Source organism: Ahaetulla prasina, chromosome 1 (assembly GCF_028640845.1).
Source record: "Ahaetulla prasina isolate Xishuangbanna chromosome 1, ASM2864084v1, whole genome shotgun sequence".
Classification (NCBI taxonomy): domain Eukaryota; kingdom Metazoa; phylum Chordata; class Lepidosauria; order Squamata; family Colubridae; genus Ahaetulla; species Ahaetulla prasina.
Genome location: NC_080539.1, coordinates 330,335,669 through 330,407,757, shown reverse-complemented (window position 1 = coordinate 330,407,757; position 72,089 = coordinate 330,335,669). Strand labels below are relative to the sequence as shown.

The 72,089-nt window shown below is 39.5% G+C and overlaps 1 protein-coding gene across 1 annotated transcript; it reads right to left on the bottom strand.

Annotated features, from left to right (window-relative positions):
- Positions 1–29,343: 29,343 nt before the first annotated feature.
- CALM1 (calmodulin 1) lies at positions 29,344–47,968 on the bottom strand. The gene is made up of 6 exons (XM_058162538.1): positions 47,613–47,968; positions 43,623–43,653; positions 40,481–40,624; positions 34,602–34,708; positions 30,848–30,983; positions 29,344–30,667 (listed from the first exon to the last, which is right to left on the bottom strand). The coding sequence occupies exons 1-6, from the start codon at positions 47,613–47,615 to the stop codon at positions 30,639–30,641; spliced, it is 450 nt and encodes a 149-aa protein (XP_058018521.1). The 5' UTR covers positions 47,616–47,968; the 3' UTR covers positions 29,344–30,638.
- Positions 47,969–72,089: the final 24,121 nt, after the last annotated feature.

Here is a 72,089-nt window from a genome sequence, read left to right as displayed (position 1 = left end):
GAAAATTTTACATAGAGGCAGATTAGAATAAATAAGGGAGTTGAGCCAGGGGTGAAATCCACTTACCTTTGTTACCGCAAATGGGAGAGTGTTCACGCGCATGAGCGAAGCAAGCACGTGACACCTCTTTGCATGTGTAGGACCTTCTGCGCATGCGCAGAGCGTCAAAAACACGACATGATGACATCTGGGTGGGTGGGCAGAGCCTCCCGCCACTGGCGCTACCGCTTCTCCCAAGCCGGATAGAACCAGCTGCATTTCACCACTGAGTTGAGCACTTTTACTTAAACAATTTTTTCCATTCCTTTCTTTATCGATTCCTCTGTTCAGGAACCAGTGGGATATGTTTGTGTGGATGTGGTTGTTGTCATCATTTCAATATTGCAGTATTTCAGTGTGTTCTACTGAGACACTTTGTCAGTATTATGCTATTTCACTGCTGCAGTATTTCATGGTCACCTTACTTCACGCACTATTGTTTCATCTATTTATGTTTCAAACACCCCTGTATCCAGCTGTTAAGGGAAACAAGAGCAGAATAGCGGTAGAAGAGGCTGGTCAGGGACAAGAGGACTAGAACCATATCCTTAAAGCCTGGTATTAAAATGAAAGCAGCATCTTTTAAAAAAATGAAAGTTGCTGTCCGGACATATTTGAACTGTGGTTAGATGCAGTTTTAGTGCTGCTTCTGCAATTTTAAATTGTTCAGTGGGTAATTCATCTGTACCTGATACTTGCCTATTTGACAGGTGGTCTATTACCTGTCACATCTCACTTTTTAGAGGAATTGGTTCTTGAATATATTCTCTCTTGACAAATGTTTCTGTCATTCTAAAATCCTACTTGTGCTACAGACTTTATGTCTTCTTTTTGCCTCATTTGCTTCTGGGAGATCTGGTCTATTATTTTTCTTAGCTGTAAATTTTCTTGTGATTTCTCTGATCCTTCAATCCTTTTTTTATTAAATGTATTTAATTGTTGACATGTTTAGTTGAGATACTTTTCCAGATTCTTTTTGGCTTTACATTGGAAATCTATGTTCAATCATTGTTCATCCTTTTATCCAAGGATTTTACTCCCCATCTTACTTGGAATTTTTCCTCCTCAAAATATTGGGAATATTTTTCCCAGTTCAGTTTTCAAGACATCTCTAGTGTCTTCCCATCATTCCTCAGGTTTTCTTTCAAATAATTTATGCATAGGAATTATAATATTTGTAGCTTTTATTAGGACAAGGGCTGATTAATGCTTCTTATTAATCAGAGTGAAAAGAAAATGTACTATAGTCTAAAAATTCTGGTATTCTCCTTTTCCTTCAAAGTATCATTCTAATACCTAATTGGGTCAGCTGGAAATATTGTATTATGTGCAATTATAACAAAGTTAACCCAACTACCGGTATCAACCAGAGGACGTTAGTTTAGTCTCAACCATCCTGATTCAACCCTGTGTTCTCATTACAACAAATGGATATATGGACTCTTCTCTCCGTTGTGATCTTCTAAAGCTAATTAATGAAGAAGCTGATGAAGATAATATTACATTCCCATACATATTTTAAAAACAGTAACCAAGATCTTTTCAATCCAGCAAATAAAATTGAGAAAACTTCCCAAAATCAATTTCTGTGCAAATATTTCTTTGCTGTGTAAGAAACCATTCCAGAAACTGGGGTTGCAATTCTGCATTGTGCCACATCTTCAAGGTCAGGATAGTCAATAGTGTGCTGAAGAAGGGCACAACATTTTAGCTTCTTCATAGCTCCAGCCAGTATCTTATGTGAATGGGGCTACCTATTCATGAATGACAGCTAGTACAAGACAGTGCAACATTTCTGTCATTCTGCTTTAAAGAAAGTGGCATATATAGATCCAAGTTCTTCCCAAATATTATTTTTCTGGTACCAAATATTATGTGCCATACCTATCTGCTTCTTTTCCAACTACCCATCTGTCTGCTTCTTCCTGGATCATTCTTAATTAAAAATTGTTTTATACCAGCATCACTGAAGTGTGCATCAGCACAATTATGGCAGAGGCACACAAATAATAAAAGTAGCAGCCAAGCATAAAACATTTGTGAATCCTGAGGGATGTCGAGTAGACTCAGGGAAAAAGAGAGCCTTAAAACAGTTGAGGTTGGAAAACCTTTCAAAAAAAGTCCAATCTGGAGAGAAGGTCTGAGGACTGCATTTATTGTACACAAAGTATGCAATGTGGAGGAATGGAATCACTGAACCTGCAAACCAGATAAAGCCAAGCTTTTGTCATCTATTTGATTAAAAAAAAATAGAATGGCCCACAGTGCATCTGTAGGCTTTGCAGCCCTACTAATGAAAGTCAAGAATTGTTCTGACTTGCATTCCCTGTTGCCAGGCAGCCTCGTTTAATTCTCCTTTCTTTCTATGTCCTTGTCCAGTAAAGTATTTTTCTTTTCCTACAGCTGGCTCTTTCGCCTGAGGATCTGCTCTTTTGCATTTTAAACATTTGCTTGGTTTTTAGTTTAAGCCCCTGAGACTAATTGAGAAGCTCTGGCTTTCTGCACTGCCAACTGCGGTTATTTATTTCTGTCACTTCATACAGGTCATCTTCTGCAAATCGGTTCCCTCCCTCATTATGGCACAAAGAATATCTTTAAAATAAATAAATAACAATTCTTGGAAGGTTTTGGGGTTTTTTGCTTAAGCGTGATAAGGTATATTAAAGTGTTGGGTTTGGGTCTTCTGAATAATTGATAGTAGTAGCCATAGCAACTGCAAAAGTTTTCTTCACTGTCTCCTCAATTTGCCTGCAAAACTGGCACTTTAGACTTTCACTTGGAACAAGGCGAATAAGTCCAAGCAGAAGCTGAGGCAAGCACTATGCTGTAGCCATTTTCCAATCTGAGCAAGGAACTATTGACTGGGTCACCAAATACCCAACAAAAACCAAAGCAAACCATAGAAAACAATTGCAAATAGGCCTCGACTTATAACTGGTCACTTAACGGAGCCTTCAAAAAAGCTAGTTATGACCCATTTTCAGAGTTAGAATGGCCGCACAAACAGAATGCAGCCACACAGGAACACACCTTTACAACTGCTTGCAGTACTCTGTGGAAACGTGACCACAATTTAACTTTTTTTGCCAGTTTCTGCATTTACTACGGATTTTTAGCACAAAAAAGCACCCCTTGGAGAAAATTGATTTGCTTAATAGCTGCAATGTTCGCTTAATGATTATTGCAAAAGTATTGAAAAATCAGGTCCAATCATGTGATGTCTCAACTTAAAGACCACAAGGACTGATGACTGATATTCCAGGCTCAAGTATGGTCATAATTCAAAAACTGCCTGCATTCATAGATCATTTTACAGGGTTAAAGTAAAACTCAATTTTCTCTTGCAAGGGTCAGTGCAGCCTTCTGAAAAGTCTAGTCAATAGGCACATACAAACTCTGCAAGCTAGAATATCTTTCCAAAAGAAAAGCAGCAGCCAAATCGCAACCAATATCTTTAAAATTAATTTTTGATACAGTATACTCTTATTAGAAAGTATATTTAGATTATTAGAATAAATAAGCAAGTACAACTGTTTTACAGCCTTATGCTATTGTTAGCCATTGATGTTAATAAACCTGTGTGTAGTTTCCTTGATATCTACATTTCTTGATTGCCCTATACTTGATGTCAAGGATATATAGCAATAGCACTTAGACTTATATATTACCCCATAGTGCTTTACAGTACTCTCTGGGCAGTTTACGATGCCAGTATATTGCTCCTAACAATCTGGGTCTTCATTATACCAACCTTGGGAGGATGGAAGGCTAAGTCAACCTTGAGCCCCATCAGGATTGAACTCCAGGCTGTGGGCAGAGTTTGCCTGCAACACTGCATTCTAACCGCTGCGCCCCCAGGGCTGTTACAGTATATAGGAATTGCAATGCAATGTAACAAAATCTAAACTGCCAAATTTTGCCCAGCTCTATCTAAAGCAGGAAGACCACCCTTTCAGAGATAATCACTGAAAAATCTCCTGTGGGGTCTGGTTTAAATTATGGTTTATAAATCATAAGTGTTAGATAGAATCATAATAAAAACAGTTTTACTCAATCAAAGTCTTCGATGATCTTATATTAAACTTGTTTTATTTATAAAATCAATGCCAAATAAACAATATTGTGGTTTGCATAATAGATAAATCAGCCTTTGTTCATTATAACACATCATAAATTACTGTTACCATATATTGTATTTGTTTCTTGATGAGAAACGGATTAGTTTGGTGCAATAAAAACAAATATCTTTCTATAGTATGAATAATAAAATGGGCATTATGGCATTCTATTTATTTTATATTCACTATTAATTAACATTGCATCTCCGGATGACAATTCAATATTTGTGGTGGGTGTCAGTTAGCTAGATTAATGTATCAGTCAATCAAATATTATTTAACAATTACATTTATAGAATTATTTTTGTGCTAATTACCATGACTTAAATTTCACTAAAATGAAAAATAAGTGTCTGGACTGCATCACTTTAAACTGAAAAAGCCCACTTAAAATGATCTTTCAGTAGAACTGATAAGTATCACAGGAGTTTCGAGCCAAATTTGGTGTAGTTTAAGCATTGGTTTTCCTCTTGAGGGAAACTAAATGTGTTTTCAGCCTAATATTCAAGATTGTGATGTGAATATTTCCAATTCCTTGGATGAGAAGATAAGAAAGAGATGATAAAAGAGTTGTCATTTTACATTACTTGTGATTTGAATATTTAATCTGTCACTGCATCCATCAATGGTAAGGAACAGCTTAGCATTTAGCCTAAATGCTGAGCAAGAAATAATTGTTCCATGTTCTCATGATTTTACACATTGCCAGCCACTGTGACTTGGTTCATTAATTCCCTGAGGATTCCAAGACCCAACCTTTTTCTTAAATCTATCAAAAATCTCAACAGAAATTGAGGAGTATCTTTACAGAATAAACCTTAAGGCATTCAGCCTAGCCACATAATCTTGGAAATAATTGATTATTCACTGCTTTTAAATGATTGTTCCTTCCTTTTTAATTATTAAGTGTATTATACCAACTGTGTATGTAATACAATATTAAATAATTTATTTACATTTTGTTATATTGATGCTTCACTGAGCTTTTTCTAATAAAAGGGTGGATGGACTTATGTGGCAATAAAAAGTTTAAATGATCCATACACCTTCAGTACAGAAGATGACTACATGTTTAATAACATAAAAAGTTCACATTGCAATACACTTGGCTGACATATTTTCCTTCTGCACACACTATACTGAGTGGAATGTGTGTTGCTTTAAGCCTGTTTTAAAATTTGTGTTGGCTGTCCTCAAGAAAATTCCTGTTTTATTGTATGACAGGATGAAAAGTCAAACTGGCAATTCTAAGTACTGCAACCATCATATTTTATAAGATGTGACCTGATATTAATTATACATAGGAGAATATCTACATGTCAGTGTTCATTTTACTGCACTGGGAAGGGTTTTCAGATTCCACAAAAGCCTGAAGTTCTGCAGATGTTTATTATGAGCAAGAATCCTGCCAGACTTGATCTACCAAGACAAGTTCTTAGGCACAAAAGCCATTCATTAAGACATCTTACTCTAATTGTCTGCTTCTTTAGGATGGATCAAGATCTCCCATATAAATCTCCATGTCTCTTAAAATCATTATCAGAGATTTTTATGTATCCCAGCATTCCCAGAGAGATGTCAAAGTCAAATCAACAATCAGCTAATGGAAGCTTTTCTCCATAATGGCCTTCTGTAAAGTCACCAGATATTTCCTTCTAAAGAAAAGCTTTTGAAACATGAATAGTTTCACTCATTTTATTACTTCTATGGTTCTTGTAGTTATTCTTTATGCTTACATGATTAAGGTTGTTCTATATTATTTAAGTCAGATGATTGGCAGCATCTGCCCACTCTTGGCAGATCTCAAAAAGTTATGCAGTGTCATATCACCAGGAACTATCAGAGCTATACTTGGAATTTTTTTAAAAAAAAGAGGAAGAAGGAAATGGCAAACCATGTCCCTATTTTTGCCCAGAAAAGTATATAGAATGTCCATAAAGTTGACTGAATTTAAAAGGATGTATTCATACGTACATATATTTGTGTCTGTATGTGCGTAATTTAGAAACTGTCCATCTCTCTCAAAGAGTAACTCTGTGTTTTATGTATTGTTAATTATAAATTAGTTAAACTTACATAATTAATCACCTTGAGCTTGTTGCTGAAAATTCTATTTTAAATTTTATTTTATTTTAAACCGACATATATTACTAAATCAGAAATGTTAAAAATGGAATAGGGAATAGAATAGGGAGTAGAGTAGAATGCAATGCAATGCAATGCAATGCAATGCAATGGGGAATAGAATAGGGAGTAGAGGAGAAGAGAAGTGAAGTGAAGTGAAGAGATGAGAAGAGAATAGAGAATAGAGAATGGAATGGAATAGGGAATAGAATAGGGAGTAGAGTAGAGTAGAATAGGGAATAGAATAGGGAATGAAATAGGGAATAGAATAGGGAGTAGAGTAGAGTAGGGAATAGAATAGGGAATGGAATAGGGAATAGAATAGGGAGTAGAATAGAGTAGGAAATAGAATAGGGAATGGAATAGGGAATAGAATAGGGAGTAGAATAGAGTAGGGAATAGAATAGGGAATGGAATAGGGAATAGAATAGGGAGTATAGTAGAATAGAGTAGGGAATAGAATAGGGAATGGAATAGGGAATAGAATAGGGAGTAGAGTAGAGTAGGGAATAGAATAGGGAATGGAATAGGGAATAGAATAGGGAGTAGAGTAGAGTAGGGAATAGAATAGGGAATGGAATAGGGAATAGAATAGGGAGTAGAATAGAGTAGGAAATAGAATAGGGAATGGAATAGGGAATAGAATAGGGAGTAGAGTAGAATAGAGTAGGGAATAGAATAGGGAATGGAATAGGGAATAGAATAGGAGTAGAGTAGGAATAGAATAGGAATGGAATAGGAATAGAATAGTGAGTAGAGTAGAGTAGGAATAGAATAGGAATGGAATAGGAATAGAATAGGAGTAGAATAGTGTAGGAATAGAATAGGAATGGAGTAGGGAATAGAATAGGGAGTAGAGTAGGGAATAGAATAGGGAATGGAATAGGGAATAGAATAGGGAGTAGAGTAGAGTAGAGTAGGGAATAGAATAGGGAATGGAATAGGGAATAGAATAGGGAGCAGAGTAGAGTAGAGAATAGAATAGGGAATGGAATAGGGAATAGAATAGGGAGTAGAGTAGAGTAGGGAATAGAATAGAAGTGTTACTAACTTAACAACTGCAGTGATTCACTTAACAACTGCGGGAAGAAAGGTGGTAAAATGGAGCAAAACTCAGTTAACAATTGTCTCGCTGAGCAAGAGAAATTTTGGGCTCAATTGTGGCTGTAAATTGAGGACTATCTGTACTCTCTTCAGTTCTTAATGGATTTATTCAGCAGGCTTGCAGTAGGATCTCCTTTAGCAAATGAAGGTCTAAGAATACATTGTCCTGGAGAGGAGAACACATAGTTTCTGCATTCCAACTGACTGCAGCCCAGTCCATTAGGTAAAATATGCTCACCGGTGGATGGGATGGACAAAATTAGCATTTGCAAGAAAATAAAGCAGTGGTGAATTCTAAATTTTTTTACTATTAGTTCTGTGGGCATGGCTTGGTGGGTGTGGCTTGGCAGGCATGACAGGAGAAGGATACTGCAAAATCCCCATTCCCTCCCCACTCCTGGGGGAAGGATATTGCAAAATCTCTATTCCCAACCCACTCTGGGGCCAGCCAGAGATGGTATTTGCCGGTTCTCCAAACTGCTCAAAATTTCTGCTACTGGTTCTCCAGAACCTGTCAGAACCTGCTGAATTTCACCCCTGAAATAAAGGCTTTGTGTCAGCCTTTCATCAAATTTTGTCAAGGGTTACCAGATATCTAACATGCCAAGGAATTCATAGACAATTGGAAAGGAGGACAAATAGTGGAAAAACGAAGACATGCTAACTGTTATGTATTAACAGTTGTGCCTTTAAATATTTGAGCGGGAAATCAGCACGTTGCTGATTGGACGAAGCCTCCAGCAGAACTGTATAAAAGGAGAGGTTTTTGCCCCAGCCTGTTGCTGGGTTCACCCTATATTAAAGAGCTGTTGTCACTACCCTGGTCTCCAGCCTCGTTACTTCCCGAACTTAACATTGGCGACGAAGGTGGGATCTCGAGGCTAAGGAGAACCAGAACCGAGCTGAAGCACGCTAGTCCCGAACCCAGCAAACTCAGGGCAGAAAGCGGAAATGGCAAACACGCCACCCGCACCATAACCCGGCAAGGAGAAATGGGGAACATATGACCCGTTTGAAAGCTTTCTAGAAGCCAACGAACTACAGGGATCCTGATAACCGCAAAGGGGCTTCCTCCCTAACCCATTGGGGGCCGGAGGTAAGCGAGATTGCGGAAGCCCTGGCAGAGCCAACGCCGATACAATCGGTATCGTGGCCGACTCTGCAGACTTTGCTGAAAAACCATTTCGCACCGCGCCGTCCAAATACGTGCAGCGGTTTGAATTGAGAACGTAGACAGATGGAGGCGAGTCCATCGGTGACTACATGGCCGCTTTAAGAAGGCGTCCAAGGACTGCGGATACCGAGACTTAGGCGGTGCTACTCGAGCAACTCATCCGAGGGTCAAGGACATCCGCCTCTGGCGGCGACTGCTAGCCAGGAGCAACCTGACACTAGCCACCGCTCTGGGCGAGGCCAGAGCACACGAAATGTCTACTAAAGCAGCAGAGACTCTGCAAAAGCCTCTTCAATCCAAGGCGGCGCAAAGCCAACGCCAGTACACCAGGAGGAGATTCAGTCCGAATCCGAAGGTGAGGCGAGGATGAGGAAGGGTCTGCCGGACCGAGAAACGCGACACTGAGGACCGTGGCGAGTCACGGAAGCTGCGGAGGGCAGCATCAGCGCCAACGCTGCAGGTTTAAAGACGCAACATGCGGCGGTGTGGGAAGAAAGGACACTTAGCTCAGGTTTGCAGAGCGGCCCAACCTTCCGCGAAAATTCAAATCGGCCAATCAAAGCGGAACCGGAAAGGCGGCCCGCGATTGGTTCAAACAAGAAAGGCGAAGTCTAACCAAACGACTGTCATTATAGGCGCGCCTCAACCAAAGTGGAAAGAAGATTTTCACAAAGCCCAAGATCGAGGGAGTACGGTGCAGGCTTGAAGTGGACACGGGATCAGCGATCACCATCATGTCCTGGGACACCCTGGCGAAGTCGCTGCCGTCCGTCGCGGCGCCATCTGCAAGCACAGCGGCTACGAGTGCACGACTACCAGGGAATCGCATCCCTGTTCGAGGGACCACCTCCGTCCGAGTCGAGTACGGCCCTCACAAAAAGACCCTGCCCATCACAATCGTCGAAGGAACTCTGCCCAGTCTGTTGGGACTAGACTGGTTTCGTGCCCTGGGCATGGGAGTGACTGGCATCTACAGAAGTGACTGCAATTTGAAAGACATTCTCTTTAACGAGTTCGAAGATGTCTTCAAGGACTGCCTGGGCAAGTACAAGGGGACCCCTATTTCCTTCAACTTAGACCCCCAGGTAGCCCCATTAGGCTTAAGGCGAGGAGAGTCCCTTTTGCCCTAAAACCAAAAATTGATAAGGAGCTGGACAAGCTCATAAATCAGGGGGTTTTGGTGCCAGTCGATCACGCAAAGTGGAGACGCCAATCGTCACCCCATCAAATCGGACGGGTCAATTAGAATTTGCGCTGACTACAAGGCGGCTTAACAAAGCCTTACAGAAAAGCGCGTACCGGTTCCGTGGTGCAACATTTATTGCACTCTTTGGGGCAAGGGCAAGTCTTTGCAAAGTTAGACTTGGCCCAAGCCTACCAACAACTGCCAGTAGACGCCCGCTGGCGAAGCCCAAGCGATTGTGGCGCACAGGGGGCATTCAAGTGCACCGATTGCAATTTGGGGTTAGTGTGGCACCAGGGCTGTTCCAAAACCTGATGGAACGACTACTGCAAGGGCTCCCAGGGTAGTTCCTACTTGATGATGTCCTAATTTCAGGGAAAACATGGAGGAATTGGGGGCGGTTAAGAAAGGTCTTGAGCATTTTCCGGACAGCGGATTAAAAGTCAAGACAAATAAATGTCAGATAGGGGTCGAATCGGTCGATTTCTTGGGCTACGGATAGACAAGAAAGGAATTCACCCTACTGAGAGCAAAGTTAAGGCAATTAGGAAGGCTCCAGCGCCCAAAAACAAAGCAGAGCTGCAGGCATTCCTGGGATTGGTTAATTTTACGCGGTCTTTTAAAGAACAAAGCAACCGTTGGAACCGCTGCATAGGCTCTTAGGAAAAATACTGTTTGGTCTTGGGAAAGTCAGAAAATAGGGCTTTTGAAGCAGTAAAGAACCTGCTCTCAAGTGATAGCCTGCTCATCCAATATCACGACTCACTACCCCTAGTGCTGGTTTGCGATCGTCCCTTATGGGGTGGGGCTGTACTCAGCCATAGACTTCAAACGGCACAGAAGCCCTATAGCGTTCTACTCTAGAACGATGTCCTCCCCAGAGAGGAACTACAGCCAATTAGACAAAGAAGCATTAGCCATTGTATCAGGGTCAAAAATTCCATGAGTATGTCTTTGGGCGGAATTTTGAAATCGTGACTGACCACAGACCGTTACTGGGATTACTGGCTGGCGACCGCCAACGCCTGTGGCACTTTCGCCACGCTTGACTCGATGGACTATATTTTAGCCGCTTACTCATACAAGCTGCAGCATCGACCGGGAAAGAAGTGGGGCATGCAGGCGCATTGAGCCGATGCCCACTGCCAGGGCGACCGAAGACCCCACTCCGGGACACCCATCCTCCTTATTGACTCGTTGGACTCTGGCCCAGTCACATCAAAGGAAGTGGCTCGGGCATCATACCGACATTGTGTTAAGGACTGTACTCGGTTGGGTACAGAGGGTGGCCGCTCGGCTAACGGTTCAAAGAATTTGTTAAGAAACGTGATGAGCTCTCGGCTCAAGGGGTGCCTGTTATGGGGTGATCGTGTAATAATTCCTGTTAAGTTAAGGGGCAAGGTATTGGACCTCCTCCACGAGGTCACCCAGGCATCGTAAGGATGAAGGGTTAGCTAGAAGCTATGTATGGTGGCCACTCATGGGCAGAGATTGCTGAGAGGGTAGGGAAATGCCAAGCTTGCCAAGAGTCCAGACCGCTACCCCAACAGCCCCAGTCAGAGAATGGGAAAAGCCCCAAGGGCCTTGGTCAAGAATCCACATTGACTTTGCTGGCCCTTTCACGGCCAAACGTTCCTAGTGGTGGTGGACGCATTTTCCAAATGGTTAGAGATCATACTTATGAAGTCCACCACAGCCGAAGCAGTAATCGCAACCCTCGCCACCTATTCGCAACTCACGGGTTGCGGACACTCTGGTGTCCGACAATGAGCCCCAATTCACGGCAGCCCAGTTTGAAGAGTACCTGGCAGAGGAAGGCATCCGACATGCCCTCTCTGCACCTTTCCACCCTGCGTCGAATGGCCTTGCAGGCGTTCCGTCCGGGCGCTAAGGAGGCATTGTCCAGGCTCAAGCCAGGTGACTGGCAAACAAAATAGACTTTCCTAGCCGTCCAGCACAGAACCCCAAGCACAGCCACGGGAAAAGCCCAGCCGAATGGGGAGTAGAGTAGAGTAGGGAATAGAATAGGGAATGGAATAGGGAATAGAATAGGGAGTAGAGTAGAGTAGGGAATAGAATAGGGAATGGAATAGGGAATAGAATAGGGAGTAGAGTAGAGTAGGGAATAGAATAGGGAATGGAATAGGGAATAGAATAGGAGTAGAGTAGGAATAGAATAGGGAATAGAATAGGAATGGAATAGGAATAGAATAGGAGTAGAGTAGAGTAGGGAATAGAATAGGAATGGAATAGGAATAGAATAGGAGTAGAGTAGAGTAGGGAATAGAATAGGAATGGAATAGGAATAGAATAGGGAGTAGAGTAGAGTAGGAATAGAATAGGAATGGAATAGGAATAGAATAGGAGTAGAGTAGGAATAGAATAGGAATGGAATAGGAATGGAATAGGGAATGGAATAGGGAGTAGAGTAGGGAATAGAATAGGGAATGGAATAGGGAATAGAATAGTGAGTAGAGTAGAGTAGGGAATAGAATAGGGAATGGAATAGGGAATAGAATAGGGAGTAGAATAGTGTAGGGAATAGAATAGGGAATGGAGTAGGGAATAGAATAGGGAGTAGAGTAGGGAATAGAATAGGAAATGGAATAGGGAATAGAATAGGGAGTAGAGTAGAGTAGAGTAGGGAATAGAATAGGGAATGGAATAGGGAATAGAATAGGGAGTAGAGTAGAGTAGGGAATAGAATAGAAGTGTTACTAACTTAACAACTGCAGTGATTCACTTAACAACTGCGGGAAGAAAGGTGGTAAAATGGAGCAAAACTCAGTTAACAATTGTCTCGCTGAGCAAGAGAAATTTTGGGCTCAATTGTGGCTGTAAATTGAGGACTATCTGTACTCTCTTCAGTTCTTAATGGATTTATTCAGCAGGCTTGCAGTAGGATCTCCTTTAGCAAATGAAGGTCTAAGAATACATTGTCCTGGAGAGGAGAACACATAGTTTCTGCATTCCAACTGACTGCAGCCCAGTCCATTAGGTAAAATATGCTCACCGGTGGATGGGATGGACAAAATTAGCATTTGCAAGAAAATAAAGCAGTGGTGAATTCTAAATTTCTTTACTATTAGTTCTGTGGGCATGACTTGGTGGGTGTGGCTTGGCAGGCATGACAGGAGAAGGATACTGCAAAATCCCCATTCCCTCCCCACTCCTGGGGGAAGGATATTGCAAAATCTCTATTCCCAACCCACTCTGGGGCCAGCCAGAGGTGGTATTTGCCGGTTCTCCAAACTGCTCAAAATTTCTGCTACTGGTTCTCCAGAACCTGTCAGAACCTGCTGAATTTCACCCCTGAAATAAAGGCTTTGTGTCAGCCTTTCATCAAATTTTGTCAAGGGTTACCAGATATCTGACATGCCAAGGAATTCATAGACAATTGGAAAGGAGGACAAATAGTGGAAAAACGAAGACATGCTAACAATTTAACTTTCTTGGGTAATGAAGCTGCAAAGAATTGACTTAGGCCTACATGGATGTAAAACTATTTTTCCCAGTATCAGAAAGACTGGTCTTTTTAAACTCAGTATGTTTTCTAACAAATCTTTATTTTTAAGAGGATCTAGCAATAATACAGAATTGATAACAACCTGTTTTCAACTTTACTGTATGATGAGTCAGGTGATCTCCAAACCACAGTGATCGTAGATTTGAAAAGGCTAGATTGAAACCTATTGCTGAAATCGGAAAATAAATTAAATAACATAAATCTCTTTTTTGTCAATGGATGAGGGAAAGAAAGAAGCAAACAATTTACAAGGTCACAATAAAAAAGTTTCAATGACTACTATTGTGAAAACAATCCCAGCACCAGCAACCCCATCTCCCCAGGACCCTCAAAAAGCCAAACAATATTTCATTTTAAGGCTATACCTGCTAGACAGAGGACAGAAAGTTAAAAAATAAAAGACCATGTCTTTTTGCCAGAGTTCTGGTAACCCTTTCTCAAACCTTTATTCTGAATGATAATTTGACTTGTTTTTTTCTGATTCTTTTTGTTCAGTATTTGTCTGGTAGAATTTTAGCAGTTTTATGTGCTGCCACTAAGATTAAGGGGCTCTGGGCAAAATGTTTTCCAGGTCATCCTCAAGCACAGGGGTGCTTAAATCTGGCTTGGGGGGCTGGCCTGGAAATAGCAAAGTGCCTGTTTTGGCAGGCAAAGTGCTGCAAGAGGCCGTCCAGGCTGAAAATGAGGTGCAGGGGGATCATGCACGCACGCATGCCTCCCGTGTCCCGCTTTGGTTGGGAGGGTGCAGGGCGCCCTGTTTTGGGCAGCAGGAGATATCCATCCCATCTCCCCCTACTTACAATGCTGATCCGGCCCTCGAAGAAATCCAGTTTGACATCCCTAGTCTAGCATATTTTGATCTGTGTACTCCCTTCTCTCTCTCTCTCTCTCTCTCTCTCTCTCTCTCCCTTCCTCCCTCCCTCCTTCCTTCCATCGCTCTCTCTCTCTCTCTTTCTTACATTGAGAGCGTATGCACCAAGACAAATTCCTTGTGTGTCCAATCACACTTGGCCAATAAAAATTCTATTCTATTCTATTCTATTCTATTCTATTCTATTCTATTCTATTCTATTCTATTCTCTCTCTCTCACACACACACACACTCCCTTGTTCTTTTTACATCTCAACAGTATCAATTCTTTATCTCCTTGCTCTTCCTGTGCCTTGAGCTGCTGGCTTGATTAGCAGAGAAGAGGGGAGCAGAGAGGTAAAAACTGAACAGTGAGGAAAAGAGACACAGATTTGTGGTGACGGGACTTGGGACCATCTAGGCTTTGGATGTCCACCCAGATCCACCTCCAGGTTTCCATGATTTAAAGATTTCAAATAATGACTAAGGCTGTATTTTGGTTCTGATGCTGAAGTGGTTATCAAAAAAGTTTTTCTTCAAGTTCTGTTTCAGTTTGTTTCATATTAAAGCTGCTGTTTATTCGGCGACTCTTGACCCAATTTATCTAATATAGAATTTTTAAAAAGCTCTCTCAAGCATCCATTAAGTGAGAAAGGCTGATGAATTGATACTGCAATGTGAGTACATAATAATATTGTGCATTTTTAGCACTCTCTTAAAAAACTGTAAAATAATCTGATAATTGCTATTAGGAGAAAACAAAGAATGGGATGAAGTGTCTTAAGGCCAAATGTTCTATCAGATGGCTGTTTCAAGTGCTTTCCCCTGGTCTTTGAACTGGCAGAAAAAACATCCTGGCATAAATATTCTGCCCTGACTGCCAAGACTTATTCTGCCATAACGACAAACCCAGTGAATGGTGTTGCCGTTATATTTTTAATGAGGGACAAGTTAAGAAAAGCATTCGGAGGATTTTCCATCTTTCATTTCCCCTACCACCAGGCATTAGCTGCCAGCGGCAAAACCCTCACAATCACTCTCTCTAATGTGAACAGCTGCTTGGAGTGGCATGTTTAAACCCTGTCAATTGACCAAGTAACAAGTTGCAGGTGATAGAATGCTATTGTACCATGACAGAAATGATATAATAATGTACTTTTGTGTTGACATCTGATGCAAGTATGTAAGTCAAGTTATTCACATGATATCATATTTCCCCCCTCATATCTTCTGCAGATGCCCAGAGTTAGGCAGGATCAAGGATTCATCTTGGTCTGCTTTGTATTTTCCAAACTGGCAGCCATGTGCCTGTGTAGCGCACAAGTGGAATACAAAACATCTCATTTTTCTGAGCAACTACTATTCAATGGCATACTGTTTCTAAATATGGAGGTTCTATTGAGCTATCACAGTCAATCGCAGCTGATAACCCTGTTGTCCCTAACTATATTGTTACATTAATCTGCTAATTAAAAATGTTCTGCTGTCCTAGTCAACGTTAATCAAGTTAATGTCACCATAATTCACCAAGGTAAAGAAGTAGCAGAGCATGTGATATTATATAAACTCTAGAGAGAAGCGTGCAGTTCCCGTAGTGCAACACTTATTGCACTCTTTGGGGCAAGGGCAAGTCTTTGCAAAGTTAGACTTGGCCCAAGCCTACCAACAACTGCCAGTAGACGCCTGCACAGCCGAAGCCCAAACGATTGTAACGCACAGGGGGGCATTCAAGTGCACCCGATTGCAATTTGGGGTTAGTGTGGCACCAGGGCTGTTCCAAAACCTGATGGAACGACTACTGCAAGGGCTCCCAGGGGTAGTTCCCTACTTCGATGATGTCCTAATTTCAGGGGAAAACATGGAGGAATTGGGGGAGCGGTTAAGAAAGGTCTTGAGCATTTTCCGGACAGCCGGATTAAAAGTCAAGACAAATAAATGTCAGATAGGGGTCGAATCGGTCGATTTCTTGGGCTACCGGATAGACAAGAAAGGAATTCACCCTACTGAGAGCAAAGTTAAGGCAATTAGGAAGGCTCCAGCGCCCAAAAACAAAGCAGAGCTGCAGGCATTCCTGGGATTGGTTAATTTTTACGCGGTCTTTTTGAAGAACAAAGCAACCGTTGCGGAACCGCTGCATAGGCTCTTAGGAAAAAATACTGTTTGGTCTTGGGGAAAGTCAGAAAATAGGGCTTTTGAAGCAGTCAAGAACCTGCTCTCAAGTGATAGCCTGCTCATCCAATATCACGACTCACTACCCCTAGTGCTGGTTTGCGATGCGTCACCTTATGGGGTGGGGGCTGTACTCAGCCATAGACTTCCAAACGGCACAGAAGCCCCTATAGCGTTCTACTCTAGAACGATGTCCTCCCCAGAGAGGAACTACAGCCAATTAGACAAAGAAGCATTAGCCATTGTATCAGGGGTCAAAAAATTCCATGAGTATGTCTTTGGGCGGAATTTTGAAATCGTGACTGACCACAGACCGTTACTGGGATTACTGGCTGGCGACCGGCCAACGCCTGTGGCACTTTCGCCACGTTTGACTCGATGGACTATATTTTTAGCCGCTTACTCATACAAGCTGCAGCATCGACCGGGGAAAGAAGTGGGGCATGCAGACGCATTGAGCCGATGCCCACTGCCAGGGCGACCGAAGACCCCACTCCGGGACACCCATCCTCCTTATTGACTCGTTGGACTCTGGCCCAGTCACATCAAAGGAAGTGGCTCGGGCATCATACCGACATTGTGTTAAGGACTGTACTCGGTTGGGTACAGAGAGGTGTGCGCTACCGCAGTTCAAAGAATTTGTTAAGAAACGTGATGAGCTCTCGGCTCAAGGGGTGCCTGTTATGGGGTGATCGTGTAATAATTCCTGTTAAGTTAAGGGCAAGGTATTGGACCTCCTCCACGAGGTCACCCAGGCATCGTAAGGATGAAGGGTTAGCTAGAAGCTATGTATGGTGGCCACTCATGGGCAGAGATTGCTGAGAGGGTAGGGAAATGCCAAGCTTGCCAAGAGTCCAGACCGCTACCCCAACAGCCCCAGTCAGAGAATGGGAAAAGCCCCAAGGGCCTTGGTCAAGAATCCACATTGACTTTGCTGGCCCCTTTCACGGCCAAACGTTCCTAGTGGTGGTGGACGCATTTTCCAAATGGTTAGAGATCATACTTATGAAGTCCACCACAGCCGAAGCAGTAATCGCAACCCTGCGCCACCTATTCGCAACTCACGGGTTGCGGACACTCTGGTGTCCGACAATGGAGCCCCAATTCACGGCAGCCCAGTTTGAAGAGTACCTGGCAGAGGAAGGCATCCGACATGCCCTCTCTGCACCTTTCCACCCCTGCCGAATGGCCTTGCAGGCGTTCCGTCCGGGCGCTAAGGAGGCATTGTCCAGGCTCAAGCCAGGTGACTGGCAAACAAAAATAGACTTTTTCCTAGCCGTCCAGCACAGAACCCCAAGCACAGCCACGGGAAAAAGCCCAGCCGAATTGCTAATGGGACGAAAACTCCGGTGCCCACTTGACCGTTGAACCCCATTACACACCCGAGGGTTACAAGGGGAGCTAGAAAAACAAGGAAATGAGCATAGGCGACCGGGTGTGGGCCCGAAACTATGGGGACGGCCCGAGTTGGGTCGCCGGACAAGTAACAAAAGTAACAGGGCCAAAATCGTCGTGGTAGAGCTACCAGACAACCGAATGTGGCGCCACATAGATCAGTTAAGGAAAGCGAATAACTGGCCAAACCAAACCAACAGAGACAGGTAATGACCAATACCACTTTGAATCCACAGCTGACAATGACCGGGGGCGCAAGACTTAGCTGAGGTCCCAGAGTTCCAGCGGCGCCATCAGGTCCCGAGGGAAACAGCAAGGAAAATTCAAAATTAATCCAAGGCGGATGGCCAAGAAAAGAGTCGGCCAATAATCCAGAGCCCGATGGCCTAGAGAAAGAGCTGGGAGGAAAACAGCCCCTCCGACCAGCTCAAAACACCACCAGAACTGAACCGCGCAGGTCAGAAAGAACTAGGACGCCCAGGTTATTTGCGTGACTCGTGAAAAATAACATGTAAATAAATATGTAAATAAGACCAAGTGTTTTCTGGGAGGGAGGTGTTATGTATTAACAGTTGTGCCTTTAAATATTTGAGCGGAAATCAGCACGTTGCTGATTGGGCGAACCTCAACAGAACTGTATAAAAGGAGAGGTTTTTGCCCCAGCCTGTTGCTGGGTTCACCCTATATTAAAGAGCTGTTGTCACTACCCTGGTCTCCAGCCTCGTTACTTCCCGAACTTAACACTAACAATTTAACTTTCTTGGGTAATGAAGCTGCAAAGAATTGACTTAGGCCTACATGGATGTAAAACTATTTTTCCCAGTATCAGAAAGACTGGTCTTTTTAAACTCAGTATGTTTTCTAACAAATCTTTATTTTTAAGAGGATCTAGCAATAATACAGAATTGATAACAACCTGTTTTCAACTTTCACTGTATGATGAGTCAGGTGATCTCCAAACCACAGTGATCGTAGATTTGAAAAGGCTAGATTGAAACCTATTGCTGAAATCGGAAAATAAATTAAATAACATAAATCTCTTTTTTGTCAATGGATGAGGGAAAGAAAGAAGCAAACAATTTACAAGGTCACAATAAAAAAGTTTCAATGACTACTATTGTGAAAACAATCCCAGCACCAGCAACCCCATCTCCCCAGGACCCTCAAAAAGCCAAACAATATTTCATTTTAAGGCTATACCTGCTAGACAGAGGACAGAAAGTTAAAAATAAAGACCATGTCTTTTGCCAGAGTTCTGTAACCCTTTCTCAAACCTTTATTCTGAATGATAATTTGACTTGTTTTTCTGATTCTTTTTGTTCAGTATTTGTCTGGTAGAATTTTAGCAGTTTTATGTGCTGCCACTAAGATTAAGGGGCTCTGGGCAAAATGTTTTCCAGGTCATCCTCAAGCACAGGGGTGCTTAAATCTGGCTTGGGGGGCTGGCCTGGAAATAGCAAAGTGCCTGTTTTGGCAGGCAAAGTGCTGCAAGAGGCCGTCCAGGCTGAAAATGAGGTGCAGGGGGATCATGCACGCACGCATGCCTCCCGTGTCCCGCTTTGGTTGGGAGGGTGCAGGGCGCCCTGTTTTGGGCAGCAGGAGATATCCATCCCATCTCCCCCTACTTACAATGCTGATCCGGCCCTCGAAGAAATCCAGTTTGACATCCCTAGTCTAGCATATTTTGATCTGTGTACTCCCTTCTCTCTCTCTCTCTCTCTCTCTCTCTCTCTCTCCCTTCCTCCCTCCCTCCTTCCTTCCATCGCTCTCTCTCTCTCTCTTTCTTACATTGAGAGCGTATGCACCAAGACAAATTCCTTGTGTGTCCAATCACACTTGGCCAATAAAAATTCTATTCTATTCTATTCTATTCTATTCTATTCTATTCTATTCTATTCTATTCTATTCTATTCTATTCTCTCTCTCTCTCTCACACACACACTCCCTTGTTCTTTTTACATCTCAACAGTATCAATTCTTTATCTCCTTGCTCTTCCTGTGCCTTGAGCTGCTGGCTTGATTAGCAGAGAAGAGGGGAGCAGAGAGGTAAAAACTGAACAGTGAGGAAAAGAGACACAGATTTGTGGTGACGGGACTTGGGACCATCTAGGCTTTGGATGTCCACCCAGATCCACCTCCAGGTTTCCATGATTTAAAGATTTCAAATAATGACTAAGGCTGTATTTTGGTTCTGATGCTGAAGTGGTTATCAAAAAAGTTTTTCTTCAAGTTCTGTTTCAGTTTGTTTCATATTAAAGCTGCTGTTTATTCGGCGACTCTTGACCCAATTTATCTAATATAGAATTTTTAAAAAGCTCTCTCAAGCATCCATTAAGTGAGAAAGGCTGATGAATTGATACTGCAATGTGAGTACATAATAATATTGTGCATTTTTAGCACTCTCTTAAAAAACTGTAAAATAATCTGATAATTGCCATTAGGAGAAAACAAAGAATGGGATGAAGTGTCTTAAGGCCAAATGTTCTATCAGATGGCTGTTTCAAGTGCTTTCCCCTGGTCTTTGAACTGGCAGAAAAAACATCCTGGCATAAATATTCTGCCCTGACTGCCAAGACTTATTCTGCCATAACGACAAGCCCAGTGAATGGTGTTGCCGTTATATTTTTAATGAGGGACAAGTTAAGAAAAGCATTCGGAGGATTTTCCATCTTTCATTTCCCCTACCACCAGGCATTAGCTGCCAGCGGCAAAACCCTCACAATCACTCTCTCTAATGTGAACAGCTGCTTGGAGTGGCATGTTTAAACCCTGTCAATTGACCAAGTAACAAGTTGCAGGTGATAGAATGCTATTGTACCATGACAGAAATGATATAATAATGTACTTTTGTGTTGACATCTGATGCAAGTATGTAAGTCAAGTTATTCACATGATATCATATTTCCCCCCTCATATCTTCTGCAGATGCCCAGAGTTAGGCAGGATCAAGGATTCATCTTGGTCTGCTTTGTATTTTCCAAACTGGCAGCCATGTGCCTGTGTAGCGCACAAGTGGAATACAAAACATCTCATTTTCTGATTCTTTTTGTTCAGTATTTGTCTGGTAGAATTTTAGCAGTTTTATGTGCTGCCACTAAGATTAAGGGGCTCTGGGCAAAATGTTTTCCAGGTCATCCTCAAGCACAGGGGTGCTTAAATCTGGCTTGGGGGCTGGCCTGGAAATAGCAAAGTGCCTGTTTTGGGCAGCAGGAGACATCCATCCCATCTCCCCTACTTACAATGCTGATCCGCCCTCGAAGAAATCCAGTTTGACATCCCTAGTCTAGCATATTTTGATCTGTGCATTCCTTCTCTCTCTCTTTCTTACATTGAGAGCGTATGCACCAAGACAAATTCCTTGTGGGTCCAGTCACACTTGGCCAATAAAAAGTCTATTCTATTCTATTCTATTCTATTCTATTCTATTCTATTCTATTCTATTCTATTCTATTCTCTCTCTCTTTCTTACATTGAGAGCGTATGCACCAAGACAAATTCCTTGTGTGTCCAATCACACTTGGCCAATAAAAATTCTATTCTATTCTCTCTCTCTTTCTTACATTGAGAGCATATGCACCAAGACAAATTCCTTGTGTGTCCAATCACACTTGGCCAATAAAAATTCTATTCTATTCTATTCTATTCTATTCTATTCTATTCTATTCTATTCTATTCTATTCTCTCTCTCTTTCTTACATTGAGAGCGTATGCACCAAGACAAATTCCTTGTGTGTCCAATCACACTTGGCCAATAAAAATTCTATTCTATTCTATTCTATTCTATTCTATTCTATTCTATTCTATTCTCTCTCTCTTTCTTACATTGAGAGCGTATGCACCAAGACAAATTCCTTGTGTGTCCAATCACACTTGGCCAATAAAAATTCTATTCTATTCTCTCTCTCTTTCTTACATTGAGAGCGTATGCACCAAGACAAATTCCTTGTGTGTCCAATCACACTTGGCCAATAAAAATTCTATTCTATTCTATTCTATTCTATTCTATTCTATTCTCTCTCTCTCTCTCTTTCTTACATTGAGAGCGTATGCACCAAGACAAATTCCTTGTGTGTCCAATCACACTTGGCCAATAAAAATTCTATTCTATTCTATTCTATTCTATTCTATTCTATTCTATTCTATTCTATTCTATTCTATTCTATTCTATTCTATTCTATTCTATTCTATTCTATTCTATTCTATTCTCTCTCTCTTTCTTACATTGAGAGCGTATGCACCAAGACAAATTCCTTGTGTGTCCAATCACACTTGGCCAATAAAAATTCTATTCTATTCTCTCTCTCTTTCTTACATTGAGAGCGTATGCACCAAGACAAATTCCTTGTGTGTCCAATCACACTTGGCCAATAAAAATTCTATTCTATTCTCTCTCTCTCTCTCTTTCTTACATTGAGAGCGTATGCACCAAGACAAATTCCTTGTGTGTCCAAGGTTTTGCCCCAGCCTGTTGCTGGGTTCACCCTATATTAAAGAGCTGTTGTCACTACCCTGGTCTCCAGCCTCGTTACTTCCCGAACTTAACACTAACAATTTAACTTTCTTGGGTAATGAAGCTGCAAAGAATTGACTTAGGCCTACATGGATGTAAAACTATTTTCCCAGTATCAGAAAGACTGGTCTTTTAAACTCAGTATGTTTTCTAACAAATCTTTATTTTTAAGAGGATCTAGCAATAATACAGAATTGATAACAACCTGTTTTCAACTTTACTGTATGATGAGTCAGGTGATCTCCAAACCACAGTGATCGTAGATTTGAAAAGGCTAGATTGAAACCTATTGCTGAAATCGGAAAATAAATTAAATAACATAAATCTCTTTTTTGTCAATGGATGAGGGAAAGAAAGAAGCAAACAATTTACAAGGTCACAATAAAAAAGTTTCAATGACTACTATTGTGAAAACAATCCCAGCACCAGCAACCCCATCTCCCCAGGACCCTCAAAAAGCCAAACAATATTTCATTTTAAGGCTATACCTGCTAGACAGAGGACAGAAAGTTAAAAAATAAAAGACCATGTCTTTTTGCCAGAGTTCTGGTAACCCTTTCTCAAACCTTTATTCTGAATGATAATTTGACTTTTGTTTTTTTCTGATTCTTTTTGTTCAGTATTTGTCTGGTAGAATTTTAGCAGTTTTATGTGCTGCCACTAAGATTAAGGGGCTCTGGGCAAAATGTTTTCCAGGTCATCCTCAAGCACAGGGGTGCTTAAATCTGGCTTGCGGGGCTGGCCTGGAAATAGCAAAGTGCCTGTTTTGGCAGGCAAAGTGCTGAAAGAGGCCGTCCAGGCTGAAAATGAGGTGCAGGGGGATCATGCACGCACGCACGCCTCCCGTGCCCCGCTTTGGTTGGGAGGGTGCAGGGCGCCCTGTTTTGGGCAGCAGGAGACATCCATCCCATCTCCCCCTACTTACAATGCTGATCCGGCCCTCGAAGAAATCCAGTTTGACATCCCTAGTCTAGCATATTTTGATCTGTGCATTCCCTTCTCTCTCTCTCTCTCTCTCTCTCTCTCTCTCTCTCCCTGCCTCCCTCCCTCCTTCCTTCCATCGCTCTCTCTCTCTCTCTTTCTTACATTGAGAGCGTATGCACCAAGACAAATTCCTTGTGTGTCCAATCACACTTGGCCAATAAAAATTCTATTCTATTCTATTCTATTCTATTCTATTCTATTCTATTCTATTCTATTCTATTCTCTCTCTCTCACACACACACACACTCCCTTGTTCTTTTTACATCTCAACAGTATCAATTCTTTATCTCCTTGCTCTTCCTGTGCCTTGAGCTGCTGGCTTGATTAGCAGAGAAGAGGGGAGCAGAGAGGTAAAAACTGAACAGTGAGGAAAAGAGACACAGATTTGTGGTGACGGGACTTGGGACCATCTAGGCTTTGGATGTCCACCCAGATCCACCTCCAGGTTTCCATGATTTAAAGATTTCAAATAATGACTAAGGCTGTATTTTGGTTCTGATGCTGAAGTGGTTATCAAAAAAGTTTTTCTTCAAGTTCTGTTTCAGTTTGTTTCATATTAAAGCTGCTGTTTATTCGGCGACTCTTGACCCAATTTATCTAATATAGAATTTTTAAAAAGCTCTCTCAAGCATCCATTAAGTGAGAAAGGCTGATGAATTGATACTGCAATGTGAGTACATAATAATATTGTGCATTTTTAGCACTCTCTTAAAAACTGTAAAATAATCTGATAATTGCCATTAGAGAAAACAAAGAATGGGATGAAGTGTCTTAAGGCCAAATGTTCTATCAGATGGCTGTTTCAACTACTTTCCCTGGTCTTTGAACTGGCAGAAAAACATCCTGGCATAAATATTCTGCCCTGACTGCCAAGACTTATTCTGCCATAACGACAAACCCAGTGAATGGTGTTGCCGTTATATTTTAATGAGGACAAGTTAAGAAAAGCATTCGGAGGATTTTCCATCTTTCATTTCCCCTACCACCAGGCATTAGCTGCCAGCGGCAAAACCCTCACAATCACTCTCTCTAATGTGAACAGCTGCTTGGAGTGGCATGTTTAAACCCTGTCAATTGACCAAGTAACAAGTTGCAGGTGATAGAATGCTATTGTACCATGACAGAAATGATATAATAATGTACTTTTGTGTTGACATCTGATGCAAGTATGTAAGTCAAGTTATTCACATGATATCATATTTCCCCCCTCATATCTTCTGCAGATGCCCAGAGTTAGGCAGGATCAAGGATTCATCTTGGTCTGCTTTGTATTTTCCAAACTGGCAGCCATGTGCCTGTGTAGCGCACAAGTGGAATACAAAACATCTCATTTTTCTGAGCAACTACTATTCAATGGCATACTGTTTCTAAATATGGAGGTTCTATTGAGCTATCACAGTCAATCGCAGCTGATAACCCTGTTGTCCCTAACTATATTGTTACATTAATCTGCTAATTAAAAATGTTCTGCTGTCCTAGTCAACGTTAATCAAGTTAATGTCACCATAATTCACCAAGGTAAAGAAGTAGCAGAGCATGTGATATTATATAAACTCTAGAGAGAAGCTGATGCTGCAAAGTTCCCATCTGGTTCACTGAACACAGCAAGTATGAAGGGAGGGAGAGTTCTTACCTGGAAGATTTCACGAACAAAGAATTACATGCAATCATATGTCCAAGGTTTTCCCCTCCTCATCCAGCTCAACATTCTAGCACATATGGCAGTCAGATGTGGCATCTGCATCATTCTGTGAAGTATCCTTCACAGTGTTTTTCTTTTTCATAGTTTGAAGCTGAACAATTATACGGCTATTTGCCTAAGGAAAACTGATCTCCTCAATTTGTTGCCCTGTGAATATTTCATTGAACTTACCCTGGCCTGTCACTTGGCTAATGGAAGGCAGTTCTTAAGTAGCATGTAATTTCAACTTGACGTTTATCAGCATTATTTCCAAAAGCAAGGAAATGTTGCTTACTCCTACCATGCAGCTGAGAAAACTACGGTCCTCCAGATATTGATAAACTATGATTCCCAGCATCCTTCCTCATTGGTTATGCTAGCTGGGGCTGATGTTCAGCAATATCTAAAAGACTCCAGGTTCCTCATCTCTGTTTTGTCAGGTTGTTCATCTACTATAATTCCAACTAGGATTATTATTGTCAATAAATATCAGTAATGTTTACTTGCATATTTTCAGTTTGTTGATTAAGCATTTATATCTCACTTTTCAGCCTGAAAGACTCTCATGGTTACTTACATAATAATATAATAACCAACTTGTTCCTTGTTATACTGTTGAGCCTTCCAAAGGTTTGAAGTATTTAGTATGTACTTCCTTTCCCAGTTCTATCCTCACAATAATCCTGTGAGGTGGATTGTATTGAGAAATAAGGACTTGTCCTAAGTTATCCAATGGTTGAGGTTGACTCCATCTAAAACCATCATCATCTTTCTTAACCAAAGTGTAGTAAAATACAAAACAAAAAACCCAACAATACAAGGGGTTGCTGGTGAGACTGCTTGACTCTCACAGTATCTATATGGCTGATTCAATCTTGCAGGATTGATATACTCCAGGTTTCTTCATTTAAAATGGACCAAGGAAATACACCTTTCTCTGAAGCAGTCTCTGCCCTCTGGAACAAGGTTCTTCCTGAGGTCCAGATAGCGCTCCACTCTGAGGTTTAGAAGTGCTGTGAACACTGAGCATTTTACTCAGGCCCTTGGCAAAGAAGGAAATCCCTTGCCTCATGAGGCTTGCCCTCTTTTTATCTTTTCATGTTTATTGATTTTATTGCAATTTCTCTTTTTGATACCATCTTTTCCCAAAAATAAGACCGTCTTATATTTTTTAACCCCGAAATAACGCTTGGCCTTATTTTGGGGGGAGCAGGTCTTATCATTTTGGGGTGCGTGGAGCAAGATGGGGCTCCTCTTGCCGTCTTACCTGATTTCCAGCTCTGCGTTTAAATATTTTCAGGGAGGGCTTATTTTCGGGGGGAGGTTTATTTTAGTGCATGCGCTCAAAAGCACGATTGGTCTTATTATCAGGGGATGTCTTATATTCAGGGAAACAGGGTGGTTGTGAGCCACCCAGAGTCATTGTGAATTGGGAGCCATACAAATTTAATAAATTATTCTTTTTATTATTACAAATAAACCCAATAAAATAAACTCAAAATCCAGTAAACAATACTAAAACAACCAACACAACAATAATAATCAGTGCCAAGGACCAAATGTCTATATTTGTTACAAATATTAATATTTAGAATATTTAATTTTAAATAAATTCGAACTATTAGCTAAATAGGAACATGATGCAACCACCAGGCTTGCTTGTTTAAATAAAAAGGCTTTTTATTTTAGAATAAAGCCCTTTGAAAGGCATCAAATTTCTACAGAGGGTGGGAATTGATTCCATAACCTGGACTTTACCACCCTGTCTGGGGAGTTTATTAAAACTCTGCTATCAGGTCTAAAATGACCAATACTAATGTCAGGTTCTGGGAAATGGCCACCAGAATGTTTTGTAGAACTTGAATTCCTCACTCCTAGTCCAAAATTATAAAACTAGATAGGAATACAAACTAAAAAAGATATAGTATGAAAGGCTAAGTGTGATGGATAAAGGGGGGGAAATTTTAATTGTGTAGCACAGTGGACAGCTCTGATGAGAGTGGGTAAGTTTCGCATGGTCTGTTGTTTTCTATCAAGCCAGTTGAATCATTCATAAGGGCCACTGTTCTGAAATTTTTTTCAGTCCACTCAGCTCTTCCCCCAGGGACACCTGCGTTCTTGCTTTAAAATGTCAATAGGAATGTTATTAAAAGGGTCTGTCACTATCTCCTGTAACACTGGCCTTGTTATTTTGCTGTTCCTCGTGGAATGGAATGTTCTGAATGCTTTCCTGCCAAGTGTGACCGGGTGGCAAGAGTAGGAGAGATCTGCAATTTAATTATTTCAACATCACTGGAAATATGGAAAGAACATCTCTTTGAAGAACAAAAGCATACCAAAAAATACAGAAGCGAGCAGAAACGAGCTACACTGCATGGCCGTTTTTTGGTTTTTCTTCTTTGAGTCCGAGATCCTGCTCAGCTAGCTTCTTTGCCATTGTTAGTTATCTGGTTACTGAGCCAATTTGACATGATGACTGCATAAACTAGAGGTAAATTGCTGTAGTACAATGCCTTGCTTTTAAAAATGTATGCCTAATGTAAGATAGGGATAAAACACATACATGTAGCTGCATTTAGCCCCAAAAGTTGTAAATCCTTTACGTTTTTAAAAAGGAAAGAAATAACTGGTTAGGATTAGGGTGGCAACATCAAGAATCTTCCTGCACAACCTCAAGAGAGTGGGTATGGATGCTTCACAATATTGTGGATTTTGGGTTATTTTGTTTTTTGTTGATTTGAGAGAGGGAGGAAATCGGCACCTTAACCTTTTTAAAGAATTGCACCACGCCAATTTAATATGGGATGTAAATCCAAGAGAATATTGTTCATGCACCAAGCAGTATTAAGTAGTGATTTTGTAAGAAGTAGAAACCCAACCACAATCTTCTATTCACACAAATAAATCTGATAAAACTGAGCTACATCTTCATAGTTATCCATTTTCCCTTTGAAACAAATATTTCTACATCATATTAATCTTGAACTGCTTTCCAAGAGCACTGTATTGTGGCAGAACTTGGTTTACCTTGCTAAGCTATAAACTAGAGGGTTGGGGCTAGGGAAGTCCCAATAGAGAATTATCAGGCCTCTTGGCTAGACTGAGAAGTTAAAAAACATCTCAAATGGTGCCAGTAGCAACTGACTTCCTTAATGTTGCTAAGGAAATTACATAATTATCTCCAAGGAGTCATCAAGAGTCAATCTCAATTTTTACCTCCACACTTACAGAAGAAAGGGAATTGGGACCAAATAATTATGGCTACATTGGAGTTACAATTCTAGTTTTATAATTAAGAAAATTTGCTCCCTTGGTTTTTTTTTTCCTGTTCAGTTTCATCTTCAACCTGACAATAAAGAACAAGTCCAATAATTTTATCTTCCTAAACCCTTTGTTTCTGTAGTGCCTTTTCCTCTAGCTGAAGATAGAAACTGAAAAATTGTATTCCTGTTGGATTGTTCCTCAGATGCTTTTGCATTTTTTTAAAAAAATGCAAATACAGCAGCATGGCAAACACAGCTTGATTAAACCTTGATGCTATCTAGACCTTCTGTAAAAATCCATGCATGCAGACAAATTGCACTACAGAATGCTCATTTGCAAACACACAAGCATTCAGATACTTGTCCACTACTGCAAGCTATTATTTTTCATCATTTGATCTCATTTCTTTGGGTTGTCTGATCAAATAATGGCATGGAATTTCCAGCCGAGATGGACTTTCTTTTAAATACTTTTTGAAATGTCAGTTACAGAACTTCTAAAACAACATGGTAAGATTTATCATTCTAAAGATTCTTCTTGCTCTTAATCCAAATTGTTTCATAGTTCCATACATATTCCTTATTCACATTACTGTATTTTGCTGCAGATAGACAGTCTGCCTTCCATATTTTGAACAACCCTTGTAATTCTCTGCCATTGATCATCCTGGTTGGTGTTATTGAGAATTAAGTCCAAAATCTCTGGAGAACATCCAATTGCCAATGTACACACTAAAGAAACGTTAGCAAACAAGCTCCAAAACCTTCGGTACTCTATCCTCTGCTTTGGTGCGTAACACAAAGAGCTAAGCCTTTTTTGAACAAAGCTTAGTTGCAGAATTTGAAACCGTCATTGTAGTCTATGCTTATGCATAAATGAAACCCTTATGAGCTGTTAAAGGATATTTAGGATTCTGCCTTATAAAGCAATGCATGGACCAAACCTGAACCTGAATGCTTAAAACTTTCATTTGAATATGTGCTTGTCTTTAGGACTCTTTCACTAGACCCTTACTTTGTTGCTAAAAAAATTTCTTCCTTTTTAATAAAGTTAGATATCTTGCCGATATGCAGCTCCTCACTAGACTAGAGACTAATAAATCTCAGTTCTAGCATTACAGCTACCATAAACCAGGAATAAAAAATGGTGCCACTTCCCTACAGACTCCGGATGAGTCAGAATCAAACAAGCCAGCAAATTAAGATTGTCATAAAGATGAAAGGCAAGCACAAGTTCATTTATTTATAGCAAAGGTCTTGGGTTACAAGAGGTCAGTTCTTGCCATCTTGAAGAAACATTAAACAGGTTAAGTTATTGCATACATGTGCATTATAATTTAGCAGCAAGTCATTCACAGAACACATTTTTCTTTTGTACTGCCGCCTTACCTTTTTTTTTCTTTTTTTTTCCTTTTTGGTTTAATCTCTCAAATTGTATAGAGATAAATCTTTTCGGCTTTTACAAAGCATGTAACACCACCTTTAAGTTAATGGTCTTTTATTGGAAAAAAGACTAGCATTTACAACTTGGAATGGACATAACTGTACTATCTTGAACATCGATGTTGATAGTTGTGCTGAAGTCCACAGGCTCCTCTGCCAGCTCCAAGTCTTGGTACAGTAAATTTTAAAACTGCAAGAGAAAGAGAGAGAGAAAGAGAGAAAGAACGAGAGACAAGGAGAGAAACAGAGAGAGGGGGAAAGGGGGGGAGAGGGAGAGGAAGAGAGAGAGAGAGAGAGAGAGAGAGAGAGAGAGAAGGAGCATGTACCCAAAGGTGCTCCTGCCCTTTGGTAAAGATTTTGTTAAAACTTTTTAGAACGGTAATGGCCCAACATCCGTTCCACAATAGTGCAATGCAGACAATTTTAAAATCAATGTAGTTAACACAGAAATGCCACCTATTTGCTTTTGGAAACAAACTACAGCTACATATTGGTGAGCCTTCTCCACCTTGGATGGGGAATGGGGAGGGGGGAGGGGATGCCTCTAAACATTTTCCAGTCCTCAGCCACTTTGCTGCATACCACCTGAGGTATAAAACAATTTTGAAAGTAACCAGCTTTGACAATTTTATAACTACAGATTCAGCCAGAACCCACTTTTTGACAAAAGAGTGATTAGGCTTTTTTCCCTTTAAGGTTTTTCTCCTTTTTAAAACTGTTTTAATACAAATGTCTGACTGTGCTCAATTGTCAAGCTGCATGCATGAAAAACTGGCCAGCCCAAACAGAGTAATAGTTATTAGCAAATGGAACTTTTTGAGGAGTTCACTAAGTGCTTTCTTATTTTTAAAAGGCAGTACAATTATTTATATTGGAAAAAAAACTGATGGCTAACTTGATTTTTTGGGGAACAGGACCACCAACCATTACATGCAGTTTGTGGACAGAAGGTATTTCAGCATTCAGTTTTGCTATACAGAAACAGAATGAATAAATGAACATTTTTTTTGCAAGAGGTAAGTAAAAGATTCAATTTGATTCTTCTAGAGGAAAAAAAAGGTGAAAGGAGAGCTCTTCATTTTGCAGTCATCATCTGTACGAATTCTGAAAGAAACAAAGGAACATATTTTTAGCCTTTTCAGAAATTAAACAACCTGTAATGCAGAAATTCCTTACCTCACTATATTCTAAGATGTACAAGATTAACAATCCACAACTTCTAAGACCCCCCACTGTAATTTCTGCTCTTGCAAAATTCTATAGTAATGGGAATCCACATTATACCTTCATAGTTAACTTGTCCATCTCCGTCAATATCTGCTTCTCTGATCATTTCATCTACTTCTTCATCTGTTAACTTTTCTCCTAAGTTTGTCATAACATGACGTAGTTCTGCTGCACTGATGTAACCATTGCCATCCTGGCCAGGAGGGAGGGGAGAGAGAACAAAATTGAGAGAAATATAAATACAGAATAAATTTTACAATACAACTAAACATGGCAATTTTTTGGGAAATGAAAGAACCTGGAGGGATAACAGGACAGTATTTCTGTTAATCAAATACACATTTTGATTATATAAATTTGTAAATTCAATCTCTGGTATCTCCAGCCCAAAAATCAGGGAACAACTAAACTCACATTTGAGATCTTAGAAAGGTGCTGTGGCAATAGCTAACTCTGGGCTAAACCTGTAATATGGCTGCTTTCTATGTTCTATGTTGTTATTAACTTTATCCTATATATATTATCCAGAATTTCATTGTATTGGGGTAGTCTTAGGGAAATGTGCAAAAAACATATCCTAAATCTCTCAGGAATGTAGGATTACAGAAGAACAATAATCTTTTAGTGTTATGTAAAATGTTACTGTTAGGCAATCATTGTAAGCAGCAGAAGAATTAAGGTTTAATTCAAATCCAAGTCCTTAAACTATTTATTTTGACATCTTAAAAGCTTTGTAATTAGATTTAGAACCAATGTTCCAATCTTGTTCCATTTTATTGGTTTATTTCTTATACCATGAAGAACGTTTCTAATATGAAATCACTTAAAAATGCCAATAAACTTATTGAGTGTCCCATTATAAAAAACAAATTATCAGAATTTAAATATATGAGAACAGCGTCTTTCTTCTCAATACAGTGAGAAGTTTCTCTAACTTTACCAACAGCATATCTGAAAGGGCTTTGGTCCTACTGTGAATGCCTCTTCTCCAATGATGTGGAATGGTCCAGAAGTGGGTTGCTGCAGATTGCACTGTAGCAACCCACGTCTGGACCATTCCACATTCCATTGGGAGAATACCTAGATTACCTCCAATGACGTTGAAGTCCTCTAGAGAACAGCAAGAAATTCCCTCCCGTGGAAAAAATACAAACAACAGAAATGTCTTTTTAAAAAACAAAAACCCGTATCATATAAATATCCTAACAGTACCAAGTAATCCAGAGATCTATGTGCTGAGAAATCAACGTAAGAGTGAATTTTAAGTTATTGGGCTGGTTCAGAATGCTTCTTTCAAAGTTGTTAACCACTTCTTACTTTAGATTTTATAGGAAATTTGGGTATTGGTTTCTAAAGGTCTAATAAGCCAGGATTTATTGCAACTATTCTTAACCTAACATCCTCAGGAATGTCAGAAATGCAGCTCCCAGAAAGCTTTACTGCCTAAGAATTTTTGAATTTGCAGACCCAACATATCTGGCAGGCTCCTGATTGGAATGACAAGCTATTGGACTGAGATGGTGACATCTGATCCAAGCCACCTCTCCTCTTGGAAGAGTACAGTTTAGAGCTTACGTGCTAAAATAAAACATGTTTTAGACTGTCTATGAAAGATACCGTACGGGTCTGGATGGGGAGAAACAGGCTCAAGCTCAATCCCTCCAAGACAGAGTGGCTGTGGATGCCGGCATCCCGGTACAGTCAGCTGAATCCACGGCTCACTGTTGGGGGCGAGTCATTGGCCCCGATGGAGAGGGTGCGCAACCTGGGCGTCCTCCTGGATGAACGGCTGTCTTTTGAAGATCATTTGACGGCCGTCTCCAGGAGAGCTTTCCACCAGGTTCGCCTGGTGCGCCAGTCGCGCCCCTTTCTAGACCGGGATGCCTTATGCACGGTCACTCACGCCCTCGTGACGTCTCGTCTGGATTACTGCAATGCTCTCTACATGGGGCTCCCCTTGAGGGGCATCCGGAGGCTTCAGTTAGTCCAGAACGCGGCTGCGTGGGTAATAGAGGGAGCCCCTCGTGGCTCCCACGTGACACCTATCCTGCGCAGACTGCACTGGCTACCTGTGGCCTTCTGGGTGCGCTTCAAGGCTTTGGTAACAATCTTTAAAGCGCTCCATGGCATAGGGCCGGGCTATTTACGGGACCGCCTACTGCTACCAAATACCTCTCACCGACCCGTGCGCTCTCACAGAGAGGGACTCCTCAGGGTGCCGTCAGCTAGGCAGTGCCGTCTGGCGACACCCAGGGGAAGGGCCTTCTCTGTGGGGGCTCCCACCCTCTGGAACGAACTCCCTCCAGGACTTCGTCAACTTCCGGACCTCCGAACCTTCCGTCGCGAGCTTAAAACACACTTATTCATCTGCGCAGGACTGGATTAGATTTTAAATTTACTGGTTTTAAATGGGTTTTATTATTTATATTGTTTTTAACAATTCGGCTATGTGGAATAAGTTTTTTCTTTGTTATTTTAGTTCGTATTTATATGTATTTTTATGTGCCTGTGAACCGCCCTGAGTCCCTAGGGAGATAGGGCGGTATATAAATGTGAAAAAATAAATAAATAAATAAATACAATTCTTCATTTAGGAGGTGAAGATGGGATAAAAAATAGACCATTCTGTTTTTGACCTTACTGAACACAAACAAAGAGAAAAGACTTGTTAGCCAAACCCAAGCAACTCTTGATTCTGACAGATTACATCAACTCTGTAAGGAATAGAATAGAGTAACAGAATTGGAAGGGACTTTGGAGGTCTTCTAATCCAAACCCTTGCTCAGGCAACAAATCCTATACCATTTCAGACAAATGGTTGTCCAATCTCTTCTTAAAAATTTCCAGTGCTGGAGCATCCACAACTTCTGGAGTCAAGTCTGATTAATTGTTCTGTCAGGAAATTTCTCCTTAATTCTAGATTGCTTTTCTCCTTGATTAGTTTCCATCCATTGCTTCTTGTCCTGCCTTCAGGTTTAGCCTGACTCCTCTTCTTTGTGGCAACCTGAGATATTGGAATAGTTTATCATGTCACCTCTAGTCCTTCTTTTCATATAATTAGACGTACCCAATTCCAGCAACCGTTCTTAATATGTTTTAATCTCCACGTCCCTTAATCATCTTTGTTGCTCTTCTCTGCACTCTTTCTAGTTTTTTTACATCGTGTTGACCAAAACTAGATACAGTGTTCCAAGTGTGGTCTTACCAAGGCATTATAATTAAAAACAGAAAGACCTGGACTAAATTCTTCACTTAGTCACAATGTTCCCAGAGAATCCAAACAACTTTCTCCTACAGTGAAACAGACACCAGGATGGCAAGCCAAACCAGGATTGCTATTTGCTTCCCTGAACAACAAAGAACTTTCTTAACCAGAGCCATTTCAATTATACATTATAATGCAATATACTAGAGTGTTTGCCACAAGCACACTCAACACAATTTGGCCAATTCTGGTTTTTTGTTAAAGGCATCTTATACACTACTTGTTTTCACTGGAAGCAAGTGTATATGCAACCAGTAAACACTACACTGTGGAAGAGTCCTCATTCAAGATTTCAAGGATGCATTTGCAGAATATCAATTGTTTCCATAGAAAATACATTACAGTTCTTGTTCTATGTTGCCCTTCCAAATAGTTTTGTTAGGAAGATAAATCAAACAAAGCAACCAGTTAGAAATTTGATTGTGAATTGCAAATTACAAGACTCACTGGACTTTACTAGGAGGACATCGGCTTGTAGCAACAAAGAACAATTCCAAGGAATCTGTATAACTAACACCCACACCACAGTTAACCTTAAAATCATACCTTATCAAAAACTCTGAATGCCTCACGAATTTCTTCCTCACTGTCAGTGTCCTTCATTTTCCTAGCCATCATGGTCAAGAATTCTGGGAAATCAATGGTGCCATTGCCTGTCCAAAAAAAAAAACATAGAAAGAAAAAAATATGTCTAAATGTATTTTCAACTCTATCAAAACAGAATTTGTTCAGTCTTCTTCCTCTCAATCCATTCCTCTTTAGTTAAAATTTGTTCTGTAACTGGATTCTCATACATTCTTTCTATTCAAATACCTCAATGAAGTTCTTTCTTATTGTTCAGGTTTCAATATCTTCATTCACCTATTTTTTTCTTGACCTACCTCATTTTATCAAAGATGTGCTATTCCTATTGCCTTCAACATACTTTTATGTTTTTCTTGACATACCTAAGCCTCACTGCTGTTTAACATTCATCATATTCACTGCTTTTCCACCAGATTTAAATATCTGAAAATTGTATAATTCATTCTGCTAAGGGACACAGTTTTTATTATTATTATTATTTATTGAATTTTTATACTGCCCTTCTCCCGAAGGACTCAGGTTTAATAAGTTTGTTCCAGTTCTTCACCATGTATGTATAATTTAGAATCACTCACTCCATTTTCCCTATCAAACATCACTACTCTTGGATATATTCACTTTTAGATCCATACTCCTTGTTGACATTCACTGGAAATCATTTGGGTTCTCAGCCAAGTTATGACATCATATGCATGCTATCAGTTTTTTAAAAATAAAAAACTTTTTTTTTTGCCATAGGAGAATCTCTTTATAAGGGACGTGGTGGTTCAGGAGCTTGGACGTTGAGCTTGTCGATCGAAAGGTTGGCAGCTCGGCGGTTCGAATCCCTAGTGCTGCCGTGTAACGGGGTCAGCTCCCATTACTTGTCTAAGCTTCTGCCAACCTAGCAGTTTCAAAAGCACGTAAAAATGCAAGTAGAAAAAATAGGGACCACCTTTGGTGGGAAGATAACTGCATTCCGTGCGCCTTTGGCGTTGAGTCACGCCGGCCACATGACCACGGAGACGTGTTCAGACAGCACTGGCTCTTCGGCTTTGAAACAGAGATGAGCACTGCCCCCTATAGTCAGCAACGACTAGCACGTATGTGCAAGGGGAACCTTTACCTTTACTAGTCTCTTTATACCACTAAAGGTTTTAGATACAAAGATGCAATTTCTTAGCAGATGTCAATCGGGTCAACTCTCTGCACTCCTGAATTGCTTTGAAAACATCACATAACTGATCCCAAATTTGTGCTCTCTAAATCAAAGGCCATTGCAGGTGGAAATTTCAGGACTTGAGAAAGACAGAAATGAAATTTATTCTCCTCCACTACCTGGTCAACTATGAACTGGAAATTCTTAAGTTTTTATATAATCCAGATTCTCTCTCTAGTTTTAATTCTAATTTATAATTTCAGAGTCATTCTCTTCTCTTTAAATACCAGACTAATTTTCAAAGGAACTAAAATCTGATTGCTAAGCTTGGGAAACAGGTAGAAGACAGGACTACAGGTGACTGGAAGGTCATTATGATGTCTTGTTCAGCACGTGATATATTCCTTACATTCAATACTCAGATTCTGCAAACAAACTGAAGAACAGATCTTCAAAATTCTCAAGGGTGTGTGGTTTATTTGGGAAGGGAAGTTGTACAATTGGCCCCAATGAAGGCTTTTCTTAAGCACTGTTCCATATTTGTAGGTATAAGACAAATTAACCAATTATAAGCAGACAGTTATTTTATTAAAAATTGATTCTCGTGTCTTCAACATATGATATACAACTGTAAGCTTTCTCAAACTTGATGCCTTCCATTCGTACGTGGCATGTTGGCAGAGAATTATGACAGTGAATTATATCCTGCCTGGAAGACAACAGTGTAGTAATGCTCTGAATCTCTTCCACTAGGTTACTGGACTAGAAATTATTTTGTAGAGAAGACAGGATGATATACAATAAATAGTTGTAACAAAAGTTAGCTATTCTTTGCAGATTAGAAACTTATTTCAAAAATCGGGATCACCTCTGATCAAGCTTTCTTTTTATAACATTCAAAGTACTCAAGCTCTTATTTTGAACTCATTGGTATCACAAGATGATATGCAGGAGCATGATTGGGCTTCAATTCCACATGCTCTGCTCTAGAGACAATTTTTTAACTTTGAAGAAATCTTTGATCCCCGAAGAACACTGATATTACCTAGACTGGGTAATCTGCAAGAAAATGACCAAGCTCAGAAAGCCCTAAAGACCCCTCATTTCAATTGTGAGCTACAAATATTCTCCTTTATTACTGTCTATGTTCCCCCCATACTCTAAGGAACAGTACCCAGAGAACTCAAACATTAACACATAAAAGGTAAAAATGGTTAAACAAATCAGTGAACAGTTATCATATTAATCACACCCAGTTTTATTCACATATAGTGCAGCCAATTCAAATTTAGTTTTTGTTCTAGCCTACTTTTTAAGTGTCTCTCTCAACAAGCCACTCAAACATTTTAAGCACTGCAACTAATTTTTCTTTGGCAGTCAGAAATATTTTGTATGTTAAGTTTCTCCAACCATGCCTAGGTATGCTAGGGTCCCATCCTGATTAGGATTGATGGCATGAAGATGCATGATAAAAATTTGCAGCTAGGCAATGTGTAAATTTGATCTGAAATACATAGCTCCAATACACGATTATTTCACAGCAGGTAGTAGGATTTAGCCAAGTTTGGCTGACCTTGGAAATGCTAAGAAGGGTCAAAGCTATTAGTAATAACACGAAATCAGGAAATCCCAGCCTAGGCTGGAAGTTGAAAAACACCCAAGAAAGCAATGGCAAGTCATATTATAATCACTAGGGAGATTATAATAAAACTCCAGGGAGATTAGATCTCTTCATCTAGAAAGTTGTGTGGCGTAAAAAAAAAGTTGCACTATAAATTCTCTTGCCATTAAAATATTTTTTACTCAGAATTTAATCCCGGGTTTAATTTAGATTTGGAATCTATCACAAGGACATGATGGAGAAAGCGGAGTCTATCTCTCGCCAAGCTACTCCATAGCCCAGAGGCTAAAACTAGAGGGTAAGAAGATAGATAAGCTGTTGCCTATAAGGTTTCTATTTCACTGACTCCATTTGACAGTCTGCCAAACCTGAGTGCATTCTACTGCATTTGGAGATAGGGATACTATTAGCATATTGTCTATCCTGCAACCCAATAGTCTCTCTTCCTGAGCTAGCTGTTCTGACCTCTGGCAAGGCATTGGTTTACTCTAGGCATTTTGTTCAGGACACATATTAGGTGTGGTTTTCTGCTTGAGTGGAGCTAGTGATTTGAAGTTGGGGAAATTATGGTAACTCAACTGGCATGGACAGATCACCTTCTAGTGAGACTGGCAGCTGATGGAAATCTTAGTTAAAGCAATCCAATTCAGGCCCCCAATGCATTTGGATATTTACCGTAATGCGTTTAGGAGATTTTCCATTTTACTTATCAGCTATTACAGGGGTCTCCAATCTTGGCAACTTTAAGACTTGTGGACTTCAACTCCCAGAATTCCTCACCTGGGAGCTGAAGTCCACAAATCTTAAAGTTGCCAAGATTGGAGACCCCTGAGCTATTAGGTCAGTGGTTGGTCGAATCTATAGAATTTAGAGATGGGCTGAATAATGGCCACTCTTTTCTCTAACACAACAAGACCAGACCAGTTCCAGCCAAGAATATGAAAATAATGAAGCAAATAAGATGACAAATGGAACACAAGTGAACAGGAATTGAGCAGGAATTGAGCACTACTTGAAGATTATGCAACAGCTAGAGAAGTATTAAATAATGCTTACTTCTCTACCATTACTCCATCCACATAAGAGGCCAGCATTGCTTTATTTGTACAAGTGACATATTCTTCAACGATATGTTGGAGATGCACAGCCAGAATTGATGGGCTGAGTTGATCAGCTGTGCTCCAACACCATTGTTATGCAAGCTGCACTTGCTGCTGTCCTGCTTCCAGGTGCAATTCAAGGTGTTGGTTATTACCCTATAAAGACCTGCATGGCAGGGGTCTAGGTTACCTGAGGAACCATCTCATCCCAATGGGATGGGCTCACCCCACTTGCATCAGGAGAGGAAGTATGCTGCAGATCCCATCAGTCAAGAAATTTTGGCTGGCAGGATACAAAAGAAGAGCCTTCTCTGCTAAGGCTCCTACCCTTTGGAACATCTTAACTCTCCAGGGTGAGATCTGCTCCAGACCTTCCAATAAGGGTCTGAAATTCTGGCTCTATCAATTGGGTTGGAGTCCCAATGGAGACTGTTACCTGGAGGTGGTTGATGGACTAACAGCAGATTCCACCTCATTTCCTGCACTCCTTGTTCCCTCCCACCCAATCTTTTTACCATACTTTATAGGTTTATTTCCACTAGTGGCAAATAAATTTAATAAATAAACAAACACACTTGGACAAATCATAGGGAAACAAATTTAACAACAGCTTGTCCCAGCACTTGGAATTTTGGGGCTAGCTTTATGGAGAGATGAGGATTACCAGCCAATAATTTAATTCTTGGCTTTCTTGACTGATTAAGACAGGACTGACATCATGGTAAAGAGAAGTAATCTATGTGTCACAGAGGGAAAGATGTATCTTAATTGCATAAAAAAGGCAAGTAGTTCATGCAAAGAAAACCCTCCTTTCCCTTGGCATTGGCAATCTGTGCAATATAAACAACCATTCCATTTCTGAGAAAGTTAATTGAGAAGACCTTACGATTCCAGACAGAACTGAATTATGCTGATCATTGGAAGCCATTTTAATCACAGGATTACACTGGCAAGGGTCTCTGCCAGAACCATATGTGATGGAATTAGCTTTACTCCCTTCTCTGGGCTTCTGGGAAAGTTTTGATACCATTAACCATGATACCTTTGGGATCATCTGATAGGATTGAACCTTGGGAACAAACACCACTTCACAGCAGCTTTGATCTTTCCAGTTTGACTCTGTGTGGGTCCTAATTGTTCACCATCTGGCTTCTTATCTATCATGTCCCATAGAGTTATAATCTGTCTCAACATCTATAGAAAACTGCTGGGGACAATAATCAGACACCAACAGTATACGGAAGAAACTTTCTCATGATGCTGCTCTTTACCATCTAATCCACAGAAGTCAATAACCTTGAAAGTTGGATTCCATTTATACCTTGTGTGTGTGTGCTGTGACCTTTCTTGAGGTAGTTGTATTTGGCAATGGTTTTCCTTGGTTGCATTCCATTTTGTTTGCTGTAACACTCATCATAAGGAGCTACTGTTGAAAAGAGTGGAAACTGCAATGCAAAATGCAGCTGACAGATTGTCATGTGACATCTGTACTAAAAGATCTGCTCTGATTATAAATTGCTTATGGGCAGAGCTTAAAGTTTTGATATTAACCTTTACAGTCCTAAATGGCTTAAATCCTACTTACCTAAAATACTTTCTCTCCCATTACAAACTTGTTTACCTGTTAAGATCTGCAACAAAAGGCTTTATCTGGCATTATTCCCAGGCTACACATAATGTATTTAATTAGTATGTGAGTGACAAGCAGCTATGCCAAGGACAGGAATAAATAATATTCTTAGTAGATATGCTGTATCTTCATGTGCTGTTTCATTTAGATTGCCCTGATACAGACACAATCATAGCTGTCATTAATACATGGCAGATTTTATTAGGAGTATGAAGCCCAGTTGTAATTAGCTGCCACAAACCTTCATATTCTGTAAATTTAGAACTTTTACCAACACTGAGTTATGAGTTTGAAGAAAGTGAATTATGTTCATGTATGAATGATAGCTGGTTCATCCCTTCATATGCTTACCATCAGCATCCACTTCATTAATCATGTCTTGCAATTCTGCTTCTGTAGGGTTTTGACCCAGCGACCTCATGACAGTCCCCAGCTCTTTGGTTGTGATGGTGCCATCACCATCTTTGTCAAATAAAGAGAAGGCTTCCTTGAACTCTGAGGACAGGGAAGAAAAAAATCATCAGCACACAGCAACCTGATAGCACTATGTGTGAATAAGTTTTCTCTCCATTGAATGATACCACAGTGAACAAATTAAGGATATGTTCCATTGTTTTCCAAATGTACACATAGAATGACATGTATGCCTAACAAACCATATACAGGCCTACAATTTTCCCAATTTGGACTGTACAGTTAGTCCTCAAGTTACAACAATTCATTTAATGATTGTTCGAAGTTACGACATCACTGAAAAATGTGATTTATGACTGTTTATGACACTTACAACCGTTGTAGCATCCCCACGATTATGTGATCAAAATTCAAGCGCTTGGCAACTGATTCATATTTATGATGACTGCAGTCTCTTGGAGTCATATAATCACATTTTGCAACCTTCTGACGAGCAAATTCAATGGGGAAGCCAGATTCACTTAACAACTGTGTTACTAATTTAACAGCTATAGTGATTCACTTAACAACTGTGGCAAGAAAGGTCATAAAATGGAGCAAAATTCACAACAGTTTCACTTAGCAACATAAAGTTTGGGATCAATTGTGACCATAAGTCAAGGACTAAAACTGTGACTTAGTAAAATGCTCATCAATAAAAGTGCAGTAATTCTATGATACAAACTGGGGAAGATCCAAGAAGAAAGTTAGTATAGAATAGCTAGACAAAAGCAACATCCTGAGACCCAAAATTTATTTTGGCCTACAATGACCATTGCACTGAGTCAACAAAGAATAATCCAAACGGTGTATAAAGCTCCATTTCCATAACATCAGGACACATTTTTGGATATGAAACATGGAAAGTAGGGTTCAAAATCCCACATATAGTATATATGGAACCAGTCTCCTTTTCTCATCCTAACGTACATCACAAGAATCCAAAGTCCCATGTCCTAAAAAAACTTGAAGTCTGGGATTGGGTGGCAGTGCGATATGGTGAAGACACCTATGACATTACTGATTCGTAAACAGATAATTATATTCATAATATATTGCATTCATAATGATTATAAGCTCATTAGCTGCAAAAGAAACCTTGTTTTTTTCTCTTTTGAAGGAAAGAACAAATGAGTATAAAATAGTTCCCTCTTAAACAATGCACACGTGGATTTTTTTTAAAGTCTTTACATTGTATACAACATTTACAGTTGCATTGCATCTTCTTCTCTCACTGCACTTAAAAGATGTCATCCAGCGCAGCTAAATAAAAGAGCACTTCACAGAGCACCTAATTAGCTTCAGTATGATATCACTGTAAATCTTTTTAAAGAGAATAGGTAAATTCACAGAGACTATCATGACAGCTATTTCTTAGCTCCAGGCCTGAATGCAGTAAGTCTCCTCAAACGTTAAGTGCAAGAACTTACAGAACTCATGTCCTGCTTGTTGGTTTTCTGAGGACACGGTTTCAATGTGAAAAACAGAATCCTAATCTAGATTGCACATATCCCAGAAACAGAACGTGAGTAAAGAATTCTGCATGCCATAGACTTATGCTTAGATTCAATCAAGCGGTAATGTTCTTAAGGGTTCATTCACACTTGAGATATCTTAACCCTGAAACTGCAGATTAACTATTACCCCATCCTGAATACACAATAATACAGTAATACATCAGGCTTCCTCAGTTTGATGCCCTACAGATATACCTGAACAGTAATTCCCTGTCACTGATGCAGTGACATGATGGCGGGGGTGATGTCATCATGCAAATCACATCATTTATATGTATGTGTGTGAGAGAGATTTACTTGGAAAAAATACTTCCAAGACTGGCAAAAGTGTAAAAAAGTGAGATCACTTGCGACGGAAGTAAGATTTGAACTAGGGGTTTCTTGATTCGTATCTCAGACTCTTCGCCATGATGCTGCACCTGCAGCATTACTATAAGCGTAACACGCACAGGGGAAAATGCAATCAGGCACAAAGCTCTGAATGCAAGGTGTGCAGTATTCAGATCCCCAAATGGTTCAGGTCCAGCATAAGGTCATTATACTGGTCGGCAGCTCCTTAAAGAAGTTGTGCCAAGAAAATAAGTGCTAAGGAGCAGAAGTCAGTGGTCTCTTGCCTGGTCCTTAACTCAACCATCTTGAGCCAGGTGACACACCCATGCTACATGTGAATTATCTTTTCTACTTCATAGCTGAATTTTGCACACTTCTACTTTAGAGGATGAGAGGACAGAAAAATCATAAAAAGAGGGGAATGACTATTCAGGACTTTTCAGCCCACTCTTGACCTAGCCAATGCAATTGTCTAAAGGTCCCAAATTATTCTATACTACTTTTTCCCTTTGGTATATTTAGCCACAACCTTCGGCAAACCAAGTAGAAACCAAAAAGTAACAGAAGGGAAGGGGGGGAAAAGGCAGCACTTTGTTTAAATTTGGCAAGAGCCATTATTTTCTCTGAAAAATCCCAACTACCTTTTAGCTTTGAAATCTCTTTTATTCTCAGATAAATATGCCTTGATACAAAATTATAAATAAACATTGTCAATTTCATGAGAAACAGTGCTTTGCACAGTAACTACCATCTAATGCATCGGAAAGCTTCAATCTTTAATGCTGAAATAAGTGGTCTTGATTGGTACCTAAGCAAACGTACAGAGGAAATCAAAGGACTGTATCCATTTCATAGTTACATTCTTTATATTTATATAGCTATAACTGTGTACGCAAAAAAGGATGTGGGTTGCATAACCAGCCGGTAGGTTTCAATTCCTATGGCAACCAGTTATCTAGATAGAAACAAATATAAACATATATGTTTTCAGGAACATATTTAAATTACTGAATGAAAAACAATTTAATATGATGTTTTCTTGTCTTTTTAAGATCAATCCACACCAACAGAAATGTAAAATCTTGAGAAATAGCCAAGCGATGGCAGCCACCAAGAATGTTCTGCAATATTTTTGTATTCACAATAAGTTGCTAGGCCAACAGAAACCATCTCCCTCCAATTAGAATACTCACCAGCAATCTGTTCTTCGGTCAGCTGATCGGCCTATGTAAAGAATAGAAAAGTATTTCAGAACATTGTTTACCTGTAGCTATGTCAAAGCACACAATGCAGCAGCAACTCAGAGGCAAGATGACATAACATTATATTAATGCCTGGCACATCCAAGAGCAATTGGCAATAAACAATTCTTTTCTTCACTGGATCGTGCAAACAGAACTGAGACAGCATGGGGGGGAGGGGAGAGAGAATATGGAATACCCAGAAAGCTGGAGAGCCTTTTTTATTATTCTGATGGTCAAGAAACAGACCCTCCCCCCTTCCAAATGAATTTTGCATCAGGTTTTCATTACAGCCATGAGATTACTGATCCTACCACTAAGCAACGGGTAACAAAAACAAGCCTGCAAAATAAGGACCTAACTATTTCTCTTCAAGAATACACACCTTGGTATATTCAGCACTAAATGCTTTTAAATTTTTTTTAAACCCATTTAATTTTATTTTTTTGTCAAGGCAATCATTGGAACTTGCTGATCTATTAGTTTTGCAAAAATAAAGCATTGCTTTGAAGCTTTAGTAACTGTCCTAATCAATATTTCTACTCTGTAATATCTGACAAGGAAAAATGGTATTCTGCTCTATATGACACTGTCAGTGTAAAGAGATTATGGTATATTTAAAACATTTATATAGTCAGTTATTTATGTAGAGTTGGGTTATAAGATGTATGGCTACATAAATGCTTTAAAAATAATTAGCCTAATCAATATTTAATGGTTTAGTGCAAATATATATTTTAAACCTGCCGATGAAGTTACAGATTTTCTTTAAAAGGTTGATGAATTTGGAAAAAATATACTCTTATCCAAGTATTGAATGTCTCCTTTAAAGCTTTGTTCTAAATAGCTATTTGATGCTGCAAGAGTCATATCCAAATACTGATTTCCTGTTAAATATGCAAGATGGGCAGATATGAAGATGTGTCTAGAAGTTTACTATGAAATTTGAAGATCAACAAATGCGTCAAAATCCTCTGCAGTTTGAAATCCTCCGTTGGCAAGCATAATTTGACTTCACAATGCAGTGGCTTGCCAGCGATTAAAGGACATCCCAAAGTAAGCTTATTAAAAAAAAAGTTGCAGGAATTGTACACACCTAATGAGCAACCCTGTTTGAAATCTTCCCAGAATCCAGTTTCTGGACGTTCCCTCGGTGAGGCAAGTTGGCATAGTGATTTACATAACATATCAGAGCAATGCAGAGCAGGAAACTGGACCACACCTCAATAAAATGAAGAATGCAAATCAACAGAACTGGAGCGTATGAAGCCCTCTGTCTGTGATTTGAAGGATAAGAATCCAGGTTTTATACATTCAAGTTTTGATTTTATATATTTTTTTCACATAATATATAATAACATCTAGCTTGATATTTTAGGCAACAAGAACAAATATGCCTTACTTTGGCTACCTGATGAAAGTAGCCAACATCGTGCTAAACTAGCCATCCCGCCCATACAAGGTTGTGCGATGGGGGAGTCAGATCCGATGATGTAACCCCTCCCAGCGGCAAAAGAAGACACACCTGGGCTTTTCCTTTCTACTATGGGAAAGAAAGCTGAGATTTCATCCTTTCTTTTCTCAATATAGCATGCATTTCACAATTACGCAGCAATTCTAGTTAAAATAATAAAATCCTGAATGAAGACCAAAGATCATCATCAGCTAAAATGCTCTTGGGAGATATCTGACCAAGGTAAAATCTAACTGCACATTAGGAAAAAATGAAACGTAATGGTCAGTTTCGACAATGCACCTGCACTAAGCAGCCTTCCCTAATTGAATGACTTCCAAATGGGTCAGATCACAACATGTGTCCAACACATTTGGAGGGCTCCGCTATGGGAAAAAAAACCCTGGTTGGAAAGGCTTCCCCTGACTGTCTACTGCACAAAATATGACCTTGTCCCAACAGTCCAATTGTGATTTATACTTTTTGGTACGCCAGACAACTATAGTGTCAGTTTTAGTAGATTTAATAGATTGAGACTGCCTTATAAACATATCTTACCCACTTCTCCTTTCACTCTTCCAAAAGTCACCCAAATAAGCCCTCTTGAACACACGTACAAACACACTCACACAGTGTATTAGTGATCTTTTAAGATTTTTGTTCAGGGCTTCTAGGAAATAATTTCCAGTTGCTACTATAAACAGCATGGATTTTTATCCTCTCCTAGCTTCCCACCTCTAGGGATTAGTAGGGTGGAGGCGCAAGAGGAAGAAGAGGAGGAGACATGATGTAATCCAACCTTCAAAGGGTTTTTTTTTCCCCAATTGCTGCATTTGAGGGTTTTGGAAAATTATTTTTTGGGGGTGGGGAAACAGTGCAATAGTCGCAGAGATTCTCCCTCCCCCTACGCAGTGCAGCTGGTTTAGAAACTGTGATTGTTTCCATCACCCTTCCCCTCCTTCAACCAGCCTGGTCATCTACTTTCCTCATCCTATCTCCACCAGGAAAATGCAATCATCAACAATTTTTTTAAAATAACATCAACATTGTGGCTCTTTACATTGCATTTTCACAGGACAGGGTACTGCTCCATCTGCAGCCATATCAATACCATATGTTGAGCTCCCATATGTTTCTAACCAGGAACTTTCCAGAGGTATGTCTCAGGGTAGTAGTCCCTGTCAACCCACCGGTCATCAGCCAGCACATCTGGAAGGCACAGAGAAGGGAGAAAGCTGCTTCCAGAAAGCAATCCCACCACTTTCTGAATTTCTACCCAGCTAAATAATCCAAACGACATCCGCCAAAATATAGGATAAATTCACTTTAATGCGGTCTTGTGCCTAATGAAGGCCTGATCCATTTTCCCAGCCTCTGCTCATTCCTGCCAAAGATACCCTGTCTTTATTCTTTAGGGGAGCATCTCTAGGCTTAATCTTAACCCGGTCGTTTTGTGGAGGGGCGAAGGGCCGCTCCCCAGCTACAACACAGGAAATCTCCGCTCCAGAGAAGCGCACGCAGCACCTCTCTGACTACAGGCAAGGCGCGGCCCCAGTTGCTACCTCGCCCCTATGACGTGGGGGATGTGGAGAGGAGAACCAGGGCGCTCCTCCCGCGCAAATTGCCATCCCGTCTCCGACACATTTGCCCCAAAGTCCTTGCAAATAAAAACCAAAAACCAGGAGCTGCGGCCGCCGCCGTGCCAAGCAAACAGATCGGCCGGTTCTCCGCAGCCAACATCGCCCCCTGTCCGAGAACAGGCGGATCCGCCGCTTTCCCAGCCCAAGAGATGGCTGAACTCCGAAGCATCCCCACCCAGCCTTGGGCGCTAACCGGGAGGAAACCGGCTCGTACTCCTGCAAGCGAGCGCCCGACGAGAGCGCCAGTTTCCGGCAAGAGGTCGCGAGTTTCTCCGCACACAAGAGAGCCCAGCCGGCTGCTCCGGGGAGGCAGCGAGATCGTGGAAAGCAAGCGAAAGAAACCCGGGCGCGGGACGGCGACTTGCAAGGCCGCCTGAAACTTCGCCTGCAATCTTTATGCCCTCCCTCCGCAGCCCAAGTTAACACTGTAAGCCAAAGGACAACCGTTGGGCCAGGACTGTAAACGCTTCGCCCCATTCAGGAAAACCGCCCCCCCCACCATTCCCACTTTCCATGCAAGAGAGCGGATCCGCTTTCCAGCAGATCCAAAGGCGCAGGGCCCGCTTCTACCTCCACTCCTAGAGCGCAGTCCAAGCTGACACCCCCCCACAACCCAACCCCACCCCCGAAGTTGGCCAGGCATAAGTAGCGAAAGGGCAAAGGCGTTGCTACTCGGTTCCCGCCAAGAGTCGAAAGATCCAACAGCAGCTTGTAGGAAGTCAAGCGACAAATCCAGAGGTTTCTCGTCCGTGCTTTAAAACAAAACCCGAACAAGAACACCAACCATCAAAAAAAAAAAAAAGAAAAAGAAAAAAGAAATCCCCCTCGCGGTAGATCCAAGCTACCTACCATTGCGGTTGGCGGCGTTAGCTCTCTGTGCTCTGGCGAAGGTGCAAAAGGCAATCGGCAGCGAACAGCGTCGCTTCCTCCTCCCTTTGCCAGAAATGCTGTAGGTGTGAGGCTGCGCGGAGCCTTTTTTATAGGGAACGGCGTATCCCTCCGCCAGAGCAGCGCCTTTCTCGCTCTCTCTCTTACTCTTACTCTCCTCCCCGGACTGGGGCGCAGTGTAGCAGGACTGCAGCAGCCAGCTCTGCCCCTCCACGCCGCCTCGAGCCTTCCTCAGCTCGCTCTTCTCTGCCAACTCAGTGGCCAGTTGCATCAGCTCGGGCGCTCCGCGGGCGTCCGCTGGACGGGCGCAGTAGCAGCGGCCCCGCTACAAGTCCCGCGCGCCCTGCCCTCCGGGATTATTGCTGCGGATGCTTGGCGGAAGTTAAGCATCTTGCGGAGTGCCTGTTAAGAGGCACGGTACGCGCCTCTGCTTTTGGGGCGGGGTGGGGTGGAAAAGGCGGCTTTCAGAGCAGCCGTCGAAAGACAATTGGCCTCACAGCATAGTGAACCTTTCTGCCACGTGGGGCGGGCCTTACCAGGAGGCTGCAAGGGAAGCCTAGAAATAACAGGATAACTTGCATGCTCTTGTGGGAGAAAAATGATCAGATGGGGTGTAGAAACGATCCGAGGATTGATGATGATGATGATGAATCAATGAATGAGTGAATCTTTATTGAACATTACACAAAGTTTATATAGCTTTTTCATTGCTCAGCTAACATATGTTACTTCATTATTGGCTAATGAATCTCCAAGGCACAATAATTGGTTAGTTCTTACATCATTGGCTTTCTAGCCTATATGCACATATGCAAGGAAGATTAAAGCAACAAATGTTTCAGGTTAAACTTTGTTTCATCCTGTATCCTTGTATATGGTGGGAACACTGCTTACTGAAGTTTGCCATTCGAGATAAGTGTATTACCCACATTCCAAGAGGTACATGATGATGAACAAAATATTAATCCTTCAGCTGGCAGTTTTCAAGTTAGGAGAAGAGGATGCTGTAGCTGATGTGCTGCTATTCCCCCCCCCCATAAAACACCCCAAAATTGCACACTGACTTGAAAAGTACTTCTGTGGGTCATATACCTTAAGCTTACACAAAGGGAAACGTTTAAGGAACACAAGTGGGTCTTAAAATGGAATAGACAGTACACGTCTAATGGCTGTGGGGTACACATCAACAACAGCATTCCCCAAGGAGACCCTCTTTAAAATAATGGGATTACAATTCTCATCCTTCCAATCAGCTAGTATGGAAGCTAGGAATCATGACACAACCAAACAGAGCCTACCAAAATTGGAAAGTCAGGTAGTTATATATCTCAGTATAATTTTATATATATATTGGTGTAAGTCTTCTCAGCAATGGGATTCTGGCAGTAGAGAGCAGCAGATGCTTTGTATTTTATGTATGTATTTGTGCACAATAAGGAATAAAATGTTGATTATCAATTCAGTTGCATAAACGCGAGTCCCATTTCATCCTTATTCTCTATATACTCTTGGAAGATGAGGCCAGATAATTTTAATTATAAACACTGTTAAATGGTGGGAGATTGAAGAGGCAGATTTTCAACTTCAAACTCTTTATTGCAACAAGCAATAACCCAGCAACTGTCTGTCTGACAGTTTGCCTTTTTATAGGGAGCTGTCAGATGGCTTAGCCAATCAGAGTAAACTGTTTTTCCGGCCTAGACTGCGGACCTGATTAAAGCCTATATTCTTCGGCTTCACTCTTTCATTTATTCAACAAAAACGGTGCAAGGGAAATCTGGCGAGTCGTGCAGCTGCTATTACATACTAAGAGACCTAATCATATTAATCACAAATTATTATTTTCTGTTGTCTATTCATGGTCCATTTTGGTAAGACCTTCAGTCAAACTGATGAGCTGAAATTTCTGTCAAGTTTTTCACATACAGTGTCCTGTGTGTTGGTTCTTTGGAAACAAAAGGGACTTCCTCTTTCCACAGAAATGAATAACGAAATCCCGTTTTACTTTGCAGTGAATCAGGGTTAGGCTTTTAATGATTATGCTTCCATGTCCTTTGAAACACTTCAGTTGCAATTCTCAAAGCAATCCCTTTGAAACATACCATTAACTGGTAGTGATAAATTATTTGAGTATAGCAGACTTTGTTCTCTCTTTATAAAATAGAAACTGGTAGCTATCATGTTTTCTGAGATCAAACTAACTGCCACTTCCCTTTGCTGGTGCAATTATCCCCTCCTTGAAATAGATTCTGACATACCCTTGCACTTCCATCATCTCAAGAGAGTCAAGTAGAGCTTGTTTCATCTACAGATATATGGCCTTACACTTACACTATGGTTTTAACTGATATTTATACACAGAGTTGTCAAGGATAATTTTCAGCAGTATTCTGTGCTGCTTTGATTACCATATTCTATGAAATATTGCCTATAATTTATACCCCCTTGTCTTATGCCAAGACTTACTCAGTGTTTTAAACACAGTCTTTACTATATCATTTTTAAAATATCGTCTCAAGTGAGCTTAAGACATTTTGATGACTATAATTTTAGGAATATGGCAATTCACAAAATATGGGAAGAAGGACAAAACTAGTTCACCAAGAGACCCATTTTAATCATCTGGGTTCATTAGAAATGCCAGCTGAGTATTTTTGGTAGCTTGAGTCGCCAAAAACTTTTGAGCTTTATATTTTCTGAAAAACCAGCTTTTAATGAGCCATTGTTATGGGCTGTCTAGAATATTGTATCATTAATTATTTCAATGGTGGGACAAAAAACAATGCTCTGTTCACAGATTGAGGATTTAAAAAGAAATTAGGCCAGATTTTTGAAAGTAAAACTCAAAAGTTTCATATGCAGTATTCTTGGGGAGGTGGGGTATACTGAAACATTCTCCTTATAAACGACAAAGGCTTATTAATAATCAAGTCATAATATTTGCTTCCTAGATCGCATAATATTAAGAAGCAAAGCCAATCATTATGTCTACTGTTCCTTCCTCCTCTTTTTCTCCCCGTCTGAAACCATCAGTAAATGATTGTTCCTGGAAGCTAACAAGACTCATCTTTATTCCGTTTTTCCTCTGAGAAGTATTAACATGTTGGCTCTGATGACTGTGATACTAAACCCATGCCCAATTTTGTGCCATTTACTGTAGTGCACATTTCATAACTATGCGGTTTTGTTGATTGTGCAGTGGCTCAGATCCAAGTATGTCGTATGAGATTGCTACACATTCTCCCAGAATGATCTGTTTCTTGAAAAGAAAGAATAAAACTTTTGAAGGAATACATCCATATTCTTCCTGAAAGCATATTATGTCATCTTTGGGTAGCCCATTATTTTTCATAATGCCAATCTTTACATGGCTTCTCTCCTTAAGAACATTTGCACTGCTAGTCTGTCTTTCAAATAAATTGTTTAGCCAATATACAATTTTATATGCTTAATCACTTGATCTTTATCCCCTTCAATTAAAAAAATCCATGTACTTCACTTGTCCATGGCACTGTAGAAAACTTAAGTTTTTAAAGTATTTTTCAGAATACTTTGAAAGATTTCTAGGATCCATTTCACAGTCTTTTAACTGGTTATAAAAGTTCAAGGAAATTGCAGGAGGGAAAAAAGCAAATTGACTAAACTTTGGATATTTCACTGAATGTGAATTGAATGCCTATGAATATCTAATGTATGAGTGCAGCAGGAAAGCAGAAACAAATCTCTATCTTCCATATGGCCAGGTAAAAGGAACTGAAATAATCCTGTCATTTTGTGAGCAAAGACAGGAGAAAAATTCAGGTAACAAATGAGGAAATTAAATAGAAAATTATACAGCACTTTATTTCAGTTTTAATGTGGTGTTTTGCCAACTTTTTAAACTTTTCTATGATTTGATAAATGCAAACATCACAAAATTGAGTCCAGGATAGGCACTGAAACTTCTTATTCACCACTTAGAAAATAGGGGTTTGCACATTATTATTACTCTACAGTAACTATCAATAATTACAATTTTGCAACTTTATTTCTTTATGAATGCTGGCCATAGGGAAGTTAAACAATAATGGCTTAGTTTGAGTGGTTAATGTTTCCTCAGGAAGAGATAATATCTAGGATATACAGAGCTTTCCCTTTCAACCTGAGAGCTATTTAGAAGATATTTCTTCTTCCTCAATACTCGGATCTTCATGTCAATTTTTTTAAGAAATAGAACGATAAGGAGAGATCTAAGCAGACTATATCTGTCAGTAAATTATCCTGTCTTGAAATCTAATTTGAATCTGTAGATCTACTGTCCGCAACAAATGCTGTGTTACTGGAAACTATATTCAGGTCTTCAAATATCCAGAGCCATATAGTAAAGGAAACACAACACAAATGGACTTGGGACTCTTTAGTATAAATCAATGTAAAGGGCTTGTACAGTAGGTGCTATTAAGCATAGGAGAATGCAGAAAATCGTAATAGTTTAAAATTCTGCTGAGTACTATGAATCCTTAGCCCAATCTATGCAACTTGGTACAAATGGAAACATAGTCTAAAACGCACAAACGTTAGGTATAGTACTTTTTCTAATATGTGAGTTGCCTCAGCTGCTTGATTGTTGTGGCAGTTTCTGCAGTGTTCAATCCATAAAATCATTTTTACATAGCATGTGAAGTAAATTTATGACATTCAAAAGTGAGAAAGGGTGCTGAATAAAATTACCAGAGCAAAGAAATGAGTTTCAGTGGCCAACTGAAGTACCTGCAGTTCTGTAATTTCCAAGAGCATTATGTAAAATACAATAAATTGCAAAATAAATTACGCACACGAGCGTTAACAGTACCGTTTCTTTTGTTTACCTGATTAGCACAAGTCCCAAATGACTTGTGATTATTTTTAGCACAGTAGTTTCCCAATTCCTCCAAAGTATTCTGAAACTGACATGCAATTGTTTTCTTTTTTACCTCCCCCCCACAAACCTGAAACCCTGAGAAGAGATAAAGAACACTAGTAGCCAGTTAGAACTTCTGTTTTGACCAAAAGAAATGTTTAAAGAGCATCAAAATTGGTGCCCTGCCTGCCCCAAATTGCTACCAGTCTGGAGGAACAGAAATCACCCCATTCTGGCTACAGACACTATCAGGAATAGGACACCACACTCTGGGAAGGCAGGAAGGGAGTAAAGGCCATCTTAAGGCCAAAAGGCAGGACAATGATGAGTCTCTGCCCAAATGCTCAGCAAAGCCAAGTGCTGAATGCCAGCTTTGTTGCAGCTTCACATACCTGTATACCACAGCAGGCCCAAAAATGGGCTGACTCAATTCAAACTCCACGGAAATATAAGTATACAAGTTTAGAACTAGTTTTAAACTGGTGTGAAGCCCTAATGTGGAGTTACTGTGTCAAAGTCAGACATTCCCAAAGGGAAGATAACTAGCGCCTTTAACATTTTTGGCAGGGAAACAATAGAAGGCTAAACCATTATGTGTTGCCATGAACAGAATTTTTATTCCAAATGAAAACATTTCTGTATTTATACACGGCTACTTCATATACCAAAGTATCCCAACCGGGTTAAAAGCAGCAAAAAGTATACAATAAAATAATATCAAAATAGTAGGAAAGAGCACTTCAAAATAATACCCAATAAAAATTATCAAGGTGGCAGTAAAGAAGAAAAACATATTTTCAACTTTCATACTGGGAAAATCTGGAAGAAAATGTAGGGTTTCAATCAATGCCTAAAAAATAGCAGGGTAGATACATCCTAACAGGGCTGATTCTAAGCTAAGGTTGAATAGGGATTGGCTTGGGGTGCCAAGTTTTAAGGGACACCAGTATTGAAAATATTTCTGAAAAATGCAGTGAAAAAGCAATAAAAGTGTACTCTATGAATCAGCATGCCTGTTCAAATATTAAATATAATTTGGGGGAAAGTATCCAAGAGAAGAAAAAAAATTGGAACTGAAAATTGTAAGTGTATAGTTAAAAAACCTCAAAGAAAAGAAACAAAAGAGCATCATTTTGAAATTCCTAACAATATCATAAGAGGAGGCAAACCAGAGGAGGCACCAGAATATGATTTTATCTAAAGTTCCAAAATGTCTAGAGCTGACCCTGATTCCTAAATTTGAGAGTGAGACGGATTCCAGGATGTGTCTCTGCTGCAGAGAAGGTCCACAAAGAAGTGCTGCATTCAGCAGCTCTTGTACACATACCAAGAATAATTTAGAATCTATGATCCAGAGTAGAGCGATGTGTTAGTCAAGGGCAATCAAAATAATCAAGAAGCTGGAGCAAATTTTTTTTTGAGAAGGCTATATAACACTAGATTGACTGTTACCTGTTAGGTAATTGTTTCAGAGATTTTTCCTTACCAGATTCCTCAACGCCTTCAACAATGGCACAGCTCCTAATGTATTGGTAAAATTCTTAAACATTCAGGGGGATATTTAGAGATTTATCTGCCTTGAAAATAACCCATGCTGGACTGTATAGCACAATCAAACAATAGGAGTTGACCACCCAAAATGTCTAATGACATTTTGTATTATATCACAAAATCCTTTCTGATAATTTTTGTAAAATGTTCTATAAAATTTGCTAAATTTCAATTCCACTGGAAACATGGGTCCTGGATGTTGAATACACTCTGAAAGTTAGCCCATATGAAGTAACTTAGTACAAAATGTTTTGCCCTATGGTACACTGTTTCACCCAGTTAAAGGTTACAGACATGAGATTTTAGTAGTATATAGATTGGAGCAGTGGTGAAATCCAAATTTTTTTACTACCGGTTCTGTGGGTGTGGCTTGGTGGGTGTGGTATGGCTTGATGGGCAGGGGAAGGATACTGCAAAATCCCCATTCCCACCCCACTCTGGGGCCAGCCAGAGGTGATATTTTCCAGTTCTCCAAAATACTCAAAATTTCTGCTACCGGTTCTCCAGAATCTGTCAGAACCTGGTGGATTTCATCCCTGGATTGGAGAACTCTTTGTTTTAGAAAAAAGATAAGGGGGAACATGCTGAAGCCATTGTTATGATTAGGGTGGTAGAAATGGATAGTCTCGGTGTAGGCTCTCCAGAGGCACCTACTTGGTCATTGTGGGAACAGAACACTAGACTAGAATTTTCATCGCATACTGTATGGTTCTTCTTATGGTCTTATCTTAGTGATATGTCATTCTACTTTAGCTTGAGTTATATAAGTCTCAGCTTCCTTGACAGCATGAAACTCATTAAATGATACAAGTCAGTCATGCAATCATTATAGGTCCAGTTGCTTTGAATACTTGAGGGCAAACACATCCAACTTAACCATGTTTTTAAAAGGAGGAGCCATAACAAATACCACGATTCTCATATAATTATTCAGTTCTTCTGAATAACTGGGCTCTATAGTCAGAGATTCATTTGATTTAACTCATAGACTCAAAGTACAATAGTCAGGAGGCAGAGTGGTCTCTTTGGAAGCCATTATTCAAACACACAGAAAGAGTTAGAGAACAAAGGAACAGAAAATAAGATATATTTGTAATAGATGCATAGAGAAACCTAAGAATCTAGGAACGCCAGGTCAAAGGAGAATTCCTGTTATCAAGAGCTTACTGTGAATTGTGATAACTTCAACAAAAAGGACATTTGAAAAACCTTGCATAATTTTCTAGTATCTCATTTTTAGGATGCTGACTTCTGTTTCCCTTGCCAATGAAAACCCAGGGGAAAATCAAATCAAATTAAGATTCCTTAATTGTTGGAACACAGGTAACAGGGAATTCACTTTTCAGCTAGCTGGAGAGTTTGGCTGGGAGCACTGAATTCAATCACAATATTTAAAGTTGGATGGTTCTAGCAATTAGCACTTGAATCGGTGTCTAAGCTATTTACATTCAGGCTGCTTTCAAGGGAACTGAAGGACAGGAATGATTTTGGAACTAACATGGCTTCACTAGACTAAAGGAAAAATGAAATATAAAATAATCATGTAAGTATAGACTTAGGATTTTTTTTTTAACCCTGAATCATAGTACAGAGAAAATTGATACAATTGATACTTATACATTTTAACCCAGTGGTAGTCAACCTGGTCCCTACCGCCCACTAGTGGGTGTTCCAGCTTTCATGGTGGGCGGTAGGGGTTTTGTCCAATACTGAAGCACTTTCCTTTTTTTTATTTTAATTGACTTTTTAAAAAAAATTCATAGTATTATTTAAAAACATTTTCATTAGGTTTTCATAAAATTCCCTGTGACTATTTAAATTTCTGAAAATATACTATTTGTATCGCCCACACAAAGTTTTAGTTCACATTATGTAAGTGGAACTAAATGGCGCTATAGTGCGACCACAAACAAAAGATCCTCGTCCCAGAATAGCTCGCGCATCTCCCCCCACACCACCCAGCTGTAACAGACAAGCAGAGCTGGTAGCCAGCGCCCCCACCCCCAAACCCAATCCACGATGCGCGAGAGGCATGTGCAGATGACGATACATAGCGCATTACTGTGGAACCAGTGGGCAGTTAGAAAATTTTACTACTAACAGAGATACAAAAGTGGGTGGTAGGTATAAAAAGGTTGACTACCCCTGTTTTAACCTATAGAAGATGTTTGAAAAATACAGTTTTAATCATAATAAAAAGTCATTTCTGCAGTTGTATTGCAGTTCTAATCCATATGACAGTGCAGGGCAGGGAAAAGACCATTCCTGTAATAATTAGCCTTTTTAATTTATAGAGAAATTTATTCACTTGCCCCTGCAATTATACTGTGTTCACACTTAGAACATGGCCCTTGTCTATACTCTACAATGTTTCTCAGTCTGAGCACTCTCCTGATTTATTTATTAATAAAGTAAATGTATATGGCCCCTTCATCTGACACAATGTCACTCTGGGAGGCATACAAATACACCAATAATTAAAATAGCATAACCAATCTTGAAATACCAAATACAAATCAGAATAAAGAGACAAAAAAGCCAAGCCTTCTAGATGTCAAAGAATTCCCCAAACAGTAGAGCTGTTGCTAAAAAGTCCAGGAATTGAAGTCAAAAGATCTGGAAATTACCATGATCAAGGAACATTATTCTGAGAAGGACAGCTTGGGGTCCCAGGGCTACATATGACCCCTCTATCCTTTCATGGCTCCCAGAACTCACTCTGACCAAGTAATAATCCAAACTCAGAAGCACATTTGCCTTTTATTTTCAGGTGAAGATTATAAAAGCTTGAAACTCCATGTGAGCCCTAGAAATTCCTGGTCTTGCAAGTGCTTCAGACTCAACCCATACTTGACATCATTGTCCCTGCCACAGTTGCATTACTTCATCCCCAAATGTCACATGGCGCCCTGAATTGCCAAAGATTATTAGATTACTTTGAGATTAATAAAAATTGGTGCTTGAATGCTGCCCTTCCTTTTGGCAAAGGGGTAGAAGAGGTCATCTTGCCTTTTCTTCTCAGACTCTTAATTTTGAAGATCCAAACTCAGGACACCTTCATGAGGGGATATTGCGACCTTTGGCTGAGGGAGAAGCAGTATTCGTGAAGTGGGTGCCTGGAACTGTAGCTGAATACACTGAAAAACCATTGGTGTGAGTCAGATTGCTCCAACATGTATTACTTTTTAGAAATCACATTGTTTCATTTGATTCTACGTTACAGGTAGTTCTCAACTTACAACAGTTCATTTAGTGACCGTTCAAAGTCACAGCAGCACTGAAAAAAGTGACTTATGACTGTTTTTCACACTTACAACCCTTGTAGTATCCCCAGGATCATGTGATCAAAATTCAGATACTTGGTAACTGGCTTGTATTTATGAGGGTTGCAGTCATAAATCCCGGAATCATGTGATCCCCTTTTGCCACCTTCTGACAAGCAAAGTCAATGGGGAACCCAGATTCACTTAACTACAGTGTTACTAACAATTGCAGTAACTCACTTAACAACTGTGGCAAGAAAGGTTGTAAAATGGGGCAGAACTCACTTAACAAATGTTTCACTTAAGAACAGAAATGTTGGGTTCAATTGTCGTAAATCAAGGATTACTTGTATGGCTTGCTGATAACGATTGCATAACATTTTCACATGTAGAAATTTAATGAGCAAATCATCTGATGCCAAAAACAGGACAGCCTTGACCAGCTACATTTACCTGCCTACAGTCTATGATTGAGGTGGCACACAGATTTTATAAAAATAATTAAAATACAATAAATGCAGAAAACACAGGAGAAAAGTCAGTGAAGAACTGGCAATCCCATCTGCTTGAGGAAATATATATTTTGATTACAAGATACATTATGTTAGACATGCAAAGCAACATACTATTGTATTCTATCTAACTATCATCAGAATGGTTAATTGTGATATATATTGCTATGACTATTAATAAAAATACTGTTAAAACATCATGTCACACATGAAAGGCCACCAGTGATTTATAATGAAGGGGGTATCTAGTTACACTGCAACACTCAATCAGACTATTTTAGTGATTGCAGGACTACATTAAAAACTATAAATAGGATTTTCCTTACTCATGCCTCGGCTGCCTTTTCTTAAAGTTCTGGCATGTGGCCTAGGAAGAAAAACAGTAAATAAGATACAAAAGCATAATGGCATAAAAGGAACTTGATATGCTCCTAGCACTAATGAGTTTATTTGACGTAACTTTTGTGAATTGTGAAAGCCGAAGCTTGAACTTAAATGCCACGGTTACTTATTTTCAATACCTTTACAAATCCTCTTTGTGCCAAATATCCTACATATCGTCCTTACAAAGTCTTGCAGATAAATTGTGCATGTTATGTTCAGAATGGCTTTTGCAGGATTATATGTATTTCTGAAAGATCTTGAGCAGTGTTTCTCAACCTTAATCACTTTGAGATGAATGAACTTCAACTCCCAGAAATTCTGGGAGTTGAAGTCCATTCATCTTACAGTAGCTAAGGTTGAGCAACCTAATCATGAGTATATGAGTATAACTCCCACCCTCGGTCCTCCAAACTTTTTCACCAAACTGTATATTTTTATGTTTTGGGTGGCTATTATTAAATATTAAAGATCAAGTATGGCCTTATCTAAATTCAAAACTTATTGTCTGAACACTGTGGTTAAGTTATGTTGTTGGTTAAGTCCCACTCTACTGATACCACATAAGTAACACTGGATTCCTTGTAGTAATTGTACTGCACATTCAGAAGAGGAAAATTCAGTTACTTCTGCCCTGTGAATATTTGACTCTGTGTTAAATGCCTCTGGAGAAGCTGGTGTCATTTCAGCAGCATCAGCAGGGAACTATCCAAAATGTGAGCACTTTGGATTCATGATAGCTGAACAGGACCTAAGTGGAATATGAAACCAACAATTAACCATAGTTTCCAATTCTATTGAGCATATTAGAAATGATGGTCATTCCGGGTTCAAACAGGAAGAGTGCCAATTATGATCAAAGAACCATGCAAAGAAGGGGTCAAGAGGGTAGTAAATATGTTTATTAATGTGACCTAGTGGTGTTCTTCAAAGAAGTGTCCACTAGTATCAATGACAGCATTTGTTGAAATGAAAATAATAGCTGTGGAGAGTAGATTTGCAGCTACTCCACCTTTAACATTGAAAGATTGCTTGTGCTTTCCTATAAGCTGTCATTTACCTATAAATGTGCACAATAACTCCATTAATGTAATAGCATTTTAACCATAATTGCATTTCATGCAAGAGCATATTTGCAATTAATGCCAGTTTGTTAGTTTGTTTGACCCTAGAATATTCTGTCTCTAGATGACAGATTGAATTCTGTCAGTGGTTTTCAAGCAACCTAACATCTAACATTCACACTACTGTACTCACATCAATTCATCAGCTAATGTGAAATAGCCACATAAAATATTTGAGTCACGTTTTTGGCACAAATGCCCAAATTTCATGCTTCAAGCATTTTTTAGTTAAACATTGAGTTTCTCTAAGTGGATCCAAGTACACTTTAGCAGCTGAGAGATGGTAAAGGCAGGTAGAAAATCATGTCTGATGAGACGGAGTTAACTTTCAAATAGATTGAATGATGCATATATGTTAGAAGGGTAAGTTATATATTTTATAGAAATAAAATGAAATTAAATGCAACTCAGTGCTCTACTCACAAATTGTGGTCTACCTTTTGCCTTCTTACCTATATAGTTATGAATGCACAGGGAAGTCAGAGCTATACAGAAGAGGGTAATGTGTTGAAATAGATTCCATGCCACATGGAGTTGGAAGATGGATGGACCTTTTTAAAAAAAATTCCCATCACCTCTTTTATTAAATTCAGCAAATAAATAATGAATTAATGAGGAAGCTTATGCTCTGCTCTTTAAAATTTGTCAGCATACCAAAGAGGGGGAACAATCAAAATGTAAATTTTGACCTAAAATGGAATATGTGATGAATATGAACATGTCATTCTTCTTACTTCATTCATGATTTTGTTCTACTACAGATCCGATCTCAGTTGATCAAAAGCATTAGCCAGGCCCACTGTATTCAGAGAACACTTCCACATGGACCCATCCATATCCCATTCACTCCAAAGCAGTTTGAAGTAGACCTTTCAATCATTTTCACTCCCACCAACTCTGGAATACTCTGGCTTCTTATAAACTCAATAATCAGGATCTCACGGCAGAAGAAATTATAGGTGGTTCTCTCTTAGTGACTACTCATTCAGTGATCATTGACTTTGCCATGGCACTGAATGAATGGTACTTACAACCGCTCCTCAAAGTGCTGATTGTCACAGCATCCCTGCAGTCATTTTGATTGCAATTTGCAACCTTCTTTGGTGGCTTCCTATAGGAATATATTTTTATTTTATTTATTTATTTATTTAGTCACACAGTGTATATATAAGCATAAGCATGAAATAATTATACAATATATAAGCATATATATGAGTATGAGTATGTAATAACTATATTAATTGGATATAACAAAAGGAAACAATAGGAGAGGAAGGGTAGGCACGTTTGTGCTCTTATGCATGCCCCTTACAGACCTCTTAGGAATGGGGTGAGGTCAATGGTAGATAGTTTTTGGTTGAAGCTTTGGGGATTTTGGGAAGAGACCACAGAGTCAGGTAGTGTATTCCAAGCATTAACAACTCTGTTACTGAAGTCATATTTTCTGCAATCAAGATTGCAGCGTTTAACATTAAGCTTAAATCTATTGTGTGCTCCTGTATTGTTGCAATTGAAGCTGAAGTAGTCTTTGACAGGAAGGACATTGTAATAGATGATTCTATGAGTTAAACTCAGGTCATGTCGAAGGCGGCGTAGTTCTAAATTTTCTAAACCCAAGATTTCAAGTCTAGTGGCATAAGGTATTTTGTTGTATTCGGAGGAGTGGAGTACTCTTCTTGTAAAATATTTCCGGACACGTTCAATTGTACTGATGTCAGAAATGTAGTATGGGTTTCAAACAGTCGAGCTGTATTCAAGAATTGGTCTAGCAAATGTTTTATATGCTCTGGTTAGTAGTGTAGTGTTTTTGGAGAAGAAACTACGCAAGATTGGGTTTACAACTTTTAAGGCCTTTTTTGCGATGTAGTTACAGTGGGCTTTGGCACTTAGATCATTTGATATGAAAACTCCAAGATCTTTAACAGAATAGAATAGAATAGAATAGAATAGAATAGAATAGAATAGAATAGAATAGAATAGAATAGAATAGAATAGAATAGAATAGAATAATTTAATTTCTATACCGCCCTTCTCCCGAAGGACTCAGGGCAGTTTCCAGCCAGGTAAAAACAGGGTGGGGGTCATCAGTAAGGTAATGTCCATCAAGCTTGTACTTAGTGCTTAGGTTCTTTTTTCCAATATGTAAGACTGAGCATTTGCTGGTTGAGATTTGGAGTTGCCAAGTTTTAGACCATTCAGATACGAAGTCAAGGTCTTTTTGGAGGATAGCTGTATTGTTGGTGGTGTTAAATAGTTTGACATCATCAGCAAAGAGATCACAATTACTTGTAATATGGTCACAGAGATCATTAATGTATAATATGAAGAGTGTTGGTCCCACAACGCTGCCTTGGGGAACGCCACTTTTAACAGGAACAGGATTTGATAGAGCATTGCCAATTTTGACCCCTTGTTGTCTGTTTGATAGAAAAGCAGTTATCCAATTGTGGAGGGGTCCTGAGATAACAATATAACAATATAATATAACAATATTATATTATATATATATATATATATATATATATATATATATATATATATATATATATATATATATATATATATATATATATATATATATATATATATAATAATATAACATAACAAGGAAGCTGGCAGGATATTGCAAATGTGACCATTGACATTGTTAGCTGAGCTCAAGAACTCCAGCCAGAGTTCGGTTCTTACATGCAATATTTGCTTACATGCAATAGACAGCATCTTGCCAGACTAAACCCTTAGTATTCTCTCCCTAATGGATAGACCTTGGGGAATTCTAGGGATTGGCTATTCTAACTCTCTTGCTCTGTCTCCTATCCAGCTCCAGGCTGTGGTGCCTCTTGTTTCTCTTCCACCTTTCTGGAATGTGATCCTTCCTTCCTGCAAAACTGTTGCTTCACTGTAATCCAACTCCCCTTCTCTCCATCTCCATCTCTCCATCTCTCACAGGTATCCTCACTTAGTAATAGCATGGGATTTTCTTAACAATGGCAACTGGAAAGCTCTGGAACTGCCATTGTTAAATAATGTGATCACGTGATATTGCACATTACAACTGTGTCACTTAGTGACAGAAATTCCAGTCTGGATTGTCATTGTTAACTGAGGACTATCTGTAATAGAAAAGGAACTCAAGATAGATAAAAATTCCTAACAAAAATATCTTAAACAGAAACTATTCCAGTGAGTGGGATAGGGGGAATCAAAGGCAATGGAGGGCAGTGATACAAAGACATTACACCAAAATGTAATCCAATCCAAAAAAGGTGCAAAGAGGGACATTTCACCAACAAAAAGTATACACAAATATGCTGAATTTGTAGAGATGATGCAGAGCTAAATTTGGAGCAAGCTCATCAAGTTTGTTGAAAGTAAAAAGAAGAAAAAAGATAAACTATATATCAGCTGCTTAATAATGATGACAAAGAATAACTTCCCAGAATAGTTCAGTTTTCAAAAACTTCCAGAAAGTAATTAGGATAGGTGCTAAATAAGGACCACAGCAGAAAGATGCAGTTTGCGAATCCCTGCTCAACAATCGCCTGAAAATAATTAATGGAATCCATTAATTATTTCCGCCAGGAGAAGGCACAAGCTTAATCAGTTCTATTTGGAATAGGAGATCTTAAAGGTTGTTAAGTGCCAAGCCATATATGGAATTACAGCTTTAAATTACACTTTAAATTACATCAAGAAATCTATCAATTATTGATGGACCCATAGATTATCACATGGCGATGATGATTCACATTCAACAATAAACCACTTTATTCTGAGTCAACTGCAGTTCCTGGTTCATTCCAAAGTCAATCCCATGGAGACAAACTGAATGAGTATAAGGTTTGAAATACAGTCACCAAAGCTTTCCACTCCAGTATATTTGTATAATTCATAGACCAGGGAATCCATTGAGTTACTACAGACTTTTGAGTCTATGCTTAGCTATTCTGTTTCAAGAGACAACTACTTATATACTGCAGAAACCTATCTAGGGAATTACTTTAAATTACATATCAAGTTGTTTATAATCTACAAATAACAATTATAGTTCACAAACTATGATCTACAAAGTAAACCTGTGCCATCTGCAGCTTCTCAACATCTTCAGTGGTATGTAGATGAATGCTGTCGCCATAATTAGCTAAGCAATTTCTCCAAGATGCAAACCAGCACTGAAATTTAAGTCCAACACATCTAAAAAAATGCCAATGAACATTTGAAATTTTACAATAAGAAATTATGTTTAATTACTTTATAAATTAAGCTACTGTCTTCCTGTCCCTTGATAATAGATAGAGGTGCAGTAGAATTGGAAGATTGGGGAGTGGAGCTCAGATAATGTCTGAATGTCGGGAAAATTAACCTGATGGCACCTTCTTGCTTTGGCCTTCTTCCTTTGGCAATAAGTGAGGTGAACAAGTGTTTTGGCCTTTGAAATGTCACAAATCCTTACTCTTTGCTGTAAGTGGCTAATACTGGATCTATATTGTTTGCAAAATATTTACAATGTTTGTGAGAAATTTTGACAGTGTAAAACAAAAGAAATCAAATAATAATGCAAATAATAAGAGACCGGGTACTTCATTCTTTCCTTTGGCTGAAATTAAATACTTTATATATATGCAAATTGTTTGTAGTTCTAATGAAAAAGTAAACAAACCTTTACTTTTGATATATTCTTTGATCTTTTTTACAAATCAAGTTTATGCAGTCCTGAATCAGTGCTGCTGGCTTCCTTGCAACTCAGTCCCAAATAGCTCTGCATAGATCATGGTCATGCTGATTTTAATAAATTGGTCGAAAGACCAAATACAGCTGTTCTTTGATGCATGCTGATGTAGGCATATTCGTACAATGACCTCTTGCATTTCACAATGTTAACATTACACTGCCTCTAGAGCTTTTATACTGTAGTCCAAAGTAGTTTTTTCATTAAAAAAAAATTGAACATACATCTGTAGTCTTGATTACATTGTTATAACATTGGATTATTTTTAATAAAATATCAAAAGTGTCATTATTTTATGGTTAACTCTTACCCTTACCTGTATTTGAAATGTTATGATTTACAAATAATTTATATTAAAATCAAGCTAATTGTCTTTCCTGGAGATAATTTATACAGAAATGCATAGATCTCATACTTACATCCCCTGTTCTGCTGTCCTTTTCTTTCTGGAATCCAAACTTCCATTAGCTTGAGTCTTCAGCAAATCTTACTTTGTTAAATTAAAGAATTCTGAGCTTAATTTAATCACAAAAACTGAACAGGGCTCCCGGTCCCATACAAAAACCACCAAGCCCTCTGCATTATAACAATCTAACTTACTGAGATGTCATTTTGCTGTTGATATTGTTAAATGATTTAGCGTCAGAAATCATAGCCAACATATTGTAATGGCAAGATCTATCAGATCTGTTTGTTTGCTGTTAAACTAATCTAATCAGATACTTTATTAAAACATTTTTCAAAATGCTAGAAAAAGTCAATAGGGAAGGAAAGAAAACAACAAGAATGTGCAATTAGATTAGGATTGTTTTCTATGTTTGCATCATAAAAAAATTCAAATCATGGACTTGCAGTTTACTATAAAAGATTTCTGATTATAAATTCCAAAAGAAGCCACTGTCTAATGCTTTGTTGTTATATTTCAGTAGTCTTCTAAATTTGGAAGACAGCATTTAGAGATATTAACCTTTTTATCTTATTTTTACAAAAGCCCACAGAAATGAGAGCCTTAAGTAGCTTTTCTGAGTCTAGTGCCCAAAACTGCTAGTAAACTACAATTTATCATGATAACTATGAGTCACAGAAAAGCTTATGTACATACTACCTTCTCTCTTTCCCTGATATATTTTCAAGGAATTTAGCAAAAAAAAAGACAAGAAGCAGCCCATTTTTTTTCAAATCAACTTCAGTTTATTTTAGTGATTGAAAGAAAATAGCTTCAAAGCCTAATGCTAAAAATTGACTTGTCTCAAAGAAACTATTTTAAGAATAGTTAAGCTCATTAGGTTTTGATAAAATAATTAGCACAAGTTAAATATTTATGCGCTATGTAACTATTCCCATTTTTTCTCTAGGACTTCATAGCAGTTTATGCATCACTCCATCTGTTTTTTCTTACAACACCAACCTTGGGAAATAAATTGAGCTGAGTTAGAATAACTGGCCCATCACACAAGGACTATGACTGGTAGAAGTTGGGTCCTAATGCAATATATCTTAACCAATACACCACTTCGGCTGGAAAAAATATCCTCTCTACAGCTGCACTGAGGAAGGGGAGAAGGGAATGCCTGACTTATTATGGTTGACCGCATAGTCAGCCAGATGTTTAGACTGAATTTGGCATTTTTATCCACCAATTGACTCCTTCTCAAAAACTTGGGATAGGCAGATGTTGTTTGATGGTGTTAAAGTTATTGTAGCAGGATGTAAGTTACTCCAAGTAAAGCTGCCTTTTACAATTGACTGATGGTGATTTTTGTTAATGTTGAAGGTGTTCAAATGATGCTCCAGATATTTTTGGGATTACATCCAAGATACCTAATCACTATTGATACTACCTTTGCTTTCTTTTGCTGTTCATTCTACTTCTATTTGCAAGTCTAATATTTTGCATTTTTCTCCAGTTGTTATTGTCCTTGTTATTATAGTTCATTGCACAGCCAGCCAGATGTTTAGACTTGCTTTGGCAATTTTATTCACCTATTGAGTCTGTCCCAAGGACTTGGGATAGGCAGATGTTGAAGTTTGATAGTGTTAAAGGTATTGTTGCAGAATGTAAGCTGTTCTGAGTAAAGCTGCCTTTTTCAATTGACTGATGGTGAGTTTAAAATGCTGATGGTGTTCAAGTGGTGCTCCAGTTATTTGGGAATTGCACCCAAGGTGCCTACTACTATTGGTAGTACCTTTGTTTAATGTTATTTAATTGGTACTACCAATATTTAATGATATTTAAGGGGCGTGCATAAGCGCACAAACGTGCCTACCGTTCCTGTCCTATTGTTTTTCTTTTCTTCTATACCTTTATATACTATATAACCTTTCTGTATGATAGTTACATATATTGTTATGACAAAATAAATAAATAAATAAAAATAAATAAATATTAAAAGCACTGTTGCAGAATGTAAACTGTTCCAAGAAAAGTTCCCATTTGCAATTGACTGATGGTGTTTTGTCAAATGCCAATGGTGTTCAAGTGGTGTTCCAGTTGCTTGGGCTTGCACCCTAAATGCCTATTATTATTGGTACTATCTTTGCTTTCTTTAACCACAATTTCTATTTCTATTTGCAGGTCTTTGATTTTATTCTTCTTCTAATAATTAAAATTTAATCATCATTTTTATAACAGCAAGTTTTATTTTGGTGTAATGTTTGAATTGTATCAGGTTTCCTGTATGTACGGGTAGTCCTGACCACAATTGAGCCCAGAATTTTGGTCATAAGTCATTGCAGTTGTAAGTCAAATCACCATGTGACCAAATTCAATTTTACAACTGTTTTTACAATGGTTGTTAAGTGAATCACCATGAACAGCAAGCAAATTACTACAGTAATTAAGAAAATCATGTGGCTGTAAGTCTAAATCCAGTTTATTCAATGGATGTTTTTTGCTGGAAAATGGCAAAAAAGTTGCAAAACATGTCAATGTGATTGCAAGATGCTGCAGTTGTTCATAAATGCAAACCAGCTGCCAAATGCCCAATGTGGCCTTTAAAGAGCATCTTCTACAAAGCAGTTAATTCAATGGATTGAGATAGGATTCTAAAAAATTTTGTACCCAATTCAAAGTATCCATAGAATAATGACTAGTGATGAGTAATGACTAATTTAAAAAACTAATGACTTTAAAAAAATCAATCTAGTTACAGAATGCAAACTCTCACACATCTAGAAACATTATCCATTGTCCCCAGGTTTCTGGGAGTTGGGGAGCATATAAATTTTAATAAGAATAACTTTGCTTCCCATATATGCATACACAGACAATAGATATATTCATAATACTGAGATGCCCCACCAAGGTCAGTAAGGATACTCTCTAGTTTAGTACCAACTAAAGCAGGATTATGACTAATCCAGACAATAATTTGCATAGTTATCGCATAAACATGTCCCAATTTGCTTAAATTAGTAAAATTTCTTACGTCTTTATATTCTAACATCATTTTTGTAGTTATGCATGCATTGAAATAGACACCAATAACAAAATGTTGCTCTTATTTCTTTTCCCAAGATCTGAGAACCCATCTTTCTAAAATCTCACTCCTGGTTTGATTGGTTGCCATATCATATTTTATTGAATTATTAGCCACTGTACTAAACAACAGTTCAGTTGTCTGATTGTCCATGTGTATACCTTCAGGCATACAGTGCTGCAAATAATGATGAGAGTCTTGTTAAATTTTTTCTTTGCAAGTTTACATCTTTGATTTTTAAAAAAATCACAATCAATTGAGAAGACTTCAGAAAGGGAAAGAGATGCTTTAACTGTATAAAGTTTCTAAATGAGTAATATTGAGCATAGAGATGTTTATTTACTTATTAAAAGTTTTTCTATTGCTCTTATTATTAAGTGATGTGAGTCAGTTTTTCTATGTCAGCACCCAGAACTGGTTTTCCTGAGCTAAACACGGAGGATTAGATTCAAATTTAATCATGAAACTCAAATGTCCACACTTAAGCCCCATTGATTTGAAAAGGCTTCTTAATATGATTACATTTGGATCCAAACCAGTTTCTTTTAAAAAAAATTTTTTCCATACCAGGCTCATCATCTAAATTACATGCATCTTTTATAATATGAATATAATGTATTTTTGTGAAATAGCAATAAATAAATAATATTATCCAACATGTCAAAAGATGATAATCATATAGAAAGTATATACAGAAGTATTAGATACAAGTAGATACTGCAACAAAACCTTGGTAACAATGTTTACTATCTTTTAAAAAATATATATTATTAGTAGTAATAATAATAAACATTGGTTACCAAAGTTTTGTTGCAGTACCTATTTGTACCTAATACTTCTTTGCTGATGAAAAGTAACAAAAGTGTAGCCAGTTTGCTCTTTTTCCATTATCTCTTTGGATTTCATTCATATGTTTATCAGCAGTACAAATAAGAAAACTTGAATGCACCCACATTTCTTTGGATTACTGAACAAAAAGCTTTGTTGAAATGACTAAGCACCATTTGTGCTCTGAGAAGTACTGATGGATCATGATAACACCACAGACTTAACAAGAGAAGGCTGGTTCACAAGCATTGGAGATTCTTTATTTAAATATCTAAGATTGTTAGAGCCAACACATCTCCCTATTACTTATGGGACTGATCTTATTGTTAAACATATGGATAAGACTTGTGTACAAATATGACAGATCAATTCTGAAGATTTTAAGTTTGAGAGGGGAATTGATATCCAACACTGATAAGATCAGGTGCTATATTTGCTTTTCTGAGCAATTGTGAACATCCTTTGTGAACATCCTGAAAAAGTAAAACTCGTATCTGTTGAAGAAAACTAAAAGTAAAGGTTTCCCTTTTCCAGTTGTTTCTGACTCTAGGGGGCAGTGCTCATCTCTGTTTCTTAGTGGAGGGAGCCAGCATTGTCTGAAGACATTTCCGTGTTCATGTGGCCAGCATGACTATATGCCGAGGTGCATGGAATGCTGTTACCTTCCCACCGAGGTGGTACCTATTTATCTACTTGCATTTGCATGCCTTCAAACTGCTAGGTGGGCAGGACCTAGGGCAAGTAACGCAAGCTCACCCTATTACACAGCGCTCGGGTCTGAAACCTGGGCTATTGATTTTCCAGACCACAAGTGCCTTAACTGCCGAGCCATCGCACCCCTCATCTGGTTAATACAAGGCCACATAATATTGTGTAGAGAGAACCTTTTCAGTTCTCTAGAATTCTTCATATGGGAAAAAAATGAAACAAAACCAAAGGTGATTCAAAAATAAAATGAGAGCTGAACATGGGATAGTCTTAGGTTGGATAAAAGTGTTAAAATTTGACTTGTGCCACCTTTAAACCAACCCCTTTATTTGGAAGTATCAAAGGGAAATGAAATGTATGGACAAATATTATTACTAACTTATCTGTCTAATGTTAACATTCAAAATTCCCTTCTACTATCGCAGATGAGTTATTGGTAAGTCATTTGATTTTATTGCTGGAGGTTTTGCTTCATAGGTACAAATAAATAAATAAAATCATAATCTATTAACAGAGAGTACCTCTTCAATCTGCACTATGATACCTTCTCAAATATAGTTTTCTGGTTATGGGATCAGATTTTATTGCTGTTTAAAAGGCTGAAATAGAGGAAAACTTGGTTATTCCTCATCAACATATAAAGAGCATAAGAGCACCAGCGTGCCTACCATTCCTGTCTTAATGTTCCCTTTGGTTGTATTCATTTTGTGTGGTTATTCCATGCATATACTTATATATATTGTTGTGTTTGACAAAATAAATAAAACAGCTTATCCTTTATATTTTTTGTGTTATGGGGCTGTGAGTGTTGCACTTTTCTGGTGGGAAATACAGTCACTGGGATGCATTTGTTATTTATCTCTGCTATTTTTAAAAATGCATGTCCCCAAACTTGGACAATTAGGAGAAAATGTTACTGTGCAGAAGGATATTTGGTTAGTTTATCCGATAGGGAGATTCCTCCAGTTTTATAGGGATAAATTCTGTCCAAAGACATTCTGTCCGATCATTTTCACTCGATTTTCTTTGCCTTTGCTGTAGCAAACTATAATAAAGCTGCATGTCAACTCCAGATGCTCATTATATTTAGTAAACACACATTTCATATAAACCAGAGCTATGTCAAGCGACAGCGCCCGAGCTGAAGCTAGCCTGGACTGTCAAGACAAATACTCTCTCAGCAGCCGTGGTGTGAATCCAAAAACAAAGCAGCATCCGCGCCAAAGAAGCGAAGCCTTTGCATGATCAATTAATTTAAGGGAAGGGATTACATCTCCTCGCGGAGGGTTACCCGATTTTTTTCAATCAGTGGACCAACCCATAAAGCATCCGATTGCCGAGGCGTCTTCGCTGGTATTTTGTGAACACCTTCCTGATTGGTCGGCGGAACTCTGCAATGGTTGGCACAGAAGAGTCGGGCTCCTGGATTGGTGGCCTTGCACCTGCAATGCGTCAAAGAACGATGCTGGCATGAATGTGCTGGGGAGAGTTTTGTATGAATGGCTGAACCCGAAGAGGCGGGAAGGAGCGAGAGGGAATTAGGGAGGCTGCGGGCCTTGGGAAATGGTGGGTGACAGGGCGGGTTGGGCCAAAAAGTGCAAAGGTGACTGCAGAGCTTCTCTGTGGTTTGCACGGACAGGCACGGGAAAGATCTCCCCTCCCCTGGGCGTTTGCAGCAAGGGAGTTCGGGGCTGGGCTGCCTCCCCGACAGGGAAGGGAAGGGAAGGGAAAGGCAGGGCATTCATCCCTTCCCCGCCAGTGGGAAATGCGCTCGTGCCTCGCTCCCGAGGCGGGCATTTCGGACAGCAGCAGCAGCCCTCTCGGCTTGAGAGCTGGGACGACGATTGCAGACGAGGGGCAGAGCCATCTCAATCTGCGTGGCCAACCGTGGGTCGCCACGTGTTTTTCTCCCCGCGGAGAAAAACGCGGTTTCTCCTTGAGAAGAGAGGCTGTTTGGGGGAATGGCCCGTTTTTCTTCCGCGCTCGCCTCTGCACAGCGCCAATTGAGAAACGCCTCAGCTTTGGAAAGCCTCTTTGGCCGAGGAAGGCTGACTGGCTGTTGTTCAGACTCCAAGCTGGAGCCGACTGGGAATAAGACCGGACAGAGCAAGTTTTGAACAGAGACCAGGAACTATTCTTTACTGTCCTTTTCGTTGTGCAACCTAATCATAATTATTATTATTATTATTAATAATAATAATAAAAAGGAGTCCTGCTTGTCTGGTTGCTTACACAAACACACAAAGAATCTCAGGTTGGGGGTAAGGGCCGGTCAGCAATCAGCCTGTGAACATAAGACTTTCACTGGAGTTTTGTGACTGAATATATGTAAGACACAACACATGCAGAAGTGTCTTCATGTAAGGTAAATCCTCCTAAATCAGATTGTGAGTGTTGGATTTATATCTTAAAGGTCCCCTCTACATATGCATAATTCAAATATAAATCAAGACTTAACCAATTTATTTCCTTTCTTATTTTCAGGATTTACAATTTGGTCTTGTCAGTTGGAAAATGGACAGTGGGTTCCTTAGTTGCTTCTATGCAGTCTCTTCCTCCCCCCCCCCCCATTTACTTAGTAATGTCACCAGTGGTGGGATTCAAATAATTTAACAACCGGTTCTCTGCCCTAATGACCAGCTGGGTAGGCGTGGCTCGGTGGTCATGTGACTGCGTGGGCGTGACCAACTCAATGTCACTCACATTGATGGACGCTTCGCCTTAGCTGTTACAATGTAATAAGGGTTAACCAGAGAGGCAGTTCTGTAAGCAGGGCAATAAAGATTAGGCTAGAAACACCACCAGAATGTTTCCTTCCTGCCTTCCTTACAGGATTAGCCTTGTAAAGTGGGGAAAAAAACAAAATAATATTTCTTCCAACAACTGGTTCTCCGAACTGCTTAGAAAATTAACAACCGGTTCTCCCAAATAGGTGCGAACCGGCTGAATCCCACCACTGAATGTCACCTAGTACAGTAGCATCA

Excerpts from the sequence above, each read along its gene's own strand:
- CALM1 (XM_058162538.1), bottom strand. Across the intron at positions 40,625-43,622 it reads GACCGAAGAACAGATTGCTG|AGTTCAAGGAAGCCTTCTCT; the intron begins GTGAGTATTCTA and ends CCCTGTCCTCAG. Across the intron at positions 30,668-30,847 it reads TGGACAAGTTAACTATGAAG|AATTCGTACAGATGATGACT; the intron begins GTATAATGTGGA and ends TGTTTCTTTCAG.